Source organism: Prunus mume, linkage group LG2 (assembly GCF_029339155.1).
Source record: "Prunus mume cultivar Tortuosa linkage group LG2, ASM2933915v1, whole genome shotgun sequence".
In the NCBI taxonomy this organism is placed as follows: Eukaryota; Viridiplantae; Streptophyta; class Magnoliopsida; order Rosales; family Rosaceae; genus Prunus; species Prunus mume.
The window spans coordinates 31523551-31595639 of record NC_142699.1 but is presented as its reverse complement, the minus strand read 5'-3'; the positions used below and the strand labels follow the sequence as shown (position 1 = coordinate 31595639).

The 72089-nt window shown below is 36.0% G+C and overlaps 5 protein-coding genes and 1 pseudogene across 7 annotated transcripts in view; 4 read left to right on the top strand and 2 right to left on the bottom strand.

Annotated features, from left to right (window-relative positions):
- The window catches only part of ATKRS-1 (lysyl-tRNA synthetase 1), a 6984-nt gene extending 6679 nt beyond the window's left edge, over window positions 1–305 (top strand). Inside the window, exon 17 of the mRNA XM_008225532.2 lies at window positions 59–305. Within this exon, the coding sequence (XP_008223754.2) occupies window positions 59–75 (17 nt within the window). The 3' untranslated portion in view covers window positions 76–305. The remainder of the gene's footprint in view (window positions 1–58) is intronic.
- Window positions 306–1137: 832 nt separating this feature from the next.
- Window positions 1138–4189, top strand: LOC103323535 (putative pre-mRNA-splicing factor ATP-dependent RNA helicase DEAH5 pseudogene; annotated as a pseudogene). 2 transcript variants are annotated; one of them, XR_016124109.1, is made up of 2 exons: window positions 1140–1257; window positions 1340–4189. The product of XR_016124109.1 is annotated as a putative pre-mRNA-splicing factor ATP-dependent RNA helicase DEAH5 pseudogene, transcript variant X2 (transcript). The 2 variants fall into 2 exon arrangements; XR_016124108.1 differs by having other exon boundaries at window positions 1138–4189.
- A 25011-nt stretch (window positions 4190–29200) lies between these two features.
- LOC103323534 (plasma membrane ATPase 4) lies at window positions 29201–36244 on the top strand. Its single transcript, XM_008225530.2, has 16 exons — window positions 29201–29471; window positions 31253–31372; window positions 31489–31725; window positions 32096–32857; window positions 32972–33094; window positions 33197–33301; window positions 33404–33548; window positions 33643–33807; window positions 33905–34143; window positions 34258–34290; window positions 34381–34462; window positions 34562–34722; window positions 34820–34993; window positions 35138–35320; window positions 35402–35583; window positions 35845–36244. The coding sequence occupies exons 1-16, from the start codon at window positions 29412–29414 to the stop codon at window positions 35939–35941; spliced, it is 2868 nt and encodes a 955-aa protein (XP_008223752.1). The 5' UTR covers window positions 29201–29411; the 3' UTR covers window positions 35942–36244.
- An 8873-nt stretch (window positions 36245–45117) lies between these two features.
- LOC103323533 (transcription factor/transcription regulator) lies at window positions 45118–46244 on the bottom strand. Its single transcript, XM_008225528.2, has one exon. It carries the CDS (start codon window positions 45912–45914, stop codon window positions 45261–45263), a length of 654 nt encoding a protein of 217 aa, XP_008223750.2. The 5' UTR covers window positions 45915–46244; the 3' UTR covers window positions 45118–45260.
- A 10290-nt stretch (window positions 46245–56534) lies between these two features.
- On the top strand, window positions 56535–58332 carry LOC103323532 (uncharacterized). The gene is made up of 3 exons (XM_008225527.3): window positions 56535–56758; window positions 56863–57057; window positions 57905–58332. Exons 1-3 carry the CDS (start codon window positions 56598–56600, stop codon window positions 58155–58157), a joined length of 609 nt encoding a protein of 202 aa, XP_008223749.1. The 5' UTR covers window positions 56535–56597; the 3' UTR covers window positions 58158–58332.
- A 376-nt stretch (window positions 58333–58708) lies between these two features.
- On the bottom strand, window positions 58709–62673 carry NFU3 (NFU domain protein 3). The gene is made up of 4 exons (XM_008225526.2): window positions 62311–62673; window positions 62092–62209; window positions 59950–60248; window positions 58709–59088 (listed from the first exon to the last, which is right to left on the bottom strand). Exons 1-4 carry the CDS (start codon window positions 62440–62442, stop codon window positions 58897–58899), a joined length of 741 nt encoding a protein of 246 aa, XP_008223748.1. The 5' UTR covers window positions 62443–62673; the 3' UTR covers window positions 58709–58896.
- Between the last annotated feature and the right edge of the window lie 9416 nt (window positions 62674–72089).

Genomic DNA, 72089 nt, shown 5'->3' with positions numbered 1-72089 from the left:
TGTGTTTCCTCTTTATATATGCCCTGCTTCTAACTATTGTTAGTTTGACATTCTACAGCAACCGCAAGCTCTTAGGATTATTGGGACACAGCTTTTATTATACTTGAAGGGGGTGGCCTTGTTGATGGTCTGCGGTCACTCTGTTTTTGTACTGTTGTACTTCAAGTTTTTGGGTAACATCTAAAATGTCAGATTATGGATATAGGGTTTACTATATTCTTCATTACTCACTTGTGAATGCGACTAATCTATTTATTGAAGTGTCAAATTGTTGGACTTGTTCTACAATTTGTAGTTGTGTTAAATACGTTTTTGGTCACTGTGTTTAGCATTTAATTTGGACTCAAAATTAGGACCTGGCTTGAGGGAGCAATTACTTAAAACTACAATAGTAGTGAGTCCTTTGCAATTAAAATTAATGGATAATATATAATTAAAAAAGATGGTGAAAAATTTGGGCATTAAAATCAGAAAATTGTATGAGTATAATACATGTATTATGTCTGGTTTATGAAAAATGCACAATTTTTTGGGAGTTTCACTAAAACACCCAAAATGGAGGTTGAAATTATAAAAAAACCCAACACTCAAAACACTTTATAAACACACCTAAAATCCATCATTAAACACTCAAAACTCATTTATAAACACACCCAAAAAGTTGACTTTGGGGTTGATTTGGGGTGTGTTTTTATGTTTAAATAGTGCTTGAGTTTTTTTATAAATACATGTCTAGGATTAGGTTTATTTATAAATTTGTACAATTTTTTTTCCGTATAATTGAGAATTATATGGAAAATAAAATTTGTTTGAAAAATATATACACACATGACATTTAGGGTCGAAGTCACCGAGAAAAAAGGTTTGATTTTTTTTTTTTTTGGATAAGAAAACGACAATTAAATTTTAAGAACGACAGTAACTATAAAATATTCCCAACCTTAGACGACCCACGACTTTCTGCTTGTTTTTGGTCAGCGGAAAATATAGAATTCCTAATTCTACGAGGAAAAGGTCAAAGCTTTTGCTTGGTTAGCAAGGACTGAAGAAAGAATTCCTAGTTCTAGAAGGAAAAAGTGGACTAGTCGGCAGCCTCATTCCTATATATATATATGGTATTTACATACAAACCACTCATTGATGGTTTATGTCTGAAATTTTGTTTACTCAAATTTTGAGAGAGAGAGAGAGAGAGAGAGAGAGAGAGCGAGCGAGCGAGCTTTGTTTTCATCTTAAAGAATGGCTGTTTCTACGCAGGTCAGTGTGTTTGACAAACTCGAATACCTTTCTTTGGTCTCCAATATTTGCACAGTGCTTGAAAATCATCTGGGTTTCGCAGACAGAGTTTTGGCAGAGTTCATAACCGAGATGGGTCGAAAGTGTGAGGCCGTGGACGATTTCCGTGCAAAGTTAAAGCAAAACGGAGCAAACATGCCTGAATATCTCCTGCATATATTGTTGGAGATCATTCACAACATTCTTCCTCCAAAAAAGGCTTCTCAGAAGCGCAAGAACAGCCCGGCCATGGCGATCACCGATGCTGTGCAAATTCATAGAGATAGTAAAGAAGAAGAAAAAAGGAGCAAGAGGCAGAGGGTTGACAATGGTTATGAAGGGATCGCCTCTGGTGTTTTTGGGGCTGCAACTTATGATGATGAAGTTGGATTGCGAAATCGAGAAAAGGATTTCGGGGAAGAGATTGAAATGGAGCTGGATGAGGACCCATTAGAACTTCTGCGTGGAGTCTTATCAATTGATAGGTCACCTGTTAAGATTGTCAAGAACCCAACTGGGTCATTGAGCCGTGCAGCTGCACTTCAGTCTGCGCTTCAAAAGGAGGGTAGAGAAATAAGAAAAGTTCAAGAAAGAATGAAGCGTAATTCAATTCCAATGGATCTTAATCGTGCTTGGGAAGACCCTATGGCAGAGAGAGGTGATAGATATCTCGCACAAGAACTTAGGGGTGCTGCTGGATTTTCGGCTTTCAACATTGACAAGCATGAGTGGAAGAAGAGTGCTTATGAAGGAGCCCTGAGTTTTGGGCAGAGATCAAGCCTTTCCATTCTTGAACGGCGTCAGAGCTTACCAATCTACAAATTGAAGAATGAGCTGGTTAATGCTGTGAACGAAAATCAGGTGCTTGTTGTTGTTGGTGAGACTGGTTCAGGTAAAACAACCCAGGTAGCTCAGTATCTTGCTGAAGCAGGTTACAGCACAAAGGGCATAATTGGATGTACTCAACCGCGTAGAGTTGCAGCCACTTCTGTGGCCAAGAGGGTTGCTGAAGAAGTTGGTTGTAGATTAGGGGAGGAAGTTGGGTATTCTATTCGATTTGATGATTGTACTGGACCGGATACTTTGATTAAGTACATGACTGATGGGATGCTTTTTCGGGAGATTCTGATGGACAAAAACCTTTCTCAGTACTCTGTGATCATGCTTGATGAAGCCCATGAAAGAACAGTCAATACTGATGTTCTTTTCGGAATGCTGAAGCAACTTGTTAAAAGACGACCTGATCTTCGTTTGATTATTACGTCTGCAACACTGGATGCAGAGAAGTTTTCGAGTTATTTCTTCAATTGTATGATATTCACTGTTCCTGGTAGAACTTATCCTGTAGACACACTGTACGCGAAGCAGCCCGAAAGTGATTACTTGGATGGAGCTATATTGACTGTTCTGCAAATTCACTTGAGTGAACCTGAAGGTGACATACTTGTCTTCTTGACTGGTGAGGAGGAGATTGAATTTGCTTGTCAGTCTCTGTATGAAAGGATGAAAGAACTAGGTAAAGATGTTCCAGAATTGATTATCCTACCAGCTTATGGTGCCCAACCGAGTGCAGAGCAGTCAAAGATCTTTAAGCCTGCTCCTCCAGGGAAGCGAAAAGTGGTTGTGGCTACCAATATTGCTGAAACTTCGTTGACCATTGATGGGATATTTTACGTAATTGATCCAGGGTTTGCAAAGATAAATGTATATAATCCGAAGCAAGGGGTTGATTTGCTGGTTGTAACACCAATTTCACAGGCATCAGCCAGTCAACGAGCTGGGCGTGCTGGGCGTACAGGGCCAGGAAAATGTTTCCGCCTTTACACTGAGAGTGCTTTTCATAATGAGATGTCTCCTAATACAGTTCCAGAAATCCAAAGATCAAATCTTGTACATACTACACTGATGTTGAAAGCTATGGGGATAAATGATCTTAAATATTTTGATTTTATGGATCCCCCATCACCCGAAGCACTTACATCTGCTGTGGAACAGCTGAAGATGCTAGGAGCCTTGGATGAAGAGGGGTTTCTGACCAAATTGGGTAGTAGAATGGCCGTGCTGCCTCTGGATCCACCTTTGTCTAAAATGCTGCTTGCCAGTGCGAACCTTGGATGCAGTGATGAAATTGTGACCATCATTGCCATGCTTCAGGCAGGCAATACCTTCTACAGGCCTAAGGAAAAACAAGCGCAAGCAGATTTGAAGAAGGCCAAGTTTCTACAGCCTGAGGGAGACCATCTGACTTTACTTGCTGTTTATGAGGCTTGGAAAGCTAAGAATTTTTCTAGCCCCTGGTGTTCAGAGAACTTTGTCCAGTTTCGGTCATTGAGTAGGGCAAGGGATATCAGGAAACAGCTTCTTACTGTCATGGACAAGTATGAATTAGAGGTTGTAAGTGCAGGAAAAGATCGAACAATGATCAGAAAAGCGGTTATAGCTGGATGCTTCTTCCATGTTGCTAAAAAGGAACCACGTGAGGGTTATAGAACCATAGTCGACAAGCAGGTAGTTTATATCCACCCAAGCAGTGTTCTTTTCCAGAGACAGCCAGATTGGGTCATCTACAATGAGCTGGTGATGACCACAAAGGAGTACATGCGCGAGGTCAGCGCTATAGAGCCCAAGTGGCTTATGGAACAGGTGCCAAGATTCTTTAAGGCTGCAGATCCTACAAAGATGAGCAACCACAAATGTCAAGAACGCATCGAACCGCTGTATGACAGATATCATGAGCCCAACTCTTGGCGTCTGAGTAGACGGCGTGCTTGATATGTACAAATTTCAAGATGTAAATTCTGTTGTTAAGCAAAGTGTGCTTCATATGTACTTCTCTGCTATGTATACAGTTGATTTGTTCCACTTTGAATTTTCAAAAGTGAATATCATTTATCAATCTTGTTAGTTACTTTTATCTCTGTCTTCCTGAGGAACTAGTTTACTTATTAGATTTTCCTGAACCTTAAGCTGAATGATGGCCATGCTCCCCTGTTCTGTTCCATTTTCGAATGTTCCAAAACATGTTTTATATAATGATCTACATAGATTGGCCTGATACTATGTTTTGGTCCTTGCTTGCTTATACTGTTGTTTTTTATGTCTTATCCCTCTGTTATGTCATCCTTTGACATGTTTTGCCTAAGAAACTAGCAATTCTTGCATGTTTTGCTCGGTTTTTTTTCTAATTTTTTGGAAAATAGTACAGCCGTCTGGCTTTACGTTTTTGGCACGTGTTGCCTAGGCGCTGGGCGAGTCACATATATAGTCTAGCCGGGCGGCTATACCAGGTTTTTAAATTTATTTTTAAAAAATAGTACCAGGCTATATTCTCTAATTGATTTACTTTGAAATTTCTCTCTTCGATATCTGCTTTGGATGTTGAAACTAGCAAATTAATATCTATAAATAGTATAGCCACGCAGCTATACGCGGTTTTCATAATTGTTAAATAGTACGGCCGTGCGGCTATACGCGGATTTTTAAATTGTTTTAAAAAAATAGTATATCCTAGCAGATATATTCGGTTTTTTCTTTATTTTTAAAAAAATAGTACAGCCGCTTTGCTTTACGTTTTTATTTTATTATATATATAGTAGAGCCGGACGGCTATACACGGTTTTATAAATTTATTTTTTAAAAATAGTGTAGCCCCGCCGCTGTACTCGATTTTATTAATGTTTCTTTAAAAATGGTATGGCAGCGCGGCTATACGTATTTTAACACGTGGGCACCTAATCTCTAAATTATTTATAAATAGTATAGCCGCGCGGCTATACCCCGTAATAACTTGGGAGTTGACAGAGTGAGAGGCAAAAAACCCAAAAGCAGGAATATCGATCAGTAGAGAGGAAGGAGAATGACCAGAAATGAAGCAAGCATTCGCAGATTCCTTAAAGCAGGAAAGGAATCATCGCTGGGCATAATCGAGGCAAACTACCAAGTGATCAAAACGAATCTGATTTCTTATATGCCAAATACCCCACACCAAATTGAGAACATAATTTATGCCAAAATGAGAACTAGAAAACTAGAAAAATAAGTTGTCTTCCAGAGCAATTAGACTGTTTTCGTTTTTTGTTTCGACATTAAAATATCAAATAAATAAAAATTTAATTAGCATTTCAGTAGAGGGTTTCCATGGAGGGTGATTTAATCAAAGTAAGCATTTCCTACAGAAAACGCTATCCAACAACTCTCAGAGTAAATCGTGGCTCCTATTTTTCCATCACAACAAGTTGGAAAGACACCACGAACAATCAACACTAGAAAGATCCATGGTGCACTGAACCTTAGCATGTAGTTCCTTTTTTCTATCTAGCCAGAACCTGAATGTGTGTGATTCGTGAACCCAAACCGTCTCGACTGCATACTTGGCTTCGGTGGCAAGATGAACCTGAATGGTGAACTGAACCGTCACAAGTTGTTTTAGTAATTGGTCGATGATTCCCGCCCACTTTTTTTAAAGCTAAATCATATCGAAATTTATCATCAGCTTGACCTAAGAAATCTTCATTCATGTATTGTACTGGACTATCTGCAGACCTTATGACTGCACCTTTGTTATAAGGACAGTGTGCCTGAATCAAGGTAAGTGCAATGTTAACGTACGTAGTTCCTACAATCTGTGGGAGAGGTAGAACCAAACGAGGGAGTTATTCTCAGATGTTGATTGGAGTTGACCAATAGTTGTTACTGATTTGGCTGGAATGTTTGCTCTGTGTGCTGAGTGCAAATTCAATCAAAGCAAAGAAATCATCTTTGTTGAGCCTTTTTTTTCCTCCAATCATCAACAAAACAAAATTGAACCCAACTCTCAAAGCAAAAGCACGACAAATTCATGAAATAGGATGAAACATGCTAAGAGCATCTCCAACAGTAGTAGCAAATAAAACTCTTCAAATTGAAGTTTGTTGACCTACGTGGCAATTTGAAAAGTTTTATTTGCTGCTTGAATAATTTTTGCTTCAACAAACTCTTCAATTCAATTAATGCAATATCATGGAAAAGAATGAAAAATATGAAAACATGAGAAAAATGTCTATGTATTTATTATATGAAAAGAAAAAATTAATGTTTTTAACATTAATTTTCAAGGTGGGTTTTCTTTTTCCAAAGTAAAATTATATGTTTGAAGAGCCAAAGTCAACTTACCAATCTTGAAAAGAGAGAGAGAGAGAGAGAGAGCTTGCAGCTTTGATGACTACAGTTGAAGAGGCTGTTGGAGAGAGTTTTTCGGATGTGGCTCACCTATTTTAGAATTCCAAAGTTGTTAAAGAGGCTGTTGGAGATGCTCTAAGACTTCACATGGTCCCTGATAAATTGCCCCACCTCAGATATTTCACAAGTTACAACAGAAGCTTCTGCAACTTTAATTTTGTTCTGGCACTGGGAGAAAGAAAATGGTTGGCCAGGTACTTCAAGTGTAAAGTCATTTGGAGAGGAATATGATGGAGCAGGGAAGAAGATTAGGATAAATCTTTTTTTCTTTGGTCATTAATTAGGTCAGAAAATTGCCGAGACTTACTAGGTAAGCAATTAAGGAGCCATATAAAAAGAAATGAATTTGTTTTTCAGATATACTTTCAGCCATTAGTACAAGCAAAATCCAAGGGCTGAAGAGGTGTATTAAAATATTTGTTTTTTTTGTGTGTCCCTTGATCCTGACCCATGAAATTATTAATACACGGCAAACAATAAATACTAAAAAGATCCATGGTTCAGGATAAAATACATATATCGTATAGGTATATTGAAGAGAGCAAGAGTTTATATAATCTTACGAACATTAGTTTTGCGGGAAGTTGAAAAATAAACTTAAAACCATAATTATCAATATAAGCTACATTTCCAGTACATGTAAACTTTTTTCATTTCTGGTTGGACATCATCATAAAAACTTAATTAGAATTTCAATGGCGGACCCTTCCCTATGTGAGTATATGGGTATTTTATTTAATCAAAGTAAGTATTTCCTACTGAAAATGCGATCCAACAAGTCTCACAATAAACTGTTGCTCCGGTTTTCCCATCACAACAAGTTGGAAGCTCGCTATTTAAATTATCAAGACATATCAAACAATCATTAGTAGAAAGATCCCTTGTGCATTGAACCTTAGCATGGAGTTTCTGTTTTCTATCTAGCCAGCGCATGAATATGTGTGATTCGTAAACCGATACCGTCTCTTGACTGCATACTTGTAAGCCCCGGAGGCTTCGGCAGCAAGGTAACAACAATTTATTTGTCATTCTAGTAAATGGTCGAGGATTTCCATTGACATGTTTTAAAGCCAAATCGTAGTAGTCAATTTCGCCTGAAAAATCATGATTCATGTATTTGACTTGGCTATCTGCAAACCATATGACTGCACCTTTGTTATTAGGGCAGTGTGCCTGAATTAAGGTAAATGCAGCATTAACGCAGTTACTACAATCTGTGGCAGACGTATTACCGAAACATATAGCGAAACCATATACATCGTTTGGGTAAAGCCCTATTGAGCCATTGATAAATTGAGAAGACGCTACATGCTCAGAAGGAAAAGTTGTGAGGGTTTTCAAATTTTTATGGTAAGTATCATTTGTTGCAAATGTATTCGAGCTTAAACATTCGTGTATGCCTTCAGTATTATCAGTAAAATGTTTGCGGGTCAAAACCAGTGTTATTGTTGGGAGGAAAAAAAAAGGTGACAATGAATTTTGAGAGATACATTTTTGAGTCGGTACAATGTTGGTGATGGTTTAAAGATGTGAACACCAACACCACAACATCTTATATATACTTGGGACTAGAAAGTTTTTTTTTTCTAAATTTTACATCAGGTATTGATAAGCATCTTTAATTGGAAAGACAGCCATATTCGGTTAGATGTCTTTTAGCACCATGACTTGAATAATCCGACTAGCGAAAAAAATGTAAGATTTTCAAGGTTTAGCCAAGACTTAGCTCCGGACCCCACTACTCGTCGTATTTGGTTTGGTATTGCTACCGCACATGACTTCGTGATGATGATATTACTGAGGAACGTCATAGGATTTCCCCTGCTTAATGGATACCATTTGCTATCAATGGAGAATTCTTTCTCATCTTAAATTTTAAAATTTTAAATTGAGGTGCGATATGAATGGTCAAGGAGCAAAGAAAGAAATTGTGGTCTAATTAGCATGCTTGTTGACTGGCCTCCCAATTGCCTGTTCACAAATTTGAAGATACAATTATTTGGTTAAATTGTATTAAGTTTGAAAAGAAGGAGACGTGAGTTAGGCCATTTGGTCAGGGCAGAATGAGTCCGTCTCTTTACACTCAAGTTTGAATTCTCCTTTTCGTAAATTAGATTAGTTTAGAGTAGCTTTGTTAAATAAAAAAACTACGCTGAAAAGAACACTTACAAACAATAAATTAGAAAACAAGCCAAAGAAATCAAAATTAAAATGAGAGGAGACAAGTCCTTAAATAAGCAAGTGCTTGGGCATTCTTCACTTATGGGCTTCTATTTGAGCTTTAGGATCAGCCTAATGTGTTGAGTTGGGCTGCCAAGCTGGGCCAAGTCTTTTGCCTACTTCTATGCAGTATTAGGTCCACCACAAAACTTGCTTGGTGTCCTCAGTACCCACAGTCAAAAATGAAGATTTCAAAGGGCTAAATGATTTGATTAATCCAACTAGCGAAAAACGATAAGAAATGGAGAAGGAAAAAAGAAAGAAATTGTGGTCTAATTAGGATCCTTGTTGGCTGGCCTTCAAATTGCCTGTTCAAAAGTGTGAAGATGCAGTTATTTGGTTAAATTGTATTAAGTTAGAGAAGAAATCTATTTTTTCTCGTTAAAATTTAGTAAATCATTAGTCCGCAAGTGAATGCCCTTTTCTATTAGGAATGTTCATCACGTTCAGCAACCAACATTAAAAACATACCAAGTTTTTTCATCATTAGTGTACCATCACCCAACCTGGAAATTAAAGCAAAATCTCTTGTTAGCCAATAGGATATTGCTTAGTTGGCTGAACTCTTCCACCTCCACCTATATAAATAGAAGTTCAAAATTCGTAAATACCTAATGAACATTTGTGTCAACTCCCCTACCCCATCGCTGGTACTAAAAAAACACAAAGCAAAATCTCTCATTAAGGTGTGAATCTTTGACCAAAAAAAGAAGGTATGATCTCAACTATAAGAAGTTGAATTCCCATAGTTAAGGTGAAAGTCTATCCTTCTCCCCTTTCGTATAAAGTGGCTCGCCTAATTCCCTTGGACTGGTCTATCTAGTCTTGTAACGCTCTTTATCAATAAAATTCTATCGCCTTATTCGCAAAAGGTGTAACTAAAGTTAAATTCAAACACTAAGATGGTGATCAAAGGATAATTTCAGCTTGGAGAAAGAACAAAGCAGAATCAGCTTTTAAAACTTGAATATATTTTTATGATCCATGCAACAGTTGGGGAGTAAACAAGAACACAACGAGGTTATCTATCTCTCAGTTGAATTGATTAACTCTTAAGATAATGGTTACTACTTTGGACCAACTGATTATTCAAAGGTTTGTATTAAATCCAGATAGTCCACAGAATTGATCGCCACTTGAACACTATATACTGATATTTTACAGTAGAGATCGTTGTTTTATCTCTCAAGGCCGAAAGGTACCGTACAAGGTACCAGTACTTGTTATATAATTGTTGATTCATCTTTTCAAACCAGATGAACTTTCTTGGTATTTAAAAGAAAAATTTATTTAAAAAAATATAGATAGTGACAACCAGCTAGGCCTAGTTGATAGAATCATGTTGTAGATGAACTTGCTAGATTGTTCAAACATGTTTACAAGTCATGCATGGCCCCCTTAACAAATCAGTCTTTGATGTGAAAAATCCATCTATCTTTTGCATGAATAGAAAAAACCAAGAATGTGATGTGAATTTGGCTTCTAAATTTTGGTTTTTAGTTAATAGAATAAATTTGACCAGGCTATCTATATTTGAATTTGAATTTATTTGTAATTTAGTGACTTAGTGGTATTTTTATTCCAATCTTGATCAGTATTTTTTTTTCCTTTTTGATGATAAGCTTAGTCTTCAACCATAGTTTAAGATAATTGGGCAGCCTGTTGTACTAGTTTATACCAACTAGTTATTCAGCAAGCTTTGTTATTTAAAGTTCACATATTCCACAGCATCAGCCAGTCAGAAATTTGAATCTTTTTTTTGTTTTTTTGTCAAAGGAAATCAACTTTCTTTTATGAAAAAAATTGCGGAGGCTACCCCATTTCAGGACTGGGCATACCAAGGCTTCTTTGAGGACTTACAAAAGGGGTCTTAGCCCTTTTTTAGGTTTTTACAAATTATCCATCAAAAGGAATTGTTGGCAGCGAGACTCGAACTTAGGCATTGATAGTGAAGAAAATGATTCTTACTAACTCAACCAACCCTCGTTGGCAAAGGAAATGAACTCTCATTACCAAGCAATAGAGCAAAACCACACAACATATACAAAAGTCAGCACACGGGCTCAACCAAACAATCAACAAAAGCCCAATTCAAAATTGACCACTATTTTAAGTGGAAATTGATCACCATCCGACACTTGAGGAAGGACTATACAGATATCTTACAGTTAAGACCTTGTGTCACCTCTTATGGCTGAAAGATATATTGTACATGATTTTTGGGCATGAAAAAATAAACAATCCCTACCTTGAATGGGATGGAGCATGCATTTTGCTTCAAATTATTGTACCAGCAGCCAGGCTTTAAGAATGGCAATAAAAGGGCTTTGGTACATATTTTTAAGGACATGAATCATGAGGTTTCAAAAGGGCATGATTCTTCACTTTTAGAAGGGTTGTTTGTTTGTTTGTTTGTTTTTTATTGCCACAATTAGGAAGGGAGATGGGGATATTCTCACACACATAATAATACTGGAAATCGAACCACAGACTACTAACCTGCATGACAATAACTCTACCACTGAGCTAAGACCTAATTGACCAAACACCTACCTATGTTTACCCACATGCATACCAATTTTCAGGTTCCTTCTTAATTCTGACTACGCCTTCAAATTGAAGGGCTGTACTTTTTCATGAGTTGTGATCTTGATGGGTATTGAATTGCACATTATATCACCCAAGCACTCGGTTTGTACTTTTTGGTCGGTGGTGACAGGTAGTTCGCTAGTTGGACATTACAAGTCCAGTGGGGTTACCATGGTAGTTGTGGCTCTCTCTTTTTCCCATGCTTGGTATCCAAGATCAAAACTTCATGGTTTCTTTCCTCCCAATATAATCAAGTACTACACCAATTTTGAGACATCAATTCTTATTTGCTCTAAATAAATAAGGTTTAGAATCGATCCAGAATGAAATCAAATAAACTACTACCATATTAGTCGGTGTCCAAAAATTATAAATTGGTATCTTTTTTTATATATACAAACAATTCTAGCAGAGGGCGAAATTGAAACACTTGCTTCTCTGCCACTACATTAAGTAAGAAATGGACTCAAAACCTGAGGAAAAATTCAGTTGACCTTTGAATTAAGGGGATCGAGCTCAAATTGTTAAAGTCTTGGTCCAATCGCTATTTAATTGAGTCTAAGAAGAAAAAGGCCAAAAAGACAGGCACGAAAAGCCAAAAGGCCAAAAGCCAATTTGGTGAGTGGAACTTGTACATTTTCCACGTTGTAATTACGAGACTGACCTCATTCTAAGTATCCTACCAACCAAGACCATTGCTAAAGAAGCCTCTAGACTGCACTGAAAGATCTACCAAGAATATGAAGATTTTTTCTTTTTCTGTTTGTCATACCCCATTATTTGCAAACAGGCCATGCTCATGTTCAAGAATCTCAGAAAAGACTACAATGAGAGATGACCTGTAAATTACTTTTCTGCCCAAAAAGCATTGGTGGGGCAAAAAGGGTAGTGGCAGTGGGCATTGGCAATAATAGGGCACACACACTTTGTTGAATTTTCGTTTTGCAATTTGTCCTCAAAAGCTGTCATGGGTCTAGGCTCTAGGATTGAAATAGAAACATACCATTTGCTTAGTCCTTGCCATTTTTTATTCTCATTTGCTTGTCCTCTATGTTTCTAAACCCCACTAGCTTTATATAATGCATAGCCATTAATAGGAACTACACATAAATTATACAATTGAATGGAAGAAGAATTGAATGGAGTTAAAGTTGGTCTATTATGTAGATATGAGTTTAGCCAAGTTAGGTAGAACGGATGCACTTCCTACTCTAATCCGAGTTCGAATCCTCCTTCTTGTACTTTTTTTTTAAAAGTATAAGTGATAGTGTTAATGTATGGTTTTTACTATTTTCTTTTGGCTTCCCTTGACAACTTTGTAATAGGATGTGTAATGTAATTTATCAAGCTCAAGTCTAGATTAGGGAAAACTTTTATTGGTGCTCTTCTCTAATCTCTGCTCTATGGTGGCTCAAGCAATTTGACAAAGGTATTGAGCATTGCATATCATTACATTAAACAGTCTTCATAAAATGATGACTAGTCATCCGTTTTCAGATGACTAGTCATCCTTGCTTCCAAATGGATAACAAACTGTTTTGTCCTATTCCTCTTTCTCTCTCTCTGCTGCCATCTGTGGTTTTCTAACCTAACGAATTTTTGGCTGTAAAGGCCACGATTTTGGTCATTTGGCGGCTGTCTCTTTTGTGTGGAATTTTCGAGAAAGATTGTTTTGCTTTCTTTCTCTTCTTCCTCAAGAGAAAACCATATATTTTTTCATCTATGAGTTTTTCCAATTGATTTCTTTTTGAAAAACTGCTTTTGAAAACCCGAATCTGCATCTAGCTATTCAAATCATCTCTCATTTATATCTAGGTCAGATTCAAGACTGATTTCTTCAAGAGTATGGTTTCTTGAAGAAATTGGTCATTCTCCTTTGAATCCAAATATTGTTGGAACTTGCAAGCTTGTGCCATGGGATGAACGAGCTGGAGAAGGAGCTGCCATTGCCATGAAGAACTGAGCTTCAAGTTTTGCTAAGTTGGAGAAGAAGATTGCACAAAGGAGGTATTGCTCATATTCCTAAATAGACCTAGGTGAATCTTGAGCTTGGTTGTATTTCCTTTGTAAGAATCTTTTTCTACTTAGTGGATTGCCTGGTCGGTTGATGACTCCCAGTTTTTCCCAATGGTGGGTTTCTGGGTGAACAAAATCTGTTTTGCATATCTGTAATTTTTTTTGGGTTTGTGTTCTTGGTGGTTGACTAGTCATCTTTATCTGCTGTTTGATATTTGCATGATTTTGATGATTTCACACATTTTCACATAGTTGTTGCTAGCACAGGGGATGCCTAGATTGATGGGTCCTTCTGAGTGCCTAGGTTGTCACTAGTAATCTTCTAGGGTTGCAGGTACATTGTGGCATGATCTGTGTGTTCTCTTGATTGTGATTGTTCATGACTAGCAGTTGACTAGTCATACGTGTATTTGGTCAAGGTTTAAAGTGTGTGAAGATTGTTGAGTTGTTTTGTCTTGGTTGTGTAATTAAATCTCCATTTGTCACCTAAGTACCAATTTCAGATAGTTTAAATTATAGGAGAGGGAAATTTTCCGTAGTTTAGATTTGATTAAAGCAAAATATCACTTGTATAAAAATAAAATTAAAAATTGAGCTATCCTAAAACCCTTTTATTTATTTTTTGAATGTTGCGCTTCTGGAAAAAGCAAAAGTTCCATTTTAGCTACGTTGCTTTTTTTTTTCTTTTTTCTAATGACACAAGAGGGAAAAAATCCCAAACAAAATCTACACAACACGAACTAAACGGGGCCTAGAGACCAAACCAACACAAGCCTACGTCCAAATTATAGCTGCCATTAGCAAGACAGTCTGCCAAGCAATTAAGCTCCCGATGGACACGTTGAAGACCACAACCACTAATCAAATTCATAAAATCCAAGCAACTAGATAACAAACCAGCAAGAGGATGACCTCCAATAGTATCAGGAATTTTCATGAGATGCACAACAAGCACTGAATCCATTTCAATCAAAAGATTAGAGATCCCTCGAGCCACAGCAAGCTGCAAACCAAAAAATACCCCCCATAATTCAACTTCCAAAATCTGTCTTGTCCCCAAATTAACAGAAAATCCACCAACCCAATCACCCAAGGAATCACGAATTACAGCTACATTGCTTTTGACATTGAGAAAGAACAGAACAAACAAACAAAAAAGAACAAATAAAAAAAAGGTGCAACACTTTGTCATGTTTTTCCATCTTGGCAACGCAAAAGTGGATTTCAATCTTGGCAAAACTTTTCCATTTTCAAGTTCAATTTCATTACTTCTTGATCATGATAAATCTGTCATTTTCATGACCTTTAGATCCTGATCATTTAGAAAATCCATTATTATTTTCCTTAAAGTAGTAAAATCGAGGATGGCATTAGGTGTTTTTTTTTCTTGGTCAAATAATCCTACTGACCCACATGAATTTGTAGACCCTTTGTGATTCTTTGACCCTTTGACAATGTTCTGCCACACGAGATGCCGCTTCTTCTGCTTCCAATAATGTAAGGGAATGGAAATTGCACAACTCCAAGTTGCTTTATTTTATTTGGTTTGAGAATATATATAAGCTTAATGCTCCTTTGGAGCTCAAAGGAGCAAATTTGCCAAAAATGCCCCCAACGCTTCCTCTATTTTTGTTGGTAAGTCAAAATGGCCCACCCCCTCTTTTATTTTTGTTGGTAAGTGAAAATGCCCTTAATTTGTTTCTCCATATACTTGAGGTCTAGTAATGTTATCAAATGCCCCTCCCCAACACCCACCAACACCCCCCCTCCTCTTCCTCTCTATTTTTGTTGGTAAGCCAAAATGTGTGAGAAAATACCCTCTTTGTTCTTAACTTTGACCAAAAGAAGAAGAAGAAAAAAAAAAGTCCCTAATTCATCTATGGCCATATTCGTCATTGGACTTGTCTAATCCAAATGTAAAGTATCGATCTAATAGAATCCTTTGTTTTTCTACGTGCCTAAGGTCTAGTAAGGTCATCAAAATACTAATTAACTCTTAATTTAGTAGTATTTTTGTTTTAATTTCTGAAAGCGCCAAACTTCAATTCCCCTCCCCTTATTGTTGAACCAAAAGAATAAAAGAATAAAGACCATGATCAAAATGATCATTTTTAACTAGTGGGAACCTTTGAGCTAGCTTTGACTGAGTTATCCAATATTTTCCGTCCACACAATGCCATCTCATTATCATTTTGAAGTCAATGAGGTTAAATTTTGTTACATAATGAGGGAGGAATGTCGGCCGGTTCATAACTTCTTCTTCTTCTTTTTTCTTTTGCCTCTGCAGGTGCATGTGCATTATCTAAACCTCACCTGTCAATGCAAAGCAAAGGAACAAAAATGTAGGGCACTTGTACTATCAAGGTACCTAACATGTTGCCAAAGTGAATTAACGCGTCCAAGGAAAAAGCCAAATCAACAATGTCTAGTATCGATCCCAAAGGGCCAGTTTTGAGATTAGCTTTCTAGCCACCGGCTTGTTTTTACTTCTTCTCAACCTGTAAATAGTATGTTGTACTGAAATATGACTAGGGTTTATGTACATTTTTTGGTATATGTCACATGTTATCAGAGACAACATGTTCTGCTATTTTAATACTAGAAGTTGAAAACTATCTGCATCTCCATGAGAGAGAGAGAGAGAGAGAGAGAGAGAGAGAGACTTAATTAATCATATTCATACCCCTTCGCTAATCAAAGGGTTACATGAAAAATGTCTGTCAATGGCTGTGATTAATCACAAAATAAGCTCAATTATCTGGTTGGATATGTCTGATTTACAGAAACATATTTCTCCAGTATTACAAGTACAAGGATATATAAATATTAGTGTAAGGTGGAGGAGGAGGAGCTGTTTGATTTTTATTAGCACCGACTTCCCCATGTTACCACTACTACTATTGCATTGGAGGCGTCAAAATTGGTGGCTTGGCTCACTAATTAACACATGAGATTAATTACTATTAACAAAACATAAATAAACACGTTTGGTATATGACCCTAACTTTTAAGATAAATTATTGCAGATAATGCCTTCCTTTGCCTAAACCTTGGTTAGAAATAAGAAAAATAGAAAACAAGTAAATACGCTTTGTCAAATGATGAGATAGCACAAACTTGTCCGCAAAGTTATAAGTAACGGGTAAGATATATTACTAGAAAAAAGGGGCAACAGCCACGGTTCGCCTAATCGACAAATTAGGTGCATATGTAAATTAACAAATGGCACTTGCCTACGTACGCTTTCAGGTGTGTGCATGCTGAAATCAAATTAACAGATGGTCATGATCATAACATTTTTTTAATTAAATTTCAACTCTCAATAATTTCACAAGATATGGCTAAACAAAGGGTGCATGAAAGAGTAGTTAACAGAACATAAACGTTGTCAAGACATGGCATCATGTCAATGAGACGAGCGTCACGCAGCTTGGTTGTCAATTTGGTTTTTAATTTGAATACAAAATTAATAGTCAGCTTAATTAAGCAATCAGGCGTGCCGTAGACCTTTTAAATCAAACAAGCGTCGTTGTCTTTGCCTTTTTCTAATCTTACGAAAATGTCTGTCTTATCGCTTATGAAGTAGCCTAATATTTTAGAATATATAATGGATTAGATTAGCAGACGAAACTCCTAATTATGTCAATTCATAATGCATTTCAACTCCTAAAATAATAAACTAATTTTGAAGTGGAAAATTAATAAAAATATTTGGCTTACATCATAGGGGTCTCTTTCTCATATATGCACACGCACAAGAGAAGCCCCATGTTTCAGTTACAAACTAATAAGCAATTTTTTCTCCAGAGAAGATGGATACGTTAGGGACCACGTTGTGCATATTTATCCTAATAGTGGTGTGGTGTGGGTCTATTGAATGGAGAGGCCTTGGGTTAAACTCTTATTGAATCAAAGAATTACAAATTTTTAAGGTGGGAAGGGGTTTAGGAAATTAAGAAGACTAGCTATATATCTTTTGTCGGGTAGTTCGATCATTGAAATAAGAAATTACGGGCCCGTTTGATAACCATTTCATTTTTCATTTTTTTAAAGTTAAAAACATGAAAACATGAAAATTGTTTGGTAACTATTTTCAATTTTCAATTTGTAGTTTTATATGCAATTTAGAAATGAATTTTTATTTATTTATCAAATTGTGAAATTGAGGTCATAGAATGCTTTTGCATGTTTCCAAGAGTTCGTAGTATTTTTCAGTGAATGCTGTGGAGTTGGGATGAATTTTGGTGAAGTCCCGATGCTTAAACTGGGTCCGTGGCGGAACCCAGAGTCAAGCAACATGGTTGGAGTCAAGAGGTCCCAAATATCAAGTTTTGATGCCTGGAATGCAATGTATGTGTGGTAATGTGAATTTGGTGAATGAAAAAGGAGGGGAAAAAACGAAAACTGAATGAAAACACTTTGAAGTTGTTTCTAAAAATAAGAATAATTTTGAAAAATAGTTTTCACTTTTTCTCTTTTTCGAAAACAAAAAACGAAATTTATTATCTAACATATTTTTAGTTTAAGAAATCTAAAATTAGATGCTGCATTGACTAATTTTATCTAGTATGAATGCTAAATTGACTACGGGTTTAGGGTTTAGAGTTTAGAGTGTAAAATTACAATACGAAATTGACTAACGTGTCTTTAAATTAAAGTTTAGAGTGTAAAATTACAATACTAAATTGACTAACGTGTCTTTAAATTGCTTGAATTGTGGAGAGTTAAAGCGACATGGACTAAATGTGACTGTACACTTAAATTTTTTTAGCAAACGTGTGTCGGCAGCTGATAGGATGATGAAAAAGCACATTGAGAACTGTCACACACAGTGCTGACAATTAACGTCTTCAATATGCAAAAGCGGCTGCTTAGATAGTAGATGCAGCCCCCTCTGCTGCCTTGCTAGTTGCTGTAGTTATAATATGAGCCTGCACTTTGGGGGGCACATGCTCCAAGTACATCAAAGTTCGTAACTTAGCCTTCCATTTATTAGATCTGCATGCCAAACACACAATGATAATAACTTAATATATTTACACTTCAATATAAGAGAGCATGATTGGAAGAGGTATAATATTTTTATTATTTATAATTACATATGGCTAGTCATGCAAAAAAAAATTACTTGTAATAAATATATCACTGTTTTGTTATTTCTAACCAATAATACAATGATATGTGAAAAAATTATCTTACGTATCATTGCGTTATTGATTGAATATAGCAAAAAAATGATATCCTCATTGCATGAAAGTTTCTCTCTTAGTTATGTGGAGTTCTTTTCTAGACAAGACGTTTGTTCATTCTTACCATACGGGACGCATGGGTTGGTAGCTTATTTGTCTAGTTTATTGATATGTGATTGTTTATTAATTTAAGGTGTAGAATCAACCTTTAGAATTTCGGCTGTAGATTTCAAGCTTTTATGTCTCTGCCCTTTCTTAGACGTCATAATTCACTCCCACAAAAACATTTACTTGTAATTTCTTTTAGCTTTTTTGTATTTATCTTAATTTCAATATTGCTGCTAAATTAAATATGTTTTTCGAAAAAGTGATGTAGAACTAGAAGACACCACGAAGGTATCTTACTTATATAAGCAATTAATTAATGTTCGACAATGAATACGAGAAACAAAAAATTGCATGCCTCAATATTAATTAATGTACTTTTGTACTGATCACAAGTTGGCCTCCTTGGTAGGGTCTGGGATATAACTTATACTAATATGTAAGGTATTGTCGCTAATGGAATCTAGCTCAGTGTAAAAGAACTTTGATTTGCAAATAAGAAGTCTTAAGTTCGAACCCCATAACATCATAACTGTATGTATATGAAATCTTCATTTTCTGTAGTTTAGATTATTAAAAAATATATATATATATAATATAGCCGTTGAAAATTGTTACTATTAAATTATTTTTTTGGTTTGAATTTCGAAGTTGGTGCTCCAGCCCCTGGTGCATGCTCCAATTATATAAGTTTATAGTTTATAGTTTACTCGATGTATGTGAAGAAATGAAATAATACTTGTACAGATGCAGGAAACAGTTAAACTAACTTTAGCCGTTCAACAGCACATGTGCATAACCGCTGCCTGATCCTGCAAAGCCTCCTGATACGTATAACTTGGAAACTAAAAACTTAAAAAATACTTTAAAGTTGTTTTAAGAAATAAAAGTAATTTTGAAACTTACGTGTTTTCAGTTTTCAGTTTTTGAAAATGGTAAAAATAAAATTGTTATCAATCGCGGGCATTTAGTAAGTTAATAAGGTGGTGATTTTCCCGATCTAAATAAAGTAGGTTTTACACGAAGAAGATTCAGCTCAACATGTCCTATTCTATTATCCGCACCATTCATTTTTTTCTATGCTTTAATTGACTAACGAGTTGAAATCTTCTTGATCTAGAAGCGTCAAAATCGAAATATGACAATACTCATGAATTGCCTTGAAATTGAGAGAAATCGCAAGGACAAATCTATTACGTAAAAAGACTGTATATGAAATAAGTCAATTGCACGCATGCAAAATTGAATAAAGTCTATAATCTGAAATCTCGAAGGCAAGTTGTGCTTTCAAATCTGTCTAAAATTTGTGTAGAGGTTGTGTTTTTCTTGATGTGTTTAAAGTTTAAACATAACATTTATAGGAGCCTTGATATGTTATGTTGGCCTCCAAATTAACTCTTGAAATACTGCTTCTTTTTTCGACTATTTACTGTACTCGGAGTGTGGGACAAATAATTTTTTTTGGTCATGCAAGACACTCATGAATGAAATGGAACTCATCGCCTTTTGAATTTCCAAAGATGCAGTTGGATTCACAATATTTAAGTTCCATAATTGTGCTAGGACTTCAACTACAGATATATATATATTATATATAAAATTCCTAGTTGATGCCATGATTGATGTCATTGAAATGAACCCCCCTTCATGCCTAAATATTTAATTTTTGTCCTAATTAGTAAACCCTAAGGCGTGGGTTCATGCTCAGCTCTCACGCAATGTTGGAAAAATATTGCACAAAAGGCTGAAAGTGGAAATTTTCTATGTATTTGATTATTTCTCCTAGGCAAAAGAGTAGGGGAACCTGGAGAAGTATTATATGAAAATATTTAAAGGGGAACCTGGAGAAGTATTATATGAAAATATTTTAAATATGTTTTGTTGTTAGACTGTGATTATTAATTATATGAAAATATATCGATTTTGTTACTCTTTGTTTAGGCATATAAACACCATATGAGATTCTATGACTTTTTTCTGCATTCGCATAAAGAATGAGGTTAAAATAGGAGTGTTGAAATTATGTTTGAATGCAGGATATCCCACTACTAGAAAAAGGAGGCAAAAGCCACGGTTGGCTTAGACACAACAAATCAATAGTCGCCATTAGTGGTGTATGGTCACGGTTACTGTGCATCAGTGGCTTATAATATAACATGTTAGACAGTTGTGCATATATAAAAATTAGGTTTTACTTTTAAATATTTAGTCCAATCTTGTAGGCTCGAAAAACCAAAACCCAAATCCACATTGCACTGCATATTTATTTCTTGTGGCTTCATCAATCCGTATTGCCGGTTGGTTATGTAATCGTCGCTTTGTATATGCCAAGGAAAAGTCGTTTTGATTTGGACATGGCTCATGGTGTGGTCTGTTGCTGGCCTACTCCTCCAACGGCACCCAAGCCTAATTTTGCTCTTCCATGTCGGAGAAGAAACAAAACAGAAAAAGCCTAGTTGATGTAGCAGTTTCACCGGCTTCTTCTGAACCAGAAAAGTGGAATTATTATTATTATTATTTATTTAACACAAATGAAACTAGCAAATTTCACCTCTTACTTATGTGGGATGGTGGTGTTTAGGCTTAATCCATTTCTAATTGTAGTGTCGGATATGTGAGACTACGTTGTAATCGACACTTCAATTTTATAACAATACGACGGTGGCCCGTTGGTCATAAATAATTCTAATATATCTTTTGGTGTTTTTTTTTTTTTTTTAAAGAGTAAAAGGTAGGTTCATACCTAGGACAATATGAGAACAGCCTTCCTGGGAAAAACTTTAGGGTAGGAAAGAGTACCACACATATAATGGACTAACAAGAGAGTCCAATCAAGAACCACCAAATCATTACAAATAACCAAAACAACACTACCATACTACTAGAAGACCAATACAGGAGACCCCACAGGAGAGCACACAAACACTATCTTTTGGTGATTAAACAAAGGTTAAAACGATTGTTTTATTTTTTATTTTTTCTATTGATTGAAGGATTTTCATGAAGTTTTCAATTTTAAACATCAAAATAATTGAGAAGTACAGCAATGTTGCTCTCATATATAGCTACAATAATTGCCAGTTAACCAAAAACAAAGAGAGCAAATAAACTAATTATAACAAAGAAAATGCTCACCTGGCACAATGATACTCTAATTAGGGCACGTAAATCATTTATTTATACAAATATGTAATCTTCCCAGACTCCTAGTTTCCTAGAATTAAAAAAACAAAAAGAAAAGCAATAACTGCGGCCAGACAATTAAAATATAGAGTTATTGGGAAAAAAAAAATTAAAATATAGAGTTATAGGTAAGAGCCCAAGAATTGTTTTTGCAGATAAATAATTACAGCGCATTGCACCTGAACGTTCATCTCCCGCTAATCCTGGCATTTTCTTAGTAGACGCAGTTGAAACTTTGAATTTTGTATTGGGAAAAATTGAGATCAAAATTTATTAAAAAGTGATGCTATTTCCACTCCTGTTATATTTTCCCACCTATTTTATCTTCCCACCTACCATGTAAATTTGAAAAAACATAATCCTATCTTTCCACACCCGAAGAAGTTAGATCTGATGTCCACTACCTCCGATGAGGCCTTTGCAGCTCAAGATAGCTCATATATTTAGTACAATCTCATTGCTCTAGTGACAAACTCGACAAAATTGTTGAATCGAACCATCCATCTTTTGGTGTAGGATGGTTTGGTTGCCATCTACCTTTCATACCACAGAAGATTCAATCGAGCCTACGTGTTGCCGGCAATTCGATTGTTGATTTGGCGGATGAACCAACCTATATGCCCAACCCTAATTGCATGGCCTATTCTCCCTTCTTAATAATCGTTACAACATTTAAACTCCCTCGTCATACAGGTAATGTAACCTGGACTAGGACGGTTTTCATTGCATATATAACAATAAAAAAAAAAGTTTAATAAAAAGGGAAAAAGGTGGGTTGTTTCTGAATTTGAATAAACGAATGGATGATTAAATTTTCAAAATTTTCTTCATGAAATTTAATGATTATATAATTAGATGGAAATTGTTCAACATAATAAAGAGGAGTGTCGATGCTCCAAGTCAACATAATGACTTCTCATTCCAATTATTATAGAATTACCTATAGGTACTAGGGTGAGACCACTATACGAATTAGGGTTCATCAGCTCACCATATATTCTTAAATTTGTTGATTAAATTTCCAACAAAAAATAAAAATGTGTTTGATTAGAACTCAATTGCAATCAAAGGAAATAGTTTACCCCAATTCCGAAGAGCTTTTAAAACTCGTTGGGTCACTCTCTTGTTATCAAGGAGAGCTATGCGATATTTTTAGGGTTATGTTTTCTTCCATGTCCAGCTACCGTCGTCTTTCATTGTGTTAATTCCTGTAGTGTGGGCTTCATCCTTGTCTCTCTCTCTTAGTTTTCGAGCGACAACTTCCATTAGTGCATCGTTTTCCTCTTAGCCTTGAGGCGGTTCTAGCTTGCTTCAATCGAATTGGGGATCACGACTAGGTTTTTCTGCCTTAGTGTCATCACAATGATCATTGTGCGTTGTTCGTTCATTGCCCGTTATGTCAATTTTGTTAGTGGGTGATGGGGATCGGGATCAAGATACAAGTCACCAACTACATACACGAGCACCGAAATCTAGGGCTAGTGCAAACTCACATATATCGTAGCAAATCCATGCAACAAATAAACTATTTCATTAATCATCAATATTCTCATCCCTACAACTATTACAATAGCCTTATTTATAGGCTTTACAAGACTTGGGCACCAAGACTGCTTGGTCCAAAAGTAAACTAATTAATTATAAAATCACACATAAATAATAAAATATATCCTAAAACTACTTAAATAAGAAAATAACAATATATCATGAAATAACTAATTAAATGATAAATATCTATTTTGATCCACCCATATGCTCCTGCATCAGACTCCCCTGGTTGGAAAGAATTCGTCCTTCGAATTCAAGCCTTTGATTGAGGAAAATCCAAGTAGAATCTTCAATTGCTTCATATTAATTCTGGATCTTTTAGCATCCAATTGAAACCTTCCTTTCCAAATAAAAAGATATTTTGAATATTTCGTTATTCTTGGCTTCTTCTTACTCCCTCTAACAATGCAAATGTTTCTCTCTAGAATCTTCAACCAATTGACAAAATCAACCAAAGTTTTGGCAACCTTCCAAGTGAAAACATTAATGCCCATAAAATCAATAATATCTTCGAAAGTTTTCTCAATTCTCATCTCTTCACTGTTTTGATCAATAAATTGCTTATCAAAATTGCTTTGAACACCCAAACAATTTTCATTGCAATTTTCTCTCAAAAATAGTAAGGGCTCAATCACCACCCGGATCCCTGATCCCCATCACAAAAGAACCAGGCAAGAGGGGAACATAGATTGCAACCAACACTCTTAGCCGCCTAAAACCGTGCCCAACACTGAAGATCCTAGAATGTACAAAATCCATATAGTCCAAGAAAAAACCTAGATGCCAACATCTTGTAAACCCCCAAGCCTGCACCACCAAGCCATCAAACCACCGGAGAACGAAGGATCTGACCAAGAAGGTCGCTACGATATATGTGAGTTTGCACTAGACCTAGATTTCGGTGCTTGTGTATGTGGTTGGTGACCTATATCTTGATCCCAATCCCCATCAATTGTATCAAAGCTATGGCTCAAGATCTGCTTTATCGGGGAGGTTTTTGGATGGAGGGTCGTATTGACAACTACAACGACATGGAGGAAATTAGGAGGATGCTACAGCAACTTACGGAACGCATTGCTCGCATCGAAGCTCGAACCCGATAGATAAGAGTTCGATGGGGAGAGATGCGTGAACCTCTATCTGAACCGAGTAGCTCGCATCGACACTCTAAGCCGTGGGAGTCTCGACGGGAGTACGAGGGGATAGCCCTTTTCATTATTGCGCTTCGCTGTGTGAGTCAAGTGAAGAGGGGCACGATCATTCTCATTGTGTCTTTGAAGGTATAAATAGATTTGGTAATTTTGGTGCATCTTGTTATTCATCAAAGTTATTAAATTTGGATTTGCCTCCAATATTTGATCCTTGCAACTATGAAAATTGCAATGAAAATTGTTTGGGTGTTCAAAGCAATTTTGATAAGCAATTTATTGATCAAAACAGTGAAGAGATGAGAATTGAGAAAACTTTCGAAGATATTATTGATTTTATGGGCATTAATGTTTTCACTTGGAAGGTTGCCAAAACTTTGGTTGATTTTGTCAATTGGTTGAAGATTCTAGAGAGAAACATTTGCATTGTTAGAGGGAGTAAGAAGAAGCCAAGAATAACGAAATATTCAAAATATCTTTTTATTTGGAAAGGAAGGTTTCAATTGAATGCTAAAAGATCCAGAATTAATATGAAGCAATTAAAGATTCTACTTGGATTTTCCTCAATCAAAGGCTTGAATTCGAGGACGAATTCTTTCCAACCAGGGGAGTCTGATGCAGGAGCATATGGGTGGATCAAAATAGATATTTATCATTTAATTAGTTATTTCATGATATATTGTTATTTTCTTATTTAGGTAGTTTTAGGATATATTTTATTATTTATGTGTGATTTTATAATTAATTAGTTTATTTTGGACCAAGCAGTCTTGGTGCTCAAGTCTTGTAAAGCCTATAAATAAGGCTATTGTAATAGTTGTAGGGATGGGAATATTGATGATTAATGAAATAGTTTATTTGTGGCATGGATTTGCTACGATATATGTGAGTTTGCACTAGCCCTAGATTTCGGTGCTTGTGTATGTGGTTGGTGACCTGTATCTTGATCCCGATCCCCATCAATTGGTATCAGAGCCTGGTTAGCGACCTTCTTGGTCAAATCCTTCGTTCTCCGGTGGTTTGATGGCTTGGTGGTGCAGGCTGGTGGTTTACAAGATGTTGGCATCTAGGTTTTTTCTTGGACTATATGGCTTTTGTACATTCTAGGATCTTCAGTGTTGGGCACGGTTTTAGGCTGGCTAGGAGTGTTGGTTGCAATCTATGTTCCCCTCTTGCCTGGTTCTTTTGTGATGGGGATCAGGGATCCGGGTGGTGATCGAGCCCTTACTATTTTTGAGAGATTTTTATGCATCGACAAATTGCTGACAAGGTGACTATGGCCAAGCTCAAGGGGTCTCCCAATTCTCCCTATGTGTTTGCTGGAATGTTTATGGGCTTGGCATCCGATAAACGTTCCTATTATGATGTTCTTGTGTTGGAAATTTGTCAAGCTAAGATGCCAGCATACTTCTGTTGGCTATGTTCTGACGCTCACAATATGTTATTTTGTACATTGAACTACGCGTGCACAGTGGTGAGTCAGGATTTCACATTAGAAGGGGCCCTTCATAAACTTTGTCTTCTCTTCATAATTATCATGAATTTCATATTTTAAATTGGTTAAATACTAATATAATCATCTACACTATTAAAGACTTCAAATTTGATAATTTACATTCCAAAAGAGAAAAGAAATAGAAAAACAAAAACAAAAAAGAGTTCATAAAGTGCAAGATTAAGGTACCCAACTCATACATAAAAAAATGAAGAAAATAAAAAATTCATAAAGCTTTAAACAAAAGAAGAAGAGAAAGAAAGGTTAAAACTTTAGGAGTTTTTAGTGCAAATATCATAAACTAACCTAGAAGATTTAAGAGAAATGAGTAAAAGAGAGACAAGAAATTTTATGGTTAACTTGTAGACAAAAAGAACCTAATATATTATTTTATTGTGAAATAAATATGCTAAAACTAATATAATATATTATAATATTATATCATAAATAATATACAAATAAATAAATAAATAATTGGAGTGAGGGCCTGACCACACTGGTCCCATGCTGGCTCCGCCACTGTGCGTGCATATGATGTTGTGGTATGTCGTTCTTTGCGGGGCTTGGAGTTGTGCGTTGTTTTGTCTGTTTATTTCGGTTTTTCTTGTTAGTCTATAACATGTATAGTACTTTTTTCTACTTTTAGGTTTATCTTATGTGGTTTTCTAGGAATGTTTTAATGAGACCATTGTATTCGTATGGGTATTTATATGCCTTTTTGGTTTATAAATGAAATCTTAATTTATTTATTTTTATAAAAAAAACTACAATCGAAGGAAGAAACGAAAAGAAAAACTAAAAATCCAACGGTCGGGAGAGGCCTTGGCGAAATGGCATCTCCTTTCTATTATTGTTGTTTTTTCCTTCTTCTTCTTTTAGATACTATTATTAAGAATATGTGTTTTTCTAGGCTGCCAAGGTTCGACGACTTTCGATTATTGGGGTCCCACCAAATTAAAGTCAAATCCTCTCATCATATAATAATAAAGAACTCTATATACTCTATTTTATTGTTTTCCCTATTTATAATATACAATATGTTTTTAGGCCAAGCATATTTACAAAAATTATCCCAACCATGTGCTACTAGTTCTATACTCATCATGTTATAAGCGGACCCACACACTATGGATTATAAGCGGTCCCTTCTTAGGTGGACGGCAGAAATATATGTTTCTGTTTATTTGTGCCATTTTTCATGTCATTTTATTGTGAACATTTTGAGAAATTTCATTTGGGTTAGCTTATATCTTTGCTGGGTCTAGTTCAGTGATAATTGATCTTACTTGCAAATCAGTGGTCTCGGTTTCGAATCTCATGACATCTTGGTAATATGTGCGTGAAAAATCTATCTCCTTTTGTAATTTAAACTATCACTTATATACAGTTTACATATCCTATTATATACTCTAAATTTATTGGACCTTTTATTGTCAATGAATTAAATTAATCAATTATTTAAGGTCACTATGACTTTTGATCAAACAACCATTTTTGAACCAATAAACAAGGAGTTCAGGGTCTACGTTGCATTTGAGTTGTGTCACATTTATAATGTGTTTTTTTCACAACAATGGTTATTGCGGGTCATTTTAGTTTACCAATTATATTTAAGTAATTAAATTAATTAACCACACATTTGATGCATCAATTGAAAATTGGTCATAATAATTAATGGAATCAACGAGTCTCTTATAAGCAAAATCACATTATTGAATTGCTTATGATATGTTTAAAGATATTTCCACACACACAAAATAAAAAAAAAAAAATAAAAAATAAAAATCTAATTAGAAATTATATTGACCCATATAACCATTTGATCTTTTTTTTTATGTTTAATAACAATAATCTACTAACGTATTTATTTGATGACAGTTAGATGATTAAACACTTTATAGTTTTTAGAAAATCAGATCATTGAAGCATTTTCCATATATCTCAAATCCACACGCTAAATCTTTTTGATCCGTTTACGTGAGGGAAATAATTCAGAATTTAATTAAAAGTCGGGAATTTAAGAGGAGAAATTGACAATTCCCTTGTTTGGTAACTTAAGCATGAAATTTATTAAATGACATGTGAAAAAAATCGTAGAAATTGGGGCGTCAAATTCCCGAGTTTAATTTCCACCAAAATAGGTGTCATTTCACAATTTTTATAGTGTCATTTACAAAATTTTGTCGTTTACAAAATTCGACATACATAAATCCAAACACTGAAATTTTCAATTGCCAGAAATTTAAATGATGGAAATTTAAATTCCATCATTTTAGAATTTTATGTAATTTTCAATTCCTTCATCTAAACGGAGGGTTAGTCTACATTTGGATGAAGGGATTTAAAAGAAAGGATTTGGATTTGACAACCAGGCTTAATTTACTTTTAAAACAAGAATTAAATTAGGTTGAATGCATTTGAAATAACTAGATATAATACATTTGAAATGACTATATACAAGGAACCATTTAAAATCCATCTGATTTATTCCTTTTTTTTCATCTCTGCACATACATAAAATGTAATAGTCTAAACAAACAATTTCACGTCATAATACTATCTAAATCCATAGATTTAGAATCCCGCCGTCGAAATAGTTAAGGTAGGATGAACTACTAATCTAAATTTACATTTCACCAAATATGCCTTTTGCAAATAGTAAATTTGCAATTGGTGGTGGTGCATGACATCTCCCATGTCAGCAAAGCAATGGGTTGGGACCATTTTATTGGGTGTGTGAGCCTTGCAAGGTGGGGGAGGTCAGAACCCCAAGGCAATCCCTATCATAAAAAAAATTAAACAATCATCATCACCAACAGCAACAGCAACAGCAACCGACGAGTCACCGGTTCTCAGAGAAAGAAGAGAAACAAAGACTCTAAAATACCTAAAATACATAATATTTATTTTATTTATTTTATTCCATCCTTTTGCTACAACTTAGAATTAGAAAGGGACTTAACTTGTAGACCTCTCAAGTTTGAATCCTCTCAGTGCCGTAATTGTGTGTGTGAGATTGAATTCTCTCGGTGTCATAATTGTATATGTATGTGAAAATCTCATTCATTTGTAGTTTAAACTATCGCTTATAATAAAAATGAAAATAAACTAGAAGAAAATAATAATTTGACATAAGAGATAGATTAAAAGTCATAGAGGGCCCCACTTAGGGGACGGGGTTAAACGGCGGGATCAAATTCTCTCTTTCCTTCAGAGACGTATAAAACCAGAGGCACCACAACCCCCCTCTCCACAATCCTCATATCTCCCTCCTTCTTCTTCTTTTCATCTTGGGATTCAAACATCTCATTCAATGCCCTTTAAATCTTCTTCCCCTCTCTCTTCCTTTTGATACATAAACAAAAAAATCGCAGCATTTTTATTGTTAGTTTGCTTGCTCTGGTTCTGCTTTTAAGTTTGTGAAAGATGGGGAGCACAGACAAGGCTATCAGCCTCGAGGAGATCAAGAACGAGACTGTTGATCTGGTATATATATATATATATATATGTTTCTTCCTCATTTTCTCAGAAAAATATAGGATTCTTGGTTTTCTTCATGTTTTTGTTGTTAGTTTTTGCTTTTCTTGAGATGGGTTTTTTTCGCTTAATCTTTAGACCAACTAGGTTTTAGGCCATACATGGAATTGTTTCCTTTGATTAACAAATTTTGAGTTTTGCTTGTTTCATATTTGGTTGATGTTCAGATCTGAGTATTGAGTTTTCTTCACATGTATAATAATATATACTTCTATTTCCAAATTGATTCTTTGCAAGTATGTACTTTCTTTCTTTTTCGAGCTAGCTCGAACGGACAAAGTGGAGACTGAATGTCACGAAACTAGGTTTGTTTCATGTTTCTTAATTTCTTAGTTGCATGCATACATAACAAGTCTTTAAGTCATAAACTTTGCACCTGGGTTTTTCATCACAAACCTTTTTCTTACATGAGTACATCTCAAAATTCAAAGTTTTTCAATTTTCTCACCAACCAAACAGACTGTATAAAATATATCTTCAGGTAGTATCCAAATTGAATGGATCTACACATGTGACTGACAGAGAGGGGTTGAGTCCACTAGGGTTAATAATTTCCCAATACGTTAATTTTTTTATTTTATATATCAATACAAGCTCTCTCTCTCTCTCTCTCTTTTTCTTTCACTTTCTCTCCCTCTCTCCTCCCTCTCTGTGCCCTGTTTGTTTGCTTTAGAATTTGGGAGTACCTTTCCGTGGTACTTTGGGCTTTTCCCTGTTTGAGAAGTTCTCTTTTTGTTTTTCTTAAAAGAATTGAACCGTTTCCTTTGAGCTAACTCTCACACTCAGTATCCTCTCACCCCTGACACCACTCATCTCTTCCTGGATTTTAAATGAATTAAAATTAAAAGTTATTTTATTTGTATTTGTATTCTTCTCTCATACCTCTCTTGCCCTTGGACTACTTTGTTATTTACTCTCGTATCCCAACGATATTTCCGGGTACTGGAGCGCGTGTCGAACACGCACCAACCGGCTCCGGCGTTGAAAAGTTGAGCTGCCCACTGACACAAACAGTTCTTTTATTTTAATTATTTTTTAAAAATAAAATGCATATGTTATCTTTGGCGTCGGTCAACACTTTTGTGATTGGGTAGCATCCCCATGCTAGAATTTAGAATACCATAGCCTGTACACTTCGTACATTGAGTGCCGAGTTGACTCGCTCGATTCAACCGTCGGATAAATATTCCACATTAATCCCCAAAAATAAAATAAAAGAAAACTTGATTTTATTAAGATTTAATTCAAGCCCATTTGATTTTGATTTTGAGGTTCAAGAGTTTTTTTTTTGGGGGAGATGGGTTGATTTGGTACTATCGTGCATTAATTTGGGGTGGGATCTACCAATCTAGGAAATAAAATTGTAATGGATTTGTGGGTAATATTAATGCATGAAAATATCACATGTGGACCTCAAAAGAATTTCAGACCAATGAACTGGCTATACTCTTATTTGCATGTTACATTACATGTTCTCATAGATGTGATTCTCCGACCGTTGTGATTGTTGCCAACACTTGCTTGTCTAACTTGTACCAACTATCATTTTTATTTTTTGGTATGTACCTGTAACAGCTATAATTTGGTTGGCTTGTTTTTAGTATATTTATTGTAAGGCGAAAAACAAATGCTATTTTACATGTATCGCATTTACTGATCACGTCGGTACAAATGGTATTACCATACGAAGATTGTTTCTGGATTTTCCTTACATATTCGTTGGTTTACAGGAGCGGATTCCAATTGAGGAAGTCTTTGAACAGTTGAAATGTTCCAGAGAAGGTTTAAGTGGAGAGGAAGGAGCCCAGAGGCTAGAGATTTTTGGTCCCAACAAACTAGAAGAGAAGAAGGTCCTTTCTGCTTAATAATATAACTTGTTCAGTAAAATAACAATAAAACAATAAATTTGAGTATAGTTTAGTTCAAATTCTGATGGAATTGGAATTTGTGTTACAAAAATGAACAGGAAAGCAAATTTCTCAAGTTCTTGGGGTTCATGTGGAATCCTTTGTCATGGGTCATGGAAGCTGCAGCCATTATGGCAATTGCTCTGGCCAATGGAGATGGGAAGCCCCCAGATTGGCAAGACTTTGTTGGTATTGTCTGCTTGCTGGTCATCAACTCCACCATCAGTTTCATTGAAGAAAACAATGCTGGAAATGCAGCAGCTGCTCTTATGGCTGGTCTTGCTCCTAAGACTAAGGTAATAATGCCAGACACCAAATAAGAGCCTCATAAAAATCGAACATTTGAAATTTATCTTCGTACTGAAGTTACCGAACGTTTAGGAAGCATGAATTTTGTTTTTGTTAGTAAATATATGCTTAATTTGGATGCTAGTAGGGAAACCTCCATGCTTTGGACCAATGTGATTAAAATGGTAAACATACTGAGAATTCTAGATTTAAGTACTCAGAATATTGACAGTGATAAGGTAGTGGTGACATATGCGTGATGACTTTTAAACAACTAGTCATTTGTAGAGTTTGTCTCAATTGTTTATGCAGTTCAGATGGATTTAACAGATAATTGATATGAGACTGCCTTTATGTTTCATGTTGATGTATAAATAGGTGCTTAGAGATGGAAAATGGAGTGAGGAGGATGCTGCCATTCTGGTTCCAGGGGACATCATCAGCATCAAATTGGGAGATATCGTCCCAGCTGATGCTCGTCTTCTTGAGGGTGATCCTTTAAAGATTGATCAATCTGCCCTCACTGGAGAATCACTTCCAGTGACCAAAAATCCAGGTGATGAAGTTTTCTCCGGTTCCACCTGCAAGCAGGGTGAAATTGAAGCTGTTGTTATTGCCACCGGTGTTCATACTTTCTTTGGGAAGGCTGCACATCTCGTGGACAGCACAAACCAAGTTGGACACTTCCAGAAGGTGCTCACTGCAATTGGGAACTTCTGTATCTGCTCCATTGCGGTTGGAATGCTGGTTGAGATCGTAGTCATGTACCCAATTCAGCACCGCAAGTACAGGGATGGAATTGACAATCTCTTGGTTCTCTTGATTGGAGGCATTCCCATTGCCATGCCCACTGTCTTGTCTGTGACAATGGCTATCGGGTCTCACCGGCTGTCTCAGCAGGGTGCCATCACCAAGAGGATGACTGCCATTGAAGAAATGGCTGGCATGGATGTGCTTTGCAGTGATAAGACAGGAACACTAACTCTTAACAAGCTCAGTGTTGATAAAAACCTTGTTGAAGTGTTTGCAAAGGGTGTGGAGAAAGAACATGTGGTTTTGCTTGCTGCCAGGTCCTCAAGAACAGAAAACCAGGATGCTATTGATGCTGCTATGGTTGGAATGCTCGCCGATCCAAAGGAGGTATAACTATTTACCAAATTTTCTTATTGTCAGCCCTGTACCTGCTGCTTCATTAATTCTGGGAGGGAATATTTGCAACAAATGTGCTTATCTGGTGAACTCGTATTTATGCAGGCCCGAGCTGGTATTAGAGAGGTGCACTTCTTACCATTTAATCCTGTGGACAAGAGAACTGCTTTGACTTACATTGATGGTGATGGAAACTGGCACAGAGCAAGCAAAGGTGCCCCTGAGCAGGTATTTCTGTTTTTCCCTATATTTAACATGCCCCAAAGTTGCTTACAGTGTCTAAATGTAAGCGTTCTTACGCCATACTAATTAATTAAAGTGTGTTATCAGATTTTGACCCTCTGCAACTGTAAAGAGGATTTCAAGAAGAAGGCTTTTGCCATTATTGATAAATATGCTGAACGTGGCCTTCGGTCATTGGCTGTTGCTAGACAGGTTTTATACGCAACCTTGACGTATTTAGTATTGTCTTGCATTTGTTCAGTTTTCTAAGAATTAAAGCACCCTCTTACCATTGCTAATGATAAATGTTAACAGGAAGTACCTGCAAAATCAAAAGAAAGTGCCGGCGGTCCATGGCAATTTGTTGGATTGTTGCCTCTTTTCGATCCTCCAAGACATGACAGTGCAGAAACTATCCGCCAGGCTCTTAATCTCGGTGTTAATGTTAAGATGATTACAGGTAAGTCAGTTCACATTTCCATCCTCCCTTAATGCATTCATTTTATGTTTTCTATGTAGTTGTGCTCACTTGCCAATTGTCTCTATATCTGCAGGTGATCAACTTGCCATTGCCAAGGAAACTGGTCGAAGACTTGGAATGGGAACAAACATGTACCCATCTGCTTCCTTACTTGGCCAAGACAAGGATGCAAGCATAGCTGCCCTTCCTATAGAAGAGTTAATTGAGAAGGCTGACGGGTTTGCCGGAGTGTTTCCAGGTGACTACTTTGATAAATGAGAGAGTTTCACGTATTTATTTTGATGAGAAAAACAATATTTTGGTTTGGTTTTGTAACACAATATTGTTTGTTGTAGAGCACAAATACGAAATTGTGAAGAAGTTGCAAGAGAGAAAACACATTTGTGGAATGACTGGCGATGGTGTGAACGATGCCCCTGCATTGAAGAAGGCAGATATTGGAATTGCTGTTGCTGATGCTACAGATGCTGCCCGAGGTGCTTCCGACATTGTTCTTACAGAACCCGGATTGAGTGTCATCATTAGTGCAGTGTTGACCAGTAGAGCTATTTTCCAGAGAATGAAGAACTACACAGTTAGTTGCTCTGCCTTTCTTCTCAAAATACTACTTTGAACTTTTTGGTTTGAAGAAACAGTTTATGACTCGGAACTGTAACTTTTTCTTTGTTTCTGTTTTGTTTTCTTGCAGATCTATGCAGTTTCCATCACAATCCGTATTGTGGTAAGTAAACAGTGGTGGTTTAAAATTTGTGATTTGTTTCTCTACTCAAGCCTTGATCTAATTGCTTTTTGTTTTTGGCAAACATTGCAGTTTGGTTTCTTGTTCATCGCACTCATATGGAAGTTCGACTTCTCACCTTTCATGGTTTTGATTATTGCCATATTGAATGACGGTAAGCTTCTATCAAGTGAATGAGTTTTGATCTAGTGAACTTGTAAAACAGTATTGTGAATTATGACTGTTGACACCATGGACTTGTTAAATTTGTAAGGCACAATTATGACAATCTCAAAGGACAGAGTAAAGCCATCACCCTTGCCTGATAGCTGGAAATTGAAAGAGATATTTGCTACCGGAATTGTGCTTGGAGGTTACTTGGCATTGATGACTGTTATCTTCTTCTGGTTGATAAAAGAAACCGACTTCTTCTCTGTAAGAGACTCTTTGCATTCTTTTGGCTCCTTCTGTTTTACAGAAACTTTCATGAAGTTCAGTTTCCGATATGCATTTTCTGCTCATACTGTTGTAGGACAAATTTGGCGTACGATCCATAAGAGAGAGTCCTGAGGAACTAATGGCTGCCTTATACCTACAAGTGAGTATTGTGAGTCAGGCTCTCATTTTCGTGACTAGATCCCGCAGCTGGTCCTTCCTTGAACGCCCTGGACTGCTACTACTCAGTGCTTTCATGATTGCGCAGCTGGTAAGAACATTCCCATGCATATCCTTTCCAAGCTTTTTGAAATCACAGAAAGTGTTTATACATGTTACCAGTTAGTTCCAAGCACAGCCCTGCTTCTTATTGTCATAATCCTGCTTTACGAAGCTAACGATTATCCCGTTTCAGGTTGCAACTCTGATAGCAGTGTATGCCAACTGGGGTTTTGCAAGAATACAAGGAGTTGGTTGGGGATGGGCCGGTGTCATCTGGATTTACAGTATTGTCTTTTATTTCCCACTCGACGTGATGAAGTTCGCCATCCGTTACATCTTGAGTGGAAAAGCCTGGCTTAACTTGCTTGAGAACAAGGTACATCTATTTTGAATTATACATTTAGTTAGTTCGATGAGAGACGTCAAAGTTTTCTAATGTTTTTTCTTATTGTAACAGACTGCCTTTACCACCAAGAAAGATTATGGAAAAGAGGAGAGAGAAGCTCAATGGGCTCTTGCTCAAAGGACCCTGCATGGTCTCCAGGCACCAGAAGCTGCTAATCTCTTCAATGACAAGAGCAGCTACAGAGAGCTGTCTGAGATTGCTGAGCAGGCCAAGAGACGAGCCGAAGTTGCAAGGTAAGCCACCATTCAGAACATCACTTTCGAAGTCACGAAAGCTGGGTAATCTTCTCTTGCCAGATATCTAGTATGTTATGTGGCCATACTATCAATCTGAATCCACACAACTAGCTCAATGGTCCAGATTGACAGTCTAGCAGCATGTTGACATAATATATCAGACTGTTGGGCAAGAAAACATTTCCCCGTAAGAGATAATATATTCCGTTTTCCATTACTTTATTGAAAACAAATATCTTTTGATTTTGTTGTTTATAGACTTCGGGAGCTTCACACACTCAAGGGACACGTGGAGTCGGTGGTGAAGCTAAAGGGCCTAGACATCGATACAATCCAGCAGCATTATACAGTGTAAGAATCCAGAAATATTACCTGGGAAAGGAAGGGTCGCAAGCAACGTTGTATCAAAGTGAAGAGGAGGGATACAGGAAGAAAGAGAGACAAACTGAAAGCAGGACTAATTAGTTAAACATTTCTAGATATGATGGAGAGCATGTCTGTGCTATATATCAAACTCTCCTACTCTGTTTACTTTTCCGTTCTAATGTATTTCAAGTGCCAGAAAAGGGCTGTGTTTGGTTTATTTTTGCTCTGGTGCAGGGGCCAAACAGTGTCCCGCAGTTTTCTTGCCATAATCTGCTATCTATCTTTCTTTCTTTCTTTATCATTTGCAACATAAGTCTTTGTATCCACTCCTTGTGGCCTTCAATAATGTGGGATCGAAAGTGTGAGACAGGGTTGGAACCATGATCACACAACCTTAGAATTTGATCATGGGTTGTTAGAACGCTGTCTCACGTTCTATTCGATTCCCACATTAGAGGACTCTTACTCTTCTGCAACATAATGTTTCTATCGGTTTTGAATGGCCATTGAAACAATTATAACAGAAAATTTGCATGAATGCTTAAACCTGTTTGTATAGTTTGCCAACAAAAGAAAAAGCTCCGAGTCTAATTTGTGAGTTTAACTTTTCCATGGAGTTACACAAGTTTTATCAATACTTTGCTCGAAATGTTTTCTTATAACTTATTACTTAAGGAACCTTGCAATTTTTTTCAACAATGTCCACCTGTTATTAGTTTTATGGTTTTGAGTGATCTATTTGCCTAACAAACTTAATAGTGCGTTTCAGAAACTGTTTGTTCTACTGGAATGCTCAAGGCATTGTTTGGGTTAAATAAACCGATTAAATATGAATTTATTGTTAAATTTAAAAAAAGTTTCCAAATTACTTTCTACATCCATTTGGAGATCTTTCCAAATTTAACGTGTGTCATTAGTTACACTCCAATTAAAATTTGTTTCTATATTGGTTCCTACATTAATATACAAAATGGCTTAGTTGGGGATATCTTAGAAATTGAAAAAGTACAATAAATTCAATTTTGCCCTTGATTAGGCAACTTACCTAGTTGGATCCTAGTCATTGGGTTTTTATTTAGGAAAAAAAAAAATTTTATTCAAACAAAAATAAAGAGATGGGTTGTAATTGAGGAAAAATGAATTTCAAGGAGTTAAGCTAAATTTTCTAAAGTTTTTAGTAAAAATAAAGTGCTTGCTTTGTTTTCTTTTGTCGAGTAGAGCATAATTTCCTATATGCTAGTAGGTTTTTTTTTTTTTCAAATTTTTGCTAAGGTATATGCTGCTAGGTTAACTTATTAAACTAGTTTAACTTTTAAAGAAAATTAATTATTGTATTAATAATTAGCACAAATTAATGTGTTAATCATCCAATTAAAAATACCCGCAAGTGTACGAATCTAACGGAGTATAGATTTGTAAATACAGAATCGTTCCCACGAGAAATTGGAGGCTTATTCAAAGGTCTAGTTGAGTACGTAAAGAACACTTATTTAATACAACATAAAGGTAAAATACAAATTGAATACTAGAAATGAGTAAAGAAAAGTGAAGGGAATGAAACAAAACAAGAAACCAAGGGTAAACACAATCAGCATTTTGTATCACTCCTGTATCACCGCTTTGTCACTATTTTATCACCATTGTATCACTTCTTTATCACCCGGATACTGTAGCACTTTTAGGTCAGAAAGGAATTTATGAATTTCCTCTGTTTTCCAGTTTCGACCTCTGTCCCGTTTTTGACCAGTAACTTTCAAACCATTAATTCAAAGTTTACGTTCTTCATAGGTTGGATTCAGCACGGAAAAATGAAAAACTCAACGTGAGACAAATGTCAAAAACATATACAAAGTGAGCAGAATTCAGTGGAAAGTACACTCAAAACTTCAAACAACACACATACATACAAAACAAGGGGGGAGTGGGGGTTGATTCAAGTGAACTAATTCTAATGCTTAAAATTTTACCGAAATCTAATTTTAGCAAGATCAACAAATGTGATTAACAAAGTATAATTTAATATGGTGACAAACACTAGGGTTTTCGGAATCCACCCTAAACAATCATACTAATGTTTATGGATACTCAAGTTATGAATTCTAGATACATTGATGAAGATGTTCACAATCAAGATTGGTTTTAGTGACTCAAGATGCATTGATTCTCTCTAAGATAAGTAAAGTGCGTGTTTCGTGCTACAATACTTGTGTTTCCTACACAATCAATCTAGGTGTGTTTAGTACTTCGATTTAATCATATAAAGAAACCCTTAAGTTTGAAAAGAATATGAACATCATAAGAACCCTAATAGTATGGTGTTTACATTAGGCATTCAAGAAACCAATTCATATGAATGATTCTTACTTCATCCATTAGTTGCTTAGGAAAATATGAAGATACATATAATCCCAACAATCTCAAGAAGCATGCTTTCAAGGGTGATCAATCAAGGAAAATATACATCAAGGATAGATTAATTCAGTGAAGAGGACTTCATCCAACATCTAAAAATCCATAAACTCAAGCATCAAAACAATAGAATATGCATGTTTAGGGCTTCAACCTAAGGCGTAGCTATGAGGCTTAGTTCCTCATGTTCATAGTAAATACAACTTGAAATAAAACTAGAAAGAAGTTACAGATTTTGTGAAGATGAAGGCACAAGATCTTCAATGGTGTAGTTCTTCTCCTCCTCTTAGTTGTTGATGCCCTTCTCCTCTCTCTCTCTCTCTCTCTCTCTCTCTCTCTCTTGTTTTTCAGAAATTCCAAAGTGTTTTAGAATATTTCAAATGATTTCCTCCCCCTAGTTGCCCTCTCTCCCTTGCCAACTTACCAATCCATAAAATACTGAACCTTTTCCTAAAGCAAGGTAGGCTAATGTCCCCATTTCATCATTTCTTTGACTTTTAATGCATTAAGAGGGATCAGCTTACCTAGGTAAAATATTGTTACCAAGTGGTGTTGTAACAAGTATAAAAGATAGGGTGACATCCAATAGAGGTAAAGGTGGTCCAAACCACAATTCCAGAGTTAGGATCAATGCTGGATCGGTTGGCTAGGCTATACTTGATCAATGGAGCTCACATTCGGACATGTTGTAGTCACCATCCATTGGAACAAGTTTCATGAAGAGCTTCACCTTATTCGAGTACCGGAGCATGGTGATCCATGGTCAAGAAGTTGACCTACGAAAATGAACAAAATCAGAATTTATATTCAACAATTCACTTTTAACTCGCATTTATTCCAACCAAGGTACAATCTATAAAAACACAAAAAGGAAGAAAAAATCAATAAAATGTCAAGGATTAACTCAAAACATTGAGTGAATGACATGATAAATCATGTATAAAAATGAACCTAACAATAATAACTGGTCCTTTATTGAGTTTCCTCTTCTTAATTAGTTTTAGAGTAAATAATTGGGCTTATTATGCTTAATATAATATCAATATAGTACAATTTTTTAAAAATAACATACATATGTATATATAGAGGTTTATAAAAACTGGGGCCTCTTAATTTGGAGGCCCTAGGCAAACAACTTGCTTGCCTGTGCTCAGGGCCTCCCTTGGTTGGTGTAACTGGCTTTGGCCTTCTATTTAATGAAACTCAATTTTGACGGAAAAAAAAAAGCTATTGAATTGGCGACTAGAAATGCTTTAACTAAAACAAAAAGGAAAGATAGAGTGGTCTAATGCTTGTTCACTAGTCATCACATTGCCTTCTCACATGTTGGAGTACACAGTTAAATGGTTACATAAACTTTTATGTTCCCTTCTCACATTGCCTTCTAACTGGACATATATTTCCAGAGTCCATAACACAACGAAAACATCTCTGCAAATGTTTTAATCTCTAGACTATTTTCTCCCTATCCATCTTCAACTGCAAAAAATTAAAAAATAAATAAAAACAAACTTCATCCTATCAATCTTACTCCTAAAACTTCTCATTGCCCTCACCAATTGAGGTTCTATGTCTCTTTTGGTCAATTATAAAATCCCAACTCTTTTTGAAGTAATTATCATCAAATTGCACATAATAAATATTCTAATTTCATTTCTCATATTGCTGGAATCAATGGCAAAGAGGCGAATCGGGCTGGCCGCTCCATCCGTATTCAAGTCATTATTATAAAACCTTGAAGTATTTTCCATCAGTACTTCATATTTAGCATGGTCTGTAATGTACTTCATAGGTATTTGGGGGGGTAATGTATAGAGCACAGTAACTCTGACTAATTTAACATTTATAGCACAGTAGGGGACTCACCCATAATTGGGACGATGCTAAAGTAAGTATTTTCTAATGAGAAAGCTACCCAGCAACTCTCAGAATAAACCATTGCTCCGGTTTTTCCATGAGAACAAGTTGGAAGTTCCAACATCAAATGATCAAGATACTTCCTGCAATGACATCTCGAAAGATCCCCAGTGCATTGAGCCACAAGATGAAGATCCTTTTTCTTATTTCGCCACCACATAATTTTATGTACCTTCCCATAAGAAACCCGAACCGTCTCGAGAGCATAGTGTGTTTTCAGTGTAGAAGCGTTGACGACAAGGACATTCAATAGATATTTTGTCCATTTATAAAAGGACTTGGGATTTTTCACATTTTGCGGAGCCACATGACATCGAACTTTGTTGTCAATTTGGCCTGAGAAATCATTGTTCGAGTATTTGAAGTGGCATGCTCCAAACCATAGCAATTGCCTTTCGAACACAGCCTCCACAATCTCCAACAGAGGTATTACCAAAACAAAGAACGCTACCATATACTTTGTATTGGCCATTGTCATCAGCCATTGAGAGATTCCTAAAACCATCAGGTGTATATTGGGAAATAAAACTTGTAAGTTTGTCCAAATTTTCCTCATAAGAATCATTTGAAGTGAAAGTATCCGAGCCTAAACATTCATAGATGCCATCACTAGTCTTAGAAAAATCAGTTTGGAGCAGAACGAGTGAGGAGATGATGAATTCTGAGAGATGCATTTTTGACTTGTATGTTATATGATGTGGGGGATGGTTTAAATCAACAACACAACTTATAATATGTATACACACACAGTTGAAGGATCCCTTAAATAACACTATTATGAGCCTATTTTGTATTGAATTTCAAAGATATGAATGGTCTAGTTTTTAAGTATTCAATGTTTGATATCACTCAATTAATAGTTGTTATTTTATTGTTTTCTTGAAGTATACAAGGATTATCGAGTTGATGACCAAAGTTAGCCAATTCATCTGCTACCATGTTTGCTTCACGAAACACATGTCGAAGTTGAAGGACTTAATGTTAAGAGTTATTTAGTTTTGTTTAATTAAGTTTCTAATTAACTAATGCTGACCTGATAACAAGTCAAGCTAGAGTCCTAGCATGTAGGAGATGTGGTTGAGTCTGCTCACAACGATCACAATTTGCTTCCGTTGTTTAGAGTTGTTATCTCCACAAAATCTGCACTGGTTGTGTTTGTTTTGACTTGTGTTTTTGATTTCAATTACCAACACTTAAAACTCTGCCGATAGTGGTCGAATATCCATAAGTCAAAACAAAGCGCCTGGGAGGATGTTGATTACCCTTTAACAAATCAAATTATTACAAATTTATAAATAAACCCAATCCTAGACATGTATTTATAAAAAAACCCAAGCACTATGACAGGACCGCCTCGAATTTCCCAAACCGGGCGGACCCGTCTTGGTGCCGACATCACACTGATGCCGGGCCCACTTACTAAAAGTCCAAGACGTCCTACCAAAATTTTGGCAGAGTCTCCCCTGTAAAGTGCTCAAACCCAACAATAAACAACCTGCACTAATTCACAACAATATACAACCCAACTGCCAGCATGCTTTTACAAACTACAATCCAACACAAAATGGCCTCCGGCCTCAAGTAGTAGCCTAACATGGGCAATAACAGAGCATCTACAGAATTTGTTTACAACAAACAGGGGAGTAGAAAGAATTTATACAGACCCTCACGAGCTCGAATGCCTTCAGGAGCAACTCATGTCTGGGGCAAAACAGAAAGATGTGAGTGGACAGAAATAAAGTTTCACTTTAAATCAACATAGTAACCCCACCATGTAAAAATAATGCTCTAGCATGCAGTTTCACAATTCAGAAACCAAAACTCAAACACAAAATCCCAAAGTCCAAAACATCTCCACATCTCAAGCTCACAACTCATTTCCCAAAATATATGCAACTCTCAAAAACCCGTAAATACCCATATATCAATGTACATATATATAGCTAAGATTCTAATATAATATATATATACTCCTCTCCATACTAATGTACCGGGGAGACAATCCAACCGGGGGATTGTTAGCTGGTACGCAGGATTTCCGAACACTAACCCGCGTCCAGGGATGAGTAGTCCAACCGGGGGACGGAACTCCATAGCTCACACGCCGGCACTGCCAACGACACGTGTAGCTCACAAATCTCATATCAAGTCCTACGCGCGCAGACAGTATCATCACCCCACCGCACCGCCAACGACGTGTGTGATGATACTCAAGAAATATACATACTCTCCCCATACGCCGGCACTGCCAACGACACGTATGGAAAGTGTCTCACACACCGCACTGCCAACGCCATGTGTGAGACCCGTAATCTCATGGCCTTCCCACCCCACCGGCACTGCCAACGACGTGTGTGGGAAGCCTAGTAACTAGGGAATGGTACTCACCTACCATACTCATACATCTCACAACCATCCATCAACTCCTATCTTTCCACAATCTCACCACAACAACCTCTCATACTCTATACATAGACAATATAGATAGCCATCCCAAAATCCATATCAACATAATCATCATACTCAAATATATATGTTCATATTCAAAATATATATCCAAGATATATAAACATATTCAAATCATTAACCAAAGACTTATTAAATCAAAGTCACCATCATTTAAAGTATATGCACAAAACTTTCATAATTAAAAACCATGCATATGCTTAAAACAAAGTCCACTCACAAGTAATCCCAAGCTGCCCGGCCCCGTGAGGGTCCCGCCTTGCGAGTGATCAACCGAAGTACCTATTCCAAGATACAAATCCTTGATTAACAGCACGTACTTCCAAAACGAAAATTCACGAAAGGAAATACTTAAATCCCCAAGTTCCCGGTGCGCTCACGTCCAAAGGAACATCCTAGGGTCGACAGATTGGAATTCGCTTCCCAATCACACGGTGATCGCGATTTCCCTAAACTTCACATTATTGAATCGGAACATCCGGGGCTCCGATTCACGATCCGCGAATTCCTACAGGTTTCTAAGAGTACCTAAATCAACATACTTCAACTTGGAAACGATCCAACGGTCAGAACTTATCGAACCCGGATAACGCACAATATGCGAAATCCGTTCGATAGTCAAACGATATCCAAATTGAGATCCGCGAAATCCTACGCACTCGTGACAACCTAAGGATCTCAACAGGACGAAAAACAACTTCACCCACCTTGCCCACGCGCCGCCACACTGCGCCGGCAGCGCGCGGGTGTGTAGAGAGATTTTCGGCGACGGAAAATCTCCAAACCAACATTCACCCTTCCCATCCTAGATACTACTCGAAGAATGGAGCAACTTTTTCAACTACGGCAACGTCCAATTCGGACGGCAAGTGGCCGGAATTTCAAATTGAAATCCGGCCAAAACCTAGGTTTCAAATTCGGTTCCAAACTTCAAATTCGATCCAAACCTACCCCAAAATCAGCTAGAGCATACTGAAAGGATTCGAAAACATACCACACTCGACGGTAAACTGGCCGGAATCGCTGCGCCGTCGTGGTGAAAATCGGGTGAAAAACCAATCGAACCCGTTACCGAATCGGGTTTTCCGCGGGAAATGGGGTGGGTTATGATCGAGCTTCAAGGTGAGTCGAACGACGGTCGCTCTTCCGTTTAATCGAGAGATTCAAGAGAGAGAAAGAGAGAATCGGGAGAGAGAGAGAGAGTGTACGCGGGAGGGAGAGAGAGAGAGAGTGAGGTGAAAATAGTAAAAATCTGATTTTTACTAAACCCTTCGGAAAATTTACGGTTCTGCCACCGAACAAGTTTTGATCGCCAAAGCTTCGTTAAATCTCCGATTCAGGCCTACCGCCTGTCTACGGTTTCGTCTCAGTATCACCTACGCAACCACACCACTCATGGTCCCAAAATCTTCCCGGATAAGAAAGTGACCAAAATCACCCTTAACCCAGGAGTAATTTAATATTTTCCTTTAATTAAATTAAATTAGGAAAAATAACGGAGTCGGGGTGTTACAACTATTTAAACATAGAAACACACCCAAAATCAACCCCAAAGTCAACTTTTTGGGTGTGTTTATAAATGGGTTTTGAGTGTGTGTAATGATGGGTTTTGGGTGTGTTTATAAAGTGTTTTGGGTGTTGGGTTTTTTTATAATTTCAACCTCCATTTTGGGTGTTTTAGTGAAACATGGTCACATGTTGGAAGATACAGTAATTTGGTTACATTTTTCCAAGTCTAAAATGACTATTTATTATTAAACGAGTACAATAAAAAAAAAAAATTTGAGAAGGCAATTTGACATGTTAATGCTACCAAAGGACAGAACTCCCAAGGTACAACAAGAGCGTAGATATTTTGTACTTCGAAAAAAGTGGCTGACGTCTTTTTTCTTTTCTTGAACTTTAAATACTAACCGAACTCATAGTAATTTAGATTAATAGGTAGCTCCTTTGCATAAGAACCCTTTTTTTTTTTTTTTTTTTTTAGAGCAATAGAATCATCAAGTGTACAATTCATCAGCCAAGTGGGACATTCCTCCCTCAAAAGAAAAACAAGCGAGCCTATGAGACGCATTATTACATTCTCTCGGAGCATAATTAATAGAAAAAATAACTAAACTATTCATTAGCTCGTGCACATCCGCTGCAAGAATTTACCTTATGCTAAGTCAACATTCCTGATAATTATCTTTTTGCCAACCGTACAATGGGAGTTTGAACTCAGGATCAGTTGGAAGTACACTAAAGGCCTAGGCCAATCCAACGAACACCTATTGGTTCGACATTCCTCATAATTACTCCCCAGGGACACAGCCCATAAGAAACCCGAAAATACTGGGTTTAACCTTGTGCACAACATCACCATAATATAACTTAACCATAGCAATATGCAATCAAAATAAATCAAGAAATAAAGTTGACCACATATAATAAGTGTACAACTTGTTACCCTGCTATATATGAATGCATAATTTCACAATAGAAAGGTTATACGTATAGACCACTAAATTAACTACTTAATTAATCAACTGATCAGTTTCCACTAGACACCTAAGAATGTTCACCTGTAGCTGGAGACAAGAAATGTAGCTTCCTACTTCTGCCAACAATTCATTTTCTTCACCCATCTCATTCCCACCCGGTAAAAGCCGTCTTAGAGATGTCAACTTCCTCTCAATAATCTCTGCCTCTTTGCTTTTCTTTGTCTTTCCATTCATGGCTAAATTTCTTTTCAGAAAATGTGGCCTGACCTTATTAGACATATTATGATTCGAGTACCTCTTCTTCTTGCTGGCACTAACACTGAGATTTGGGAGAAAGTTCAAGGGCTTAGGAACATGATGACGTGGCAATAATCCCTCACCATATATGAGTACATGTCTTGTTTGGAGCTGTTGTTTCAAGGCACGGCTCCATGCAAACTGATAAGTTGAGGCAGAGAATACCATTGCCATGTTCACTTGGTACCCAACAAGTTTCTCTAACTTAGAGTTAGAGTAGTCTTCATCAACATTTTTGTTCGATGAGGAAATGGTGTTTTCTTCAAACATCTTCTTCAGAGCCGGCAATAAGTGACTTAGATATTTTCTTGCAAACACAGAACGTGCCAATTTGATGGGATGAAGAGAGTAAACTCGTCGATGTTGTTTACTCATTTGCCCCATCACCATTATTGACAAATAAGAGAGGAAAATGCTAGCTGACACACTATTTATAAAGTGAAAACAAAGGTATAGAAGAGCAACCTGACAAGAGCAATGAAAATGATAATTAAGGAGGAAAAGAAATATGGTGGTGGTGGCAGCGGCGGCAAACCAAGCTTTCTCTATGGAGTAATGGTGGTGGAAGCACCTGGTTTTAAACAAATGCTGGTCATGGATATGGCATATATAGGAGTGTGACAGCTTAAAAATATTAAAAGAAAACAAATTTATAATAGAAATATCAGTGTCAGTTATAAGAAATGAAACTGTTCATTGGCACCAGATAGGATTGATGTGGAAATTTCACTATTGTGATCTGTAGAGAGAGAGAGAGAGAGAGAGAGAGAGAGGTACTATAGCTTTAACAAGGATTCGGTTGCAAAATGTTTGGGTGGTCAATTGGCCACATGGCCTCACATGCTTTCATTTCCTTTTACACCTACCATAAAAGAAAGGACTCTTTCCCATGTGCATTGAGAGGCAAAAACACCAAAACCCCACAATATAAATGCCCTCACATGACTCCAGTCCAGTGGTACTATTTTTTCTTTGCCCTTCAGGGTTCTCTCCTTACTCTCAACTTTTTCCCACATTTCAAATCAAACAGCTCACTCCTACTTCAGTCCACTCCTCCTTTTTCAACCCAGCTACTTGCTAGTATATAGTGCGTATCTTTTTAGTTGCTTAGTTTTCCTATATATGGTATAAAGAAGAAAAAGATACATGGAACCAAATGACCTCTACTTTGCCCTAAGTTTTACTACTTACCTCATTATTTCCAAGCTCTAGTCTTAATTACTTGATTCCGTGCGTTTTTCTAGCGTCCCCAATTCATAACTACCCGTAATTTATGCTAGGATCTTGTGACACAATTACCTACCGATGTGTCCATTATGTAAGAAAGAACATACGTCTTGTTAAGACAGGCATCACACTCATAGCTGAATTTATACAATCTTATTTTATTTAGGGATCTTTTAAATAATTATTTGAGAGACACCCTTTGGGGTCCATTACAAATTTCTTTTCCATGATCCAAACTGTCTATTTTTCAAGTCTTCATTCATATATCATCCTTACAAAAAATTAGACAAATCAAAAAACCATTAAGATATCTAGTTATGACCAACAAAATAGATGAACAAGAAAGTACTAAAATGATAACCATTAGCACATTATCATGATTGGAAATTTTATAATGGGGTTGTGCAGCTTTGTTTGTGGATAACATGATGAAAATAACTTTGTGGCTTTTTTTCTTTTCTCTAGCAATTGATTGATTGGAGGATCACCATAGAAGGCCAGATTATAGTCCCCTTCTATATATTGAGGGATTCCTCAAATAATTTTATTTGATGGATATCCTTTGGGACCCACTACGAATTTTATTTCACTATTTGAACCGTCTATTTTTCAAGTCTTTATTCATAGATCACCATTGCAAAAAATTAGTCTAATTGGAAACCATTAAGACATCTAGTTGTGACCAACAAAATAAACAAACACTTTGCTTCAAGAATGCACTAAAATCACAACTATTAATTGAGTGGTCAAATAATTTCGAATTCAAATGATTTTTTTTTTTTTTTTTTTATAGAGATGATCATTGAAAGAATATCTAAAAGATAGATGATTCGGATATTTGAAATATAATGTGGAGAGGGTGTCCCTTATAAGGGATATCTCAAGTAAGCTTAATTGAGGGACACCCTTATAGGCCCCACCACGCATTGTATTTCAATAATTCGAACCGTCTAGTTTTTAGATTTTCCCTCAAAGATCCCTGCAAAAAAATTACTTGAATATGAAACCATTTGACTACTCAATCATATTGTTGTTATTATAGTCTTTTCTTGAAGCACCATATTCGTCTATTTGTTTGCTCCCAGTTAGATGCCTTAATGAATTTCAATTTGCATAATCTTTTGCAAAGACTATTTATGAATGACGATTTGAAAATTATACAGTTTGGATTGTTCAATTTTTTTAATTTTTTTTTTTATTTGTAGGGAACCCTAAAAAGTCTCTCAAATAAAATTATTTGAGGGATCCCTTAATAAAATTTGACTGATATACTTAACACATGCGTTAATAATCTTCATTAACTTATACATAATATGCAACACGTAAATTAGTAATACCACATAATAATATCACGCAAAATTAGTAATTAAAGTTTCCTCAACATTTGTCGTTGGAGCATACATATATATGTGTGTGTGTAAGTGGGGCAAGATTCGTTGGGTTATGACCTATATATCAGACAATTCAAGCCTCCGATATGGGAAAAGTCTACTCATCGAATAGATGATCGTACACAAGCCTGAGGAGAAATTCAAACTTAAATGCAAGCCACCACCCTCAATGATTATCGGGACATCACTGCATGTGCATTGTCCAGAATTTACTGGCAGCAAATTTTGTTGAGATATACTCTTTCAATAGTGAATGCTCTATTTCTTGGTAATATTCTCTTTCACGAGGGAGGAGAGGTTGATCAAATCAAATCAGGCTACCTATGTCTTACCGTCGGTCCAAATTTCTGTTGCTTTGTTCTTGCGGGTGCCCTGCATTTTAGGCTTTAGCTCGGGCTACGGACATACCCAATTATTCTGGTGGTCCATACCACGTGTACAAGTTTGAAATCTGACTCTTACGTTGAAGCGTACGTGGTGGTTGCAATCTTATGATTTGATGATGAGATATACTTGTTTATATACATCATTTATAAATACTCAGCAAACGTCAAGCTCATAAGATTAAATTTCCAAATAATTCAAAATTGCTCTTGTTAAAGAAAAAAAAAAGTATTTCAAAACGCAACTACTACATTTTAACGGGACAAATACATAAAATAATAATCTATTCAAATACAAATAATTCAAAAAAAATAAATAGAGTTAATGTCCAACAAAAATTTCTCTATAGAAAAATATTTTAAAAAATTAAACAATGAAAAAGCCTTTTGACATGTGTGCGTGGTGAATCAAGAGGCTAGTCATATATATATATATATATATATATATATAATGAATGTATTTACAAATACATACGTTGTTGTAGGTTTATTATACGTATATTTTCATAATAATATACCTAGCATAAAGGATCAAGATCAAAATCCAATAAAACAATGTTTAATATATAAGAAAAAGTCATTTAATCCAAGGTTGAAAATCTGGATTCCATAAATCATGGTAGCTAGGAAATATCTTATAAGAGTACTCTAGCCCCCTCTCTCTCAGAAAATACTCTAGAGCCGTTTTTACTTTGAGGAGAAAGAAGCCATTGTTCTTCTTCCACTCTCCCCTCCTCTCTTCCTCCCTCTCCCTTTCTCCTCTCTTCCCTACTTTTCGAAAGCAGTCAGATGTTTTGATCATATACAATAAATGATCAAACCATCTCCCAGATAGAGTAATACAATTATAAATGCTTTCGAATCTTTTTACCACATTTATAACTATTCATTTTGACCCATTCAATAATGCAATCTTATAATCCAAACCATTAATTTTTTATTAGGTCGTGATTTAAGGATCATTCATGCAAAAAGTTCACCCAAAATCAGTTAGTCGTCTGATTATTGTTATGAATATTGTCATGTTTGTCAAATATTGTGTTATCCATTTATTTAATCATAGTTAGAAAACTAAACGATTTTCAATTGGATTGAATTTTTGCATGAACTATTCTTCAATAAGGCCTTAGAAAATGAACCGTTTGGATTATGATATTACCTTTCAAGTAAACTCACCACTAACAATGTATTAACTTACTAATTAGATAGCGCTTGTGCAGTATATTAGAAATATATGTTTTTTTTATTTTATTGATATAATTAAAATAATTTAAGGGTTTTGAGACTTTTTTGTTTTCTTATTATTCTTTGTCCTCATTCGCAGACCTGTGCAGGCGCAAAGAGGTGCACCTGTACCTCCGTTCGTTGGAAAATTCATAAAAGGTGCTGCATTTTGCACCTCTGCTCAGACTAGGAGACGCACGCTAGGTGTTCGACGAAATGCTTAAATGGAGTGGGCATTGTGCTGCTGGGCTGTTGCGTGCTTTTTATTTTTTAATTTTTTTTAATTTTAATTTTATAACGGCCTAGTCAAAACAACGTCGTTTTGGACCAGACTTTTTAAAACGTGCAACTTTTTTTTTTTTCATCATGGCCAAAATGACGTCGTTTTGGACCAAGCTTTATTCGTTTTGGACCATGCTTTATTATTATTATTATTATTATTTTAAAAGGAAACCTGTTGATGCTGCCATTTCGTGGGCTTTTAATACGGCCTCCATAGTTCCTTATTTAAATGGGATTGAGAGTTTTCTTTATTTAATTGGGCTTTAATAGGACTTGCACAATTTCTTATTTAAGTAGGATTGAGAATTCTCTTTATAAAGTACTAATTTAATATCACACAATTTTATCAAAGTGTGCGTGCATCACAAGAATTATGTGTTTTTTTTTCCTTCTTGAGTGGGCCAATCCAAAGTAAGTTGGATGCATTTTTTTTCTTGAGCAAACCCCAATTTTGTTTATTCTTTGTTTATTCTTTTTTTAATAATTTTTTTTCTTGTTTAACTCTCTCTGTTTTAGTAAGATTAGCAGCAAACTCGAGGAGGAAGAGGCTGTGCGACACACGATTCAAGGTAAAATTATTTTTTTATTTAATTGATAATTTGATATTGATTTGTTTATTTAATTGATAAATTATACTCAATTAGTCATAGTTATACAACTATGTGTATTTACTTCTTACATTAGCTTTGGTTTTATCCGTTGCAACTGCTTCGGTTGAGAGAGCTTTTTCAGCTATGAATATTGTGAAAACACCATTGCATAACAAAATAGGGAATCAATGGTTAAGTGATAGCTTGGTTGTTTACATTGATAAAGATGTTTTTTCTTCTATCAGTAATGCAAATATAATGTGACGTTTTCATGATATGAAACCTTGCACAGAACAATTATTGTAGGTTAATTGTAATGTTTTTTTTTTTCAATTAATTATGAATAACATTTTTTTTCACGATAGTTGTCAATCCTTTTTTTTTTTTTTTTTTTGAGCTTTTAACCTTTAAAAATTACACCTCTACTGAAAAATTCTTGAATCCGTCGTTGTTTGTCCTCCAATATGTTTATCATCGTTTTTTCACAAGAGGATTTGGTTGGGATTTTGAGGACACCACATGGGGAGGTTTTGTAGCGTTGCCTAGTTTGGAAGTATTAGATGGTTTTTGTGGGTGATATATAGCGTCACATGCAAGATTGACAACAGGGAAATTCTGAAAGAGTACAAAAGAGAAAAATAAGGCAGCAACACCCAACTACCAACTCATCATCATGTAGCCCAAAAATAGGGCTTGAACGATAGGCTAGAATTGCTCAAACGAGTTCCATTTTGAATCACAAACCAACTAACCACATGGCTTTTTCCTTGTCATTCGATGACCAGACAAAGGGTCCAATTTATTTTGCAAACTATGTCAGATAAGGACATTACCGGAAGTCAATTTAAAATGATTTTAGGCACTTTGAAATTTATTAGTCGGTTTTTAGATCCCGCCCCATAACTTAAGGGGATCTGGATTTTCGGCTTGGATATTCTCTGCCAGAATTTGCTTTACTTTTCTTCTATGCGCACAACCGCATTAAAATTTCATCTAAGGGACTAATGTTGACACAGCATACACAAAACCTAAATGCCTCACAATTTATGTGTTGAAAAAAAACAATTCTTAAACCTAACGTGTGCCGCCGTTTTCTCTTCCAATTTTTTTCTTTTCAATTTCTCTTTCTTCCAAAGACACAGTATGTCAATATCTTCTCCATGCCTCTATCTTAGTCCTCTTCTCCTATCACTCTCGTCATAGAAACAAACACAATTCCTGTGACTACAATTGTTCTTCACAAAATAAGAACCCAAACACAAATATTCTTACTGAATGGGCTACCACCAAAGAAAGATGAGAAGATGTCAAATGAGTCGTACTTGACCACCATAGCCATTTCAGACGCAACCCGCATCAAAATTGAACTGAATCGGAATATAAACCTACACTTCTTCCTAAAAAGAACCATAACTAGAATTACAAAATCAAGAAATTCTGTGGAAAAAATTAAAATAATAGATCTACACATAACACTACTACATTTTACACTTTGTGCGACGAAGTGTATTTCGTCGCAAAAATACATTGTAGTCGCAAATTTCATGAAACTTCGTCGAGAATCCGCGTGCAAAGATCGTGAAGAAAGACTTTGCGCGATGAAAAATATTGGTCACGCAAAACTTGTGCGACGAAAAACATTGGTCGCGCAAAGTTTTGCGTGACGAAACACATGGGTCACGCAAAGGTTTGCGAGACGAAAAACATTGGTCGCGCAAAACTTTGAGCAACGAAAAACATTGGTGCGCAAAGTCTTAAAATAAATAAATAAATAAATAAAAAATTCCCTCGTCCCATTTTTGGTACCCTCCCAAATTTTTAGAGTTTTGCGCAACAAATACTAATGTCGCGCAAATATTTGCGCGAAGAAATATTTTGTGTGTTTTAAATTTTTTTAATTAAAACAAACTAATTTAATAGTTTGCGCGACGAAATATTTTGTCCCGCAAGGTTTTTGACTTTTTGTTTTATTATTTCTTTAATATTAATTTAATTATATTAATTTTTTTGAATTTTTACTTTTTAAATTTAATTTAATTGTATGATGTTTTTTTAATTACTTTAATTTAAATTGATATTAATTTAATTATATTAATTTTTTCAAATTTTTACTTTTTAAATTTAATTTTTTTATGATTTTTTTTAATTACTTTAATTTAAATTGACATATTCAAAATAAAATTGCATATGAAAAATAGTGATCAAATTATCAAATATATATATAATATTCAAAATGTACATATAAATTAACAAAGTACAATAATAAAATCCTAATACAAGCGTATTATGTGGTAGTGGCGGAGGATATGTTTTGATAGCTTCCTAATCCTCAACTTTAGCCGCAAAGTCTCGATGATTCCCTATAAAAAAAATAAATATGGTCAAATAACAAAAAAAAAAAAAAAAAAGAAGAAGACATAATCTCCCCTAAAATTGTTGTACCACAAATCCAACCCAAACTCCAATCCCTCCCCTTTACTTAACCCCAAACCCCACACAAACTCAAAACTAACTCCAAAAACACATATTAATTAAAAAAATTTAAAATTTGGAGAGAATATACCTTTTGGCAAGATTGAGAGGGAGAAGTGAATGTGAGAGAGTTAGAGAAGATAGTGATAGAGAGATGAGAGAGTGAGTAAGAGTGAGAGATAGTGAAAAGAGAGATAAGAGAGTGAAAGTGAGAGATAGTAAAAAGAGAGATAAGAGATAGTGAAGAGAGAGATGAGAGATTAAGTGAGCAGAGTGTGTGTGAGAGAAAGGGTGGGATTTGGGGAGAGGGAAAGAGAGAGGAGAGGTAAGAGTAGAGAAAGACATTGAGAAAATAATGGAGGAGTTATTTTGGTTTTAAAAACCGTATCACGTTGCGCAACGAAAAATATTGTTGGTCGCACAAAGTCTAAAAAATTATTTTAAAAAAATTTTCCTCGTCCCATTTTTGGTACTACCGCCCAAATTTTTAAATTTTTGTGTGATTTAAAAATACATATTGGTCGACAAAGTCTAAAAAATTCCCGCGTCCCATTTTTATACCCGCCTAAATTTTTGGCCGATTTAAAAATACATATTGGTCGCGCAAAGTCTAAAAAATTCCTGCTCCATTTTGGTACTGCCCAAATTTTTAGAGTTTTTGCTAAGAATCATGGTCGCAAGTAAACTTTTGAGAGACAAAAAATTGGTTCGTAGCACAATATTTATAAAAATAATTGTTATGAATAATAAAAAATAAAATAATTTTATTTTACGATTTAAAATATAAATAAGGTTAAAGCTACTTAATAAATATATATACTATTCAATTTCTTAAGTGCTATACGTACAAAATAAATAAATTTAAAGCTACTTAATAAATATATATATATATACACACACACACCATTCAACGATCCAACCGTCACACTTGTTTGAATATACTTCAAGAGTGTGTACCCCAAAAATCGGAAAAAAACAAACATTCAGAGATCTAGTAACGGGACAAAACTTTTCGATGGTTATAAATGAAAAATCACGATTTAACTGTTATTTTAACCAATATATCTATCAAAATCTCTAAGAGAAAGCAAAGATTTGTGATGGCCTAGAATTAGTCTATGATCAATCAAAATCCACTAGTTTTGGTATTTCCTTTAAAGTCAACGATTTTTTTTAATACACTCAAACTTTTACGGAGCTTTTACAGTCATAATTAAATACATTCATATTTGAATGAATTTTAAAGAGTCTGGATTGAATACACCCATAATTTTATAGACTTCTATAAAGTCATGATTGAATACTCCTGGACTTTTAAACTTCTTTAACATCTTTTAAAATCTTAAGTGAATACACTCCCCTAAGTATTATCTATTGCCAATAACCTTTGTGATAGTTAGATTATTTCAATGACCTATATTTAATGAAATGTGAGTAATGCACAACCTCTAGATGTAGAGGCTCGAGAAATATTGAGCACTGGGCTTGGATTTGTGGACCAAACACCTAGAAAGGTGCCACCAATTACACATTGGCCTATTTATGAGAAAAGAAAAAAATGTTGTACATGTTTTCCTATAATTATTATATGTTGAAAGCCCATTTATCATCTATTGGTATTATTATTTAAGAGAATAAGTTTTTCAAACCTGTTTTTAAGAGGAAAGCGATAATTGTGTTTATAAATTAGACACAAAGACCATAAACCATCATAAGGGCGAGTGCAAATACCCATAAAGGGATAATCCATATAGATGGAAGCATAGTAACCACACAGAATTAATCCAGATAAATAGGAACACACCAGCAACATCAAGAGCACAAACTGTATCTCCAATAATAGCCACAAGGCCAAAGAAATTTTGGTATAAAAGTCCCAAGCCTGAACAAGACATACATGAAAAGCAATACCTAAAACTATCAATACAACTACAACTTTTAAACTCTCAAAAGTGGAAACTAGAAGTAGAGACTACGCAACAAACAAACACTCAACTCACAAAGAGTTGGTGCAATTATTACAACTCAAGAAACTATAAACACCCAACGCAGGAAAGATTCCAAGGATAGTATACCACACGAGCCAGCAACAAAATCACTAGCGCAACCAAGCAAAAATCCAGCCAAAAAGCTGGTAAACAACCCTGAGAGAGAGGAGGAGGGACATGGAAGAGAGTGGAGGGACACGGAGGAGAGGAAGGGCGAAAGGGGAGAGGAGGGAAGGGTAGAGAAAGAGAGGAAGGAAAAGGGGAGGGAAGGGTAGGGGATGAGAGGGGTGGGGAAGAAGACCACCAAACCCAAAGAGGGGCGGTGGTTGGAGCTAAGTTCCTAAGGCTTTTTTTAGAGAGAATTCCTTAGGGTTTCGTCTTTTTTCATGCACCTAATGTAGCGAGTTCTTCTTTTTCTTAGTGTAAGTTTAAATTCTCCTTCAATTTATATTTTCTTGTCATTTAAATTCAAGTTTATTTCAATTGCTTTACTTTTCATTGTTATCGCACTTTAATTAAGTTTAATTTCAAGTTCATTTTACTATATCGTTCTTATCGTTTTCATTTCGTTCTTGCTTTATTTATCGCTTTAATTCATTTTATTGCACTTTAATTCTCGTCTTTACGTTATTTATCTTTCACACTTTACTTTACGCATTTGTCTTTAAATTATATTTAAGTTTAAGCACTTTTACTTTTCGCACTTGTTCTTCGTTTTATTACGTTTCACCTTCAATCTTCATCTCTACCCACTCCACATCATTTGGTCGCTCACATAAAGCCTTGACCCTGAGGTAGTGAAAGAACCTAGGCCGTGAGGAGGTTCCTATATCCATATTTTATCAATTTTCCCTTATTAAACACACATAATAAGGGTACACAAGTTATTAGAATTTAGTTTGATAAAATATAAGTATTTCCACAATTTCCTCATCACTCTCTTTCTCATCAATAATTTCCACCAATCTCTTTTGCTCTCCGATAACTACCACCACTTTCTTTCACTCTTTCTCCTCCATCAATAATTGCACTTCTAAATTATTTACTCAAATGGTACTCGAACTCTCTATTTTGACCTCGACAATGTCGCGGGCCATTAGATTGGGAATCACTCATCTCCAATTTGGTGGGCAATGCCAAATCAGGTGAGAACCGCATCTATCAATGGGCCTTCAACTTTCGCATCTATCAATGGGCCTTCAACTTTCAAGTGGTTTGTGGGTGGACAGAATCTTGGGTTGGCTTATGATTTTAGTAGTATCATCAACGTTCTCATCTTATTATTTATGTTCTTATGTTTTTGGGTCAGAATGGGTTATAATCTTAAGTTGACATACAGTCGGTGAAGGCCCAAAACATATTTAGTGAGAAATCTAACATTACTTGTGGTATCAACGATTTATATCACGACACGTGGGAACCTCAGAATCATAAATGATTCTGAAAAAGCTTTTCTGTCATCATGTCTTGCGGCAACTAGAGAAAAGATCAACACAAAACTCATTAAGAAGTAAGCATGGCAGCTTCAGTGGCCTCATCCCAACAGAGCTTTCTTGCCAACGCTCTCACACCACCAACCCACAAACCCAAAACCAAGATTCTCACTTCTGCTGCTAACACTACCATCTCATGCAAAAGAAGCTACTCATCAACAGATGACCACAAAGGCTGTTCCAGGTACTAATCTAATAGGTTGGTTTCTTGAACTGGTTTTTTTCCTTTTTGAAGCGTGATTCTTTTTGTGGTGACTGGTTTGTGGGATACCCTTTTGTTTAATATAGCGATGATGGATTGCTTAGAAAGAATGAGAACAAATTGGCGAAGTTGGCAATGGTGACACTGGCAGCTGGGTTGTTGACATTGGGCCCAGTTCATGATGCATCAGCTGCCAAGACTGGTGGTAGAGTTGGGGGCCAGGCCTTCCGGCCTTCGGCTCCTCCTCGGTCTTCATCCCCTAGGATCAACAATAATTCAAGGTATTAAGAAGCTTGAATTTGCTTGTTTCAATTCAATAATTGAAATGGATTGTTGGTTTGGGATAAAAGGTTACTTCCTGCTGTTGAACAAATTTGCTTCTTTTGTTTTTTAGCTGGAAATGTCTGCTAATTTTATAATAGCTAGTTTTGTATTCATAATTTGATTTATGTATTGGTACTTGGTTTTATATTGTTCTTTTTCAAAAGCATATATAGAAGTTTCAAATTCTAGTGACCTTAAGCTATAGATCAATTAGGAAACAAGTTCTTTTTCTCGATCGCTTCGTTGCTTCATTCAGACAACTTTTAACTGCTGGACTGAAGTATCCCTGTATCAGAAGGGCCTGCTCTTAATCTTTTCTAGTTCAGTTGTTTTTCTTTTTTTCCCAAATGAACAAATCTTTTTACTATGAATTTTGAATGATAGTGGTATTGTTTGATTTTTTCAAGGTATTTTTCGTCGAATTTTATTTGTGGTAATTTTTACACGTTCCTTGGGGTAAAAATCCTAGATCTGCCACTTGCCTGTAAGACAACCATGAACCTAGTACCTGTTGTAAACAAGGCTTCGATACCATGTTAGAGAACCAATAGATCCATTAGAGAATACGACAATAATGTATGCCAAGCTTACAGGACCCTCTCATGAGTTGTGGACGAATGTATGAGCACTCAATGTATGTATCCTTAAGAAGACTTGTTTTCTCACATATGAATTTTTATTTTATTTTATATACTTCTCATAAATGACTTGTCTTCTATGGAACTATTGTTAGATTGATGACAGCCCTGTGTAATGTGCTTTAAGTTTATTTCTAAAGGATGTTAATCTGTGTTTCTTTTGTAGGACCAATATTTATATCAATCCTCCGGTAGCCCCGCCTTTAGTTGGTGGTTATGGATACGGTTACGGAGTACCATTCTTTGGAGGCTGGGGTTGGTCACCATTTTCATTTTTCGCCCCAGGTCCTAGTGTTGCCGTCAGCATTGGTGGTGGCTTCCAACTCTTATTTTTCTTTGCGTTTCTTGGTGCTGTTGCTGCTGTTGCAAGGAGATTCACTGGATCAAGAGACGAAGAAGAAGATGATGATTACTATTAACAGACAACTGAAGAATATACGAGGTTAAATGAAGAATATATGCTTTGTTTTGGTATCTACAAGACATTTTTAGTAGCCACCCTGTTTTATTGTAGAATAGCATCGTGCAATGTAACATAACTGTGCAAAGTTCCACTACAAAAACATTCAATTAAATAATGTACTTATGATCTAAGCATTTCACTTTGAGTAAAAGAAAGAGAGAGCGGAGAGGGTAGGGGACACTAGTTTTGGTGGTGGGGGAAAAAATCTTCTCCGGAAGCTGGTGTATTGAGATGTTTAGCGAGCAGGAGTTGCTTGAGGTGTTAAGTAAGCAGGGGATGGAAGGGAGGGGAGAGACGAGACGAGACGAAACATTAGAAAGTTAATATTTGAATTTTTTATACAACTGCTATTAGGGAAGAGGGAAATCGAATGCACGGAAGGAAGAAATCGAATAATTATGTTTAACCATGAGTGTTTTTTATTTTAATTAATTAACTTAATATCAAATAATTAGTCAATGAATGGAATTGGCTAATCAAAGCAGGACGCAAGGGAGGCATAATCGCTACAAGTGGAAAACAAGTTATCTAAGACTTGCAATGTTTTTCGTGTAAGTTACAAAGAAGCTTGCAATGTAACGAGGAACCATGTATTTTCAGGCGTTGATGAGTATAATTCAACAAAAACTGGCCGAACAATTTTTCCATTCTCTGCATCATACATTCACAATAGATTTACTTTTGATGGTATATTATCATTCTATCAACTGAACAGCTGCAATAACGGGTATTTTTTCCCTCAGTTTTTGTGTTAGAGCAACACGAACTGTCATGACCCCGGCTGCTGGTCCACTTAACCGTACTTTGACGACGTAGTCATTGATCTGTACAAGCTCCAGGATCCCACCTCCTGTGCCAGCAAGATATGGTCTAATCTCAGAAAGAACCTGGAAAAGAATGTAGCTCCATCGAGTTAAGTTGAGCACTCATTATGTATGAGGTTGTCATAATGACATGAAATGAAGAAAGTTTATCGAAACCCCTAACTGGAAATGAATTTATTATGTCACATAGATATTTAAAGTAGCAATGAGATTGCATGCCATATAATGAAATAAGTAATAAAAGGGTTAAGGAGATAACCAAAGTCAGACTCTTCAACATGTTCTCTACTCTACTAGATTAGCTAGTTTGTGGGTAAGGAGGCACTAAGGCTTCATTGAAACTGAGAATTGTACAAAGTTGATCGAAAAATTGTTGCTTTTAGAATCACCAGCTGTTGTTACTAAGACAGTACTAAATGAGAAAACACAGAGATTAAAGAAAAAAAAAGATGTTCAGATGAATTCCAAAATCAAATATTTTCTAGTACATTTGTATAAGCTGTAAAAATTACACTGCAGTTTCCAAGTTCCATTCTTGGTTCAGTAACTTGCATAGTTGCAACTGTTGATGAGGGTTTTTTCTTCTTCTCCATAGTAGCAGCAAAATGGAGTTTTTTGAGATTTATAATTCATTCTGCAATATTTCTTATTCACCAGAAGTTGGAGATCAGTGCCTCCCTCGATCATAAAAATAATCAATTTCACTTTGCACAAAATAGACCTCAATTTATCACTTAAAGTGTTCCTATAATTTCATTTCGACATGGAAATTGGTAAAGAGTAATGATATCATTTAACTTCAGACTAATTACTTGAGACATATCAGCACTATGACATTACAATGTAAAACAATTTCATAGAACTGATGTATAAATTAAATAAATAAATAAATTTTACTTAGTTGGAGATGATGATTTGTCTAACCTTTTCTACATTTTCCTCATTTAGCTCAAGACCTGTCTCTCTGTCCAGAATCTGTTCAACTTCCATAATCTCGGGTATTTTATCTCGCAGGCGGGTCTCAATTCCCATCTTTAGTGTCATTGTTGAGCTTGGACATGACCCACAAGCTCCTTGCAGTTTTAATACCACAACAAGGCCATCTATCTCATGTAGTGCCACATTCCCACCATCAGCCATCAAGCCAGGTCGTACCTCATCCAAGACTTTCTCAACATTTTCTTCAGTTAACGGAAGGACGCAGTATGGTGAAACAACATGCCCTGCATTGTTAAGAAATCAAAAGAAGTAAAATCAAAATCACAATCCTATAAACTCATTTAATTAGATCCTAATTAGATGTGAACAAGAGATGGATGCCATCACTTGCATCAAATCTGATGGGCAAACAAATAAGTTCACAGAAAAATTTCTAGTGAGACATATGAGAGTATTACAGATACAGAAGAGGAGAAGTAAGGATTGTTGTCTCAATTGTGATGAAGAAATGCGAGGCCAGACATCGTTGTAAGAAACTATTCACAATCACATGGTGTGAACAATTCCTTCCCTTTTAACATTGCCCTTGTTGTCAAGGGTTATATTTGGAGACCCATTTTCTTGTTCCATGTAGACTTAACGCCGTCCTCTCCCTCCAAGCATGCTGCAATCATGAACAGTTTCTTTGACATTTGCCTAGGCCTGTAGCTTTCATCACAATAAAAACAAAGACCATTACTTCCCTGCCCTGCATCTGCGCCGTTGTCAGTTGCCTCGCTGACATAACAGCTGATGACTCATAATTACTACTAATAACAAACCCAAAATGAAAGGAAGACTTCATTGACAAGACACACCTACAAAAACTTCTAAACTGTCCCAAAGACACGTTCAACATAAATGCTTATTCAACCTACTTCTATACATGCACATGTAACAGAGGAGGATTTAAATTAACAAGTGGAAAAGGCATTTCAAACAAATTCCCAAATGAGAGCAAGAGCTTTATTCTCTATCATTTTATTTTGCAACTTAAATGTTCCTCCTGGTAATATATACAAATACTAAATTTAAATCCCATGATTTTGAATGCTTGAATCAAATGCAGCTATAAGACTTTACTGAAGCACCATTATTTGTTGGAGAAATGAGGTGGAGAACAGAGTGTCAAAACCTAAATGTTATTTTTGTTGTTGTAACTCCCATGAAAGAAGCCTTATCTGATTCAAGCAATGATACATAGTGCTCTTTCAATTGTTTTTGAAGAATCTTGAATTCCTAATGAGATGAAAGGGAAACAAACCACACCAGTTGGCAACATTGTATTGTTATTTAAATTGATAAGGGTAAATTCATTCCTATAATTTAAGCTAGATTTAAATTTGTCAAAGTGTATCCTAATGTTTTCACATTTTCCATGCGACCACCATTGAGCCGACATGGCCCCATTTGACCCATTTAAGTTTATGCGACCTTAGTTGGATATTTTGAGCATGAAATAAGTTTCATTTGAATTCTACCTCAAAAATGGCTCAAATGGTGGCCACATAAACTTAAAATGGATCAACGGCGGCCACGTGGATATCATTCGATATCCATGCCAAAAGCTTAAGGTATTAGGATGCACACATAATTATTTTTTTATTTTAAACTCTCCCTCACATGTAAGTTTCTCTTCACCGTTAGAACCAACACATGGAATTTGACTTAATTCTAAGGATGTAATAGCAAGTTTAACTCAGGATCTCCTACTATGTTACCAAATAATGTGATTAATTTTGTTCGTTTACCACTATTCTCAAAAGTTGAAGTTGTTAGGATGTGGGCAAACAATTGTTTTATAGTAGGTATAATGAATAGAACAACAAACTAGCTCTTAGTCTATTGGTATTTCTCTTTCCAATGTTGGAAGATCTCCGAAGTTCAAATCTCCCTTCCCCATTGATTAAAACAATGTTTAATGAATAGACTAACTGTAGCGAAAACATGAATAGTTAATACATACATTGATCAAATTGAAACTTTAGAAGCTAAATTACATTTTGATTCAAATTATAAGGGTGGAAGGGAGGGGTAATTGCCTCATAAACAAGACAAGAATAGAAATTGATAAATTCTCATAGATACCTGCTTGTTTTCTTCGAGCAAGATTGTAATCAAACCCAAGAAAGTGTCTGCTACAGAATTGACCTCTGAGAAAAGAAGCTTGCTTTGAAGAAAATCCACAGGCAATTGAAGTGGAGTTCTAGAAAAAAAAAAAAATCCAAAAGTAAGAAATAAGCTAAAAAGCAAAACCCCATCACCAAAAGTACAGAAAATGAAAATGAGTGTAAAACTGAGTAGCACCTTTAAGAGTGATAGATGAGAAGTTGAAAGCAATTCAGATGATGATGAGAGAGATGGGTTGAACAGAGCAGTGGTTGCTGGTGGTGTTGTTGGCTTGAGACCTTGGGTTTGGGCTGAGAACGCACCCACCATTGAATGAGAGTGTGGCACTAACTAGGCCAATTGTGCCAAGTAGGAGGAGCCTTGTGTTTCTCTCTTCTCTAAAGTAAACCCAGAAACAATTTTTTTTTAGTTTTGTTGTTGTTTTTGTTTGTGTTCTGTGCTGGTTGGAGAAAGTAATGGTGGGAATTCTGATAGGAAGCATTATTTGATTGGCTGTTGATGGTAGACAAGTGCAAATTCTGTTGTTGCAGATAATCTGTGGATAGGAATTTGAACTGCGTTGCTATATTTTTCATAAATCTTATGTGGACAAGGCCAACTTTCAGTGAAGAAAAGAAAAGGCCAAGATGATAATGGGCAGCTCAGATAATGAGGTACTTCTCCTGGGTTTGGGCTCAAGTTTATAGCTCTTATATTGGGCCAGACCATTCCCTTAATACAATTCTCCTTTTATGGTTTGGGTTTTATTGATTTTGTATGTAGGGTGGTTCGGGTATGATGGAGTTAATAAGGCTGTTGTGGTTTGATGTGGCCCTCTGCTGTTTTGGTGCTTATACTTTGTGATGTGAAGAGTATTAATATTTGTGATCTTATATGGGGTACAGATTCTCCAATTTGAGTCTTATCTTGATATCTGTAATGTGCCCTTCCAAGATAGATGCAGGGAAGTTTCCAACTTCAACAAGAAGTCTTCGTCATATATATTGTTCAATATTATAATTTTGAGTTACACATCGGTTCAAGGTTTAAAAGTTTGAAAAATGGTATGAAATTGTATTTTTATGTTTGGTAAGTACATACTTGAAAACGTAATACTTAACACATTAGTATGAACTTTCCATGTAAGAGCGAATTTCATACCCACATGAAATTCTCATACCATTTTTCTCCCATTTGCAATTTTCCCTCCACCTGGAAAAACATTTCAGACACTTTCTTGGAACTACATGTTCTACATTTCATATAATATTGTGCAAAGCAAACATGGTAATGGGAAAAAAAATATATGTATTTTCTCATCTTTATTCTCTAGTATTTCCAGACTCTATAATGAGAACAGGGACGGACCAATCACAGGCTAACCTGGGCTATAGCCTAGGTGACTTTTATTATTTTTCAGCCCAAAGTCACATGTAGCCCACCCTACAACCTATCCCCCTTCACGTATCAGCCCTTCACCGTGTTCAATTTTCTTGGTGGAATGTTAGCGAAAAATTTATTTTATTGGTGGAATCTTACAATTTTCTTTCCTCAATTTATAGTTACTGAAATTTGGGAATTTTTTAAGGTTCATGAAATATAAATTAGGGATTTTCAATTCAGTGGTAAGAATTATCAATTAGGGATTTGCAATTAGGTTTTTGTCTTCTTATTAGGTTTTGTAAGTAAGGTAAATTTAGCCCACTCCATTTTGAAATCTTGAGTCCGTCTCTGAACGAGAATCTTTCATTTCCATCTCCCACAAACATAGGAGTTCCATTCACGGGAAATTCATAAACGATGATGGAATATAATTGAAGGCATCAAAACTTTGAATAAAATATTTTTTAATCAAATGAATATGTTGCTAGATCAAATAGTCATGCACCAAATCGCCATCAAATTGGTCATGCATTCCCCATCTAACACATGGACACCCTTACCCTCCATTGTCCAAAATTATTTACATAAATATAATTCCCAGAAGTACAGATCCCCTTGGAGCAATGCTATCAGGCTGGAGATCCTTGTCTGTTCCCTTCCACAATTCTTAATGCAAACCTGCCAAAATATGTTCCTCTCTTCCATGTGATTATGAACACACACACACACACACTACTTTTATGGAGGATTAATATTTCAGCTAATTTAAACAACTAATGCAAAACTAAACAATGCAAGTTAACATAAATGCCAGAGTCCAAAAAGACAACTGAAGGGGGAAAAGAAAAGGATAATGTATTTGTGAATGCCAATCTGTTCTGTTCAAATGATGATCTTGCTTTCAAAACTTTGTTGTGAGAATAAATAATGTTGACATCAATAATTGAGGAGCCAAGATAAACCAGAAAGAGAGGAAATAATAACAATAATATATGAGCATTACAACAACGTGGGATGAGAAGATATCATATGAAAATGAGAACGTATTGGATCCAGAGTAGATAAGCCTTGGCCCGAAACTAGAGAGATTCCTTTCGTCCTTTTTAAAACCCAATCCTCTCTCTCTCTCTCTCTCTCTCTCTCTCTCTCTCTATTTTAATATTTGTTTTGATTATTTGTTGAGATGTCATCCCAGAATCTGATGCATTGAATGTGAGAGCTAGCTGAACTGGGGGCAAGAGATATTTTTTTTTCTTTAATTTTTATGTGAAGATCAAAACATGAGCCAAAAGACATTACTGTTTAAAGAATGAAGCTTATCAGAATCTTTCCTTCCAGGAGGGACAATATTTTTCATTTTCTAATTCTCTTATATAAGTTAGGTCATGGGTGGCAAAGTATGAAGAAGATGTGTGATGATGTCATTGATTTTATTTTCCCAATATCAAGGGATTAAAACTATGATAATAATGCTCAAGACAACGAAAAGAAATTCTAATTTTCAATTATCAAATGATATTTCAAAACGTTTATACGTTTTTTTTTTTCTCTATCACCTAGAGCTACAAACTTCAAATAAATTATTTTTTTTAATAAAAAAGGGATAATATTTTATTGATAAGATAAACAAAAACAAATACAATGCAATTAAAATGCCAAATAAATGATATATTAATATGTTGGACGAGGCTCTTTTCTTCTTTGGCCTCCTTTATAATTTAGTTTGATAAATCCATCTAGTAGACTTCTGTTAATTTTGGGGTTTACTCAACCTATTAGCTATATATCATCTCATGAAACGAACTGTAACGGCTATGGACTAGATGCACTCATTAAACTCTCTTCTTCTTATTTTAGCTTGCCATGACCCTTTTTTTTATGTAAAACATCAGAGAGCTGGATGATAGGCATAAGAACAAAAGGGTTAGAAAGATCCAGGCTCAAACTATCCTGAGAGATGGCCACGGAGATAGAGGTGTTAGGGCTCCAAAATATGCATTTGTAACCCATAAAATATAAGGATCACCCAATGTTTTAGAGGGTTCTAGTAAAGTTATCTCCTTATGGGGAATATCCATGGGGAAAATTCCTATCTTTGACACAGGCATGATCAGTAAAAGTGGTATCGGGAGCAAGCTTCATCATCAGTAAGGCTCTATCATCGAGACTCAACCTCTAAACCCGATGACAGCGTGGAAGAGTGAGAGAAGATGCAGAGTCCTCCAAATCATCCCTATCACTGGAGCAAGAGCTCCAAGAATGGTGATCAGGACTACCTTGATCACCCGACCTATCCTTGGAAAAATTACCATTACTCCTGAAGCAAAGGGGAAAAGTCGAGGAGTAGTAGGCCAGAGAACTAATAGGTTTACCCCATAAATTTGTAATACCTTCCAAGTAAGAAAAAACATAGATAAACTGATCACGTAAACTCGGAGTGAGAGTCCCATTGATGGTTTCATATTTCTTAATACACACCTGAGTGGAATGGCCAAATCTTCCACAGGAAAAACAATGATCTGGAAGGTACTCATATTTGAACACCATAATTTTCTCTCTAACCTCCATGTCCAACAAATGAGAGGTAAGGTGACATCAAATCGCACACGGATGTGAATAAAGTGATCCACAGGGCCTAACCTATCACGATTATCCACATGAAGAACATCGAAGTAGCACCAATGGCCTGAGCAACTCTTATCGTCATACAGAAGCCAAGTACACTATGTAATTGTACCCAAAAAAATTTATGTGTCAAAGGCATAGAATGCATACTACCATCAAGAGCGGGAGCTCAGCCAACAAGACCAAGGAGTGTCGATACACCTAGGTTTCCATTTCAAGGACCCTTTTTTATCCTAAGCACTTACAAAGCACACCCAAAACCTATTAAAATCTATTTCCTTGATTAAGACCTCCTCAGTACCTTTCCAAAGATGCAAGAATGTTTTGACAAATCCATCACGGTTGACAGGATAATCCACAAAGACTTTAGCCACGAGACTATAAGTAAATCCAATAAAACTATCAGAGATGGTCAAAGAGCAAATAACCACACCAGCCTATTCTTAAGGGTAAAAACCAAACGAGTGCTCAATATCATCAACTACAACATCCCAATTGCAATTTGAAAGAGACATGATAGCTAGTACAGAAAAACGTAAGAGGGCATCTACGAGTGTAAGAAGAAGACCCACTTGCATATGCCACCTCGAAATTGTGGCAACAAAGTTAAGGTAGGGAAACCATAACCCTAGCAGTCACACCCCAAAACTTCGAGTAGAAACCAAGCAGCCACGTAACCAAAACCACCTTAGTTAATGACCGAAAGTAACACGATCTGACGCCATGCAAACGATGATGGCCTGCGACGACTACATGAGCTAACCTCGAAAGAGAGAGAGGATCTGAAACCCTAGCGGCACAAAAAACCCAGGTTTTGAAAATTCGAAAAAACAAACAACCACGCAGTGTAAGATGGTTTGTTGTCTTAAACCACTAAAGTGATCTTCTAATCGAATCAGGATGCCTAAGAACTCATGGCTTATCAAAAAGTCTATTCCTATCAAATATGGCAGCCTAATATAAGTATTCTAGATATATTCACAGCTTAAGCATTCCTACCTTAATAAGGATTAAGATTACCTAATCCTATAAGCATTAAGGTTATCTTTAGGAGTTTCTTGATGGACTAAACTCATAGAGATATCCATATAAATAGGAGGCTCCTTCTAGAGCCGAGACACACAATCAAGCATATAGATATTCATCCCATTAGAATTAATGCTGAAAGAAGTTCTTGGTTTCTAGAAGAAAGTCTCTGGTTTCTCAAGTTCAGTTCAATCTTCATCTTGTTCATCATGTCTGAAACAGGTTAGTGTATTTCATGTTATATCTATTTAGACTTACATGTGGTATTAGAGCTTTAGTTATATTGTGTTTTACCTAACCAATCTGAAACATGAAATCTATGAAACTTTAAACTGAAAGTTGCAATTTATATAGACAAGAACATGATAACAGTATAAAGAATTGACTTTATTGTGTTCTTGAAAGTTTTGATCAAGTTTGCAATTGCCATGGGATAATTGAGCAAGCTAAAGCGGCTCAATCATTCTATGATAACTACATTCAAAGTAAGTGATCTAAATTTGCATCATAGTTCAGAACATATTGAAAGGCTCTCCATCCAAAGATGTGAGTAGTTTGATATAGCTTTGACTATGATGGATCGACATGGAATATGCACAATTATAAAATAGCAGAAGTTCTCCTCTATCCAAAGATGTGGACAACTTTTGTTCAAGGAATTATATAACTGTTTGTATTTCAATGTCAATGGACGTACTTAAACTTTCTATCCAAAGATGTGAGTTAAGTATGTTTAAGTTAAAGTATTTTGGGGAAATTATTTAAGGTATTAATGTTCTAAAACTTGTACAATCAATCACAATTCAATCCAGACTCTCACTGGCTCCAACTACAAGAAATGGAGAGAAGATCTTGAAATAGCCCTTGGCTTATTGGACTATGAAATGGTTCTAACTGAGGAAGCACCAGCCACACCAGCAACTGATGCATCTGTCGAGACTAGGAACAAGTTTGCAAAATAGACTAAGGCTAACAAAATGGCGATCTTAATCATGAGGAGATCAATTTCAGAGGAGGTAAAAGGCAGCATCATAGAGTCTAAAAATGCAGAGGCATTTACTGAGGCAATAGCTGAGAATTTCCAAAGCTCCAAAAAGGCTGAGATAGGTACACTAATGAGCAAAGTCGCAGATTTGAAGTATACTGGAGAAGGATGCATAAGGACTCACATTCTGAACATGGTCGAAATTGGAAACAAATTGAAAGCTCTGAAAGTTACAGTAGATGAAGCCATGATGGTGCACTTTGCTCTTAACTCCCTACCTAGCATTTATAGGCATTTGAAAACTACTTACATTGCTCAAAAGGAAATATGGACAGTGGCTGATCTGATAAGAATATGTGTGCAGAAAGAACAAAGCATTAGAAATGATAATGCAAAGGAACATGTGAATATGGTGCAGGATTTTAAAGGCAAGCCAAAGGAATGATATAAATCCAAATATGCAGACAAGAAGCAGAAGAAGGATGAAACTGCCAAAGGGACATGTCCAATAGGTCTAAAAAAAAAATTCTACAAAAAGTTTAGTCACATGAAAAGGGATTGTATAAGGTACAAATGTTGGTTGGACAAGCAAAAGGCTAAAGGTAAGAAAAACTCAGTTTCTATGGTTTATGAATCAAATTCACTTCAAAATTTATCCAATACATGATGGTTAGACAGTGGTGCAACAATTCATGTAACAAATTCCTTGCAGGGGATCAAAACAAAGAGAGTGCCAAACAAGGATGACTTGAAGGTGTTCGTGGGAAATGGAGAAAGAGTTAAAGTAGATTTCATTGGTTTAGTTCATCTAGAGTTGCAATCTGGTTTTTGTTTGGAATTAGTTGATGTCGTTTATGTTCCTACTATGACAAGGAACCTTTTATCAGTTAGTAGGCTTGTAAAATCAAACTTACAGATTGAGTTTGATGATTTTGGTTTCTCCATTTCAAGAAATAAAAGAGTTGTTGGTAATGACATGATTGTTGATGGAATGTTTCGTTTGAATTGCAAACTACCAAAACAAGGCACTGAAATGTTAAATGTAATAAGCACAAAACAGTTAAGCAATTCAGAATCATATACTCTTTGGCACAAGAGACTAGGACATATCTCAAAAGAAAGGATGAATCTCTTAAGCAAGCAATCTATGTTGCCACAACTTGACCACCATGAAAGGGATAAAACATGTATTGAATGTGCAAAATGGAAGATGACAAACCTCAGAAAGAAAGGAGCTGTAAGGAGTGAAAAATTACTTGAGTTGATACACACTGATATTTGTGGCTTTTTTTTAGTCAACACTCATGATGGCTACAGATATTTTATAACCTTTACTGATGACTTTTCCAGATATGGTTATGTGTATCTAATAGTAGAAAAATCGAAGTTATTGGACATGTTTAAAATTTACAAAGCAGAGGTTGAGAATCATCTAGATTCGAAAATCAAGGTAGTGAAGTCTGATAGAGGTGGAGAGTTCTATGGAAAATTCACTGAGAAAGGAAGAAATCCAGGACCTTTTGCTATTTTCTTGCAACAAGAAGGTATTGTGGCTCAGTACACGAATCCTGGAACACCACAGCAAAATGGTGTTTCAGAGAGATGAAACAAAACTTTGATAGAGATGGTGAGAAGCATGATGTGTTGCACAACACTACCAAATTTCTTATGGGGAAAAGGTTTGAAGACAACAAATTACTTGCTTAATAGAACACCTACTAAAAGTGTTGACAAAACCCCCTATGAAATCTGGTGCAATAGAAAACTAAGTTTCAATCACTTGAGAACTTGGGGATGTAGAACAGAAGCAAAAATCTATAATCCAATGCAAAAGAAGCTTGACTCAAAGACAATTAGTTACTATTTTGTGCAAGATCCTAAAGAACTAGAAGACCAGCTCTACCAAATGACTATTTTGTCTATTTGCAAAAGTCTAAGTTTGACATCAACACCATAGAAGACCCTGCCACTTATAAACAAGCTGTGGAAAGTGAGAAAAATCAACATTGGTTTGCAGCCATGAAGTCTGAACTTGAATTGATGAGAAAGAATGGTGTATGGAGTTTAGTTGAATTATCATCAGGTTCTAAACCTATTGGCTGCAAGTGGGTCTACAAAACCAAGAGGAATGCACAAGTGAAAATTAACAAATACAAAGCCAGATTAGTGGCAAAAGGGTTCACACAACACGAATAAGTGGATTATAATGAAACTTTTTCCCCTGTGTCAACCAAAGACTCATTCAGAGTCATCATGGCTTTGGTAGCACATTTTGATATACACTTGCATCAAATGGATGTCAAGACAGCTTTTCTAAATGGAAATCTAGTTGAAGAGATTTACATGAAACAGCCAGATGGTTTCGTCTTAAAAGGAGGAGAGAATTTAGTATGCAGACCAGAAATCAATTTATGGTTTAAAACAGGCTTCAAGACAGTGGTATCTAAAATTTGATGAGGTGATAAAATCTCAAGGTTTCATAGACAATCCAGTGGATGAATGCATCTACATGAGGTTCAATGGAAATGACTTTATCATTCTACTCTTATATGTAGACAACATCCTCGTAGCAAGTAGTAATTTGTCCTTGTTACATGATACCAAGAGAATGTTGTCTACTTGTTTTGATATAAGTGATCCGGAAGAAGCCAACTATGTACTGGGAATCGAAATTAGCAGAGATAGAGACAGAAAGTTGGTAGGTTTATCTCAGAAGGCTTATATTGAGAAGATACGTAAGATGTTTAATATGGAAAATTGCACAGGCTGTGATGCTCAAGCTTAGCAGTGAACAATCTCCCAAGACTGAACAAGAAAGGATAGAGATGCAAGACAAGCCTTATGCCTCATTGGTAGGAAGCCTCATGTATGCTCAGGTTTGTACTCGACCTGACCTTGCATTTTGTATCAGTGTTCTTGGCAGATTTCAGTCCAATCCAGGCCAAGCACATTGGGTTGCATGGAAAAAGGTGTTAAGGTACCTACAAAGGACTTAAGGAGTATAAACTAGTTTATAGAAGAGTTAAAGAATTGAAGCTAGAAGGTTATGCATATTTTGACTTTGCTGGCTACTTGGATACTCAGAAATGCACATCAGGTGTTGTTTTTCTTTTTGCATGAGTTGCAGTCGCATGGAGGAATGTAAAACAACAATATGTGTCAACCTCTACAATGCAAGCTGAGTTCTTAACAATTTATGAAACCACTTCCACTGCAATATGGCTCAAGAATTTTATGTCAAAGCTAAATATAGTGGAGTCAATATAGAGGCCTATTCAACTATGGAATGATAACAGTGCAGCAATATACTTCACAAATGGGAATAAAGGGTCATCTGGTATGAGACATCTACATTTAAAGTTCTTATCAGCAAAGAAGAAGATTCGAGATGGTGAGACTGCTTTAAGTCATATAAGAATAGAATTGATGATAGCAGATCCCTTAAACAAAGGCTTGCCTAATCATGTTTTTCATAGGCACGTTGCAAGTCTAGGTTGCTGATAAGTTTTGATGCTTAAAGTCAGTGGGAGTTAAAGTGATTGTAGTTTTATTTTGTTTTTGTTAACTAGTTTATCTAGACAGTTTTGATTCAGTTATGTCAATGTTTTGAAGTTTTCTATTACTTGCATATACTGTTTCATTAAATGACAAATAGATTAAGGCCAAACTGTAATTGTGCTAGCAATTGTTCACGTTTGAATCTATGAATAAGTCATTGATTGATTTTGTTTTAAAGACCTTGGCAGGCATTAAGGGTGAGCTAAACCAGTTATGATTGATCACACTTGACAGTATAATCATAACTGTTTTCAATCTTAATCCAATTGGGAGCCTTATGTGTTTTTGCTAGTTCATATGTGTGGTTGTGAAAGTCTTAGATGTTATATATCTAAGGAGCTTTGACAGTCCCTTGTGAACTATCAATCATGACAGTGGCTTGATAAAGGAATACATATAG

Coding starts and splice junctions, on each gene's coding strand:
- LOC103323534 (XM_008225530.2), top strand. CDS start 29,412: ATGGGGAGCACAGACAAGGCTATCAGCCTCGAGGAGATCAAGAACGAG. Junction 32,858..32,971: donor TGCTCGCCGATCCAAAGGAG/GTATAACTATTT, acceptor GTATTTATGCAG/GCCCGAGCTGGTATTAGAGA. Junction 33,302..33,403: donor CATTGGCTGTTGCTAGACAG/GTTTTATACGCA, acceptor AAATGTTAACAG/GAAGTACCTGCAAAATCAAA.
- LOC103323533 (XM_008225528.2), bottom strand. CDS start 45,914: ATGGTGATGGGGCAAATGAGTAAACAACATCGACGAGTTTACTCTCTT.
- LOC103323532 (XM_008225527.3), top strand. CDS start 56,598: ATGGCAGCTTCAGTGGCCTCATCCCAACAGAGCTTTCTTGCCAACGCT. Junction 56,759..56,862: donor GACCACAAAGGCTGTTCCAG/GTACTAATCTAA, acceptor TGTTTAATATAG/CGATGATGGATTGCTTAGAA. Junction 57,058..57,904: donor AGGATCAACAATAATTCAAG/GTATTAAGAAGC, acceptor TTTCTTTTGTAG/GACCAATATTTATATCAATC.
- NFU3 (XM_008225526.2), bottom strand. CDS start 62,442: ATGGTGGGTGCGTTCTCAGCCCAAACCCAAGGTCTCAAGCCAACAACA. Junction 60,249..62,091: donor TGCTCGAAGAAAACAAGCAG/GTATCTATGAGA, acceptor TTAACAATGCAG/GGCATGTTGTTTCACCATAC. Junction 59,089..59,949: donor ATGAGGAAAATGTAGAAAAG/GTTAGACAAATC, acceptor ATTCTTTTCCAG/GTTCTTTCTGAGATTAGACC.